This window comes from Mytilus galloprovincialis, chromosome 7 (genome assembly GCF_965363235.1).
Source record: "Mytilus galloprovincialis chromosome 7, xbMytGall1.hap1.1, whole genome shotgun sequence".
In the NCBI taxonomy this organism is placed as follows: Eukaryota; Metazoa; Mollusca; class Bivalvia; order Mytilida; family Mytilidae; genus Mytilus; species Mytilus galloprovincialis.
In genome coordinates, this window is record NC_134844.1 from 54427399 (window position 1) to 54499487 (window position 72089).

The 72089-nt window shown below is 30.7% G+C and overlaps 1 protein-coding gene across 2 annotated transcripts; it reads right to left on the reverse strand.

Annotated features, from left to right (window-relative positions):
* Positions 1 to 16895: 16895 nt before the first annotated feature.
* Positions 16896 to 46510, reverse strand: LOC143083299 (lactadherin-like). 2 transcript variants are annotated; one of them, XM_076259563.1, is made up of 11 exons: positions 45884 to 46510; positions 36703 to 36908; positions 32769 to 32891; positions 29607 to 29745; positions 28686 to 28826; positions 26591 to 26763; positions 24942 to 25022; positions 23765 to 23909; positions 22252 to 22299; positions 21412 to 21660; positions 16896 to 20253 (listed from the first exon to the last, which is right to left on the reverse strand). In XM_076259563.1, the coding sequence occupies exons 1-11, from the start codon at positions 45945 to 45947 to the stop codon at positions 19982 to 19984; spliced, it is 1641 nt and encodes a 546-aa protein (XP_076115678.1). In that variant the 5' UTR covers positions 45948 to 46510; the 3' UTR covers positions 16896 to 19981. The 2 variants fall into 2 exon arrangements, with proteins under 2 accessions (XP_076115678.1, XP_076115679.1); XM_076259564.1 differs by lacking the exon at positions 24942 to 25022 and having other exon boundaries at positions 45884 to 46509.
* Positions 46511 to 72089: the final 25579 nt, after the last annotated feature.

The window sequence follows — 72089 nt, forward strand, 5'->3', positions numbered from 1 at the left end:
GTTTTGTAATTTTTCGGTTGTTTTTGCCATTACATATTCAGCTTGTTTTCGACTGATGAGTTTGTTATTCTGTTGGTATGTTCCGCCTCTGTTTTGAAAGACATTCAACCAAACCATACTTGATGTATCTATATAAAACTTTTCCTGAAATCTAAAGTCATGGTTAAAACATTAAATTTCTTCCAAGGCAGCAACATCGGTTTCTATAATTTACTTTATAAATTTCAAAATTCAATTTTAACCAATAGTATAATACATTAGAATACTATAACGAAACAAATATAAGTCTTTTCTATATGAGAACATATACTTGGAGATAAAATTCTTGTGATGCAAACGTTGACAAAAAACTTATATAGTTACGGGTATGTGCTTTTCATTAAGTTACTTTGTTATGTTATATAAAGCTGTGGAATAATTCGCCTTTTCAGAATCTAATGCATCCTGGGTAATATTTTCAAAAGCGTACACCGAAGCGTTTTGATTGGTTTAAAACGTTATAAACAATGGAAATTCAACCAATGACGTAACGTTATTTTCACTTTGGGGTACGAACAGTGAAATTACCCATGATGCTTTAGATTCTGAAACGGCCAATTGCCAATGAGACAAGTATCCTTTGACATCAAAAGGACAAAGATTCATTGAAAAATTACAGGATAATGTAGCATTAGTTTTACACAATGAGCAAACCCATATCGTGTAGTGAGCAATGACTTTGGATGACGAAATGAGAATCAATTCAATGAACTAAACTGTTCAACAGACAACAGCAGACGACAACCACAAAATCAGAGGTTCCTCTTTGAATTACACATAGCATCAAAATTTCATCACGACTTTTCAATAGGTGACCGTAGAAACTATGACAACGATACATAACTACATTGTAACAGAGATAAATCGATACATTACAGCACAACAAATGTACCGCGGTAAGATCGATACATTACAGCACAACAAAGCATAGTGTACCGCGGTAAGATCGATACATTATACAATAACAAATGTACCGCGGTAAGATCAATACATTATACCATAACGAATGTACCGCGGTAAGATCGATACATTATAGCATAACAAATGTACCGCGGTAAGATGGATACATTACAGCACAACAAATGCACCGCGGTAAGATCGATACATTATAGCATAACAAATGTACCGCGGTAAGATCGATACATTACTGCAGAACCAATGTACCGCGGTAAGATCGATACTTTACAGCACAACAAATGTACCGCGGTAAGATCGATACATTACAGCACAACAAATGTACCGCGGCAAGATCGATACATTACAGCACAACAAATGTACCGCGGTAAGATCGATACGTGGTAAGATCGATACATTACAGCACAACAAATGTACCGTGATAAGATCGATACATAACAGCACAACAAATGTACCGCTGTAAGATCGATACATTACAGCACAACAAATGTACCGCGGTAAGATCGATACATTACAGCACAACAAATGTACCGCGGTAAGATCGATACGTGGTAAAATCGATACATAACAGCACAACAAATGTACCGTGGTAAGATCGATACATTACAGCACAACAAATGTACCGTGGTCAGATCGATACATAACAGCACAACAAATGTACCGTGGTAAGATCGATACATTACAGCACAACAAATGTACCGCTGTAAGATCGATACATTAAAGCATAACAAATGTAACACTGTAAGATCGATACATTACAGCACAACAAATGCACCGCGGTAAGATCAGTACACTACAGCCAACTCAAATTTTACTTATGTCGGGGTGTTGGACGTCAAGTTTATTTAAATTAAAATAAGTAAAACATTTTCTATAATTCACGTTTCAGTAATATTCTTTTACAATTTTATTTAGATTGCAGGTCACTGTAACTTTTTAAAATTCCTTTTTATTCTTGATTAAATAAGCCATCATATGTTTCTTAATTGTGTGAAAAAGTTTAAAGGAGCTAATATGTTGTTTTATTCGAACCAATTTATTGCTTTAACTCGTTATTATTTATATCTGATTGAGTCAATAATTTCAATATTATTTTTCAAATTTGTATCAGTTGATGTCCAGGACATGCATGGTCTTAGTGACATTAAACAATACTCAATGGTCGACGTCCTTTTTTAATTTCTAAAGTGCTAGTTTGATATGTTGTATTTTTTTTTATATTTTATTCAATGTTCGCGACAATGTTAGCACATATTAACATTGATAAACATCTATATGTTTAGCTAGAATCGTCAAGACAAGTATTAAAGTTATATATATGGGTATTTTAGAACCATTTTAGATTTTAAGAAAGTGATATACGTATTTATTTCTAATCTCTTACGATATGTGTCATTAATTATATTTTATCTTTCGCTAGTTCACGATGACAAATGTATATCTGTTTATGGTACAATTACCATGAAAAAAGGTTTAAATATGTAACGTTTATGGTCAGTATTGACCTCGAGAAAAATTTCATACCTATGTGTCAAAATTCTGTCTTAATTCATTCATCAAACTCATCACGGTAACGAGCAGGCTGATTTCATGTATGATAATAATACATTTCAACTAACGGCGCCTAACATAGCCCTAATCCATTTCCAATATTTGAATACATTAACTAGTATTTAAGGCATCCTTGTCGTTAAGATACTACGAATAATTAGTACTGCCATGTGTTAAAGGTGATTGAATTTGACTTATAATTATAAGTATAAATAATAAATACATATTTTTTTGCTGTCGGAAGTTAAATTCTTTTATATCAATCACAGGGAAATGTTTTTTTTTTTTAACGTAGGTTAAATTTTCCCTAATAAAAACCAAAAAGTGAAGTGAAAAAACATTTTTTTCTTTAAAATTTTCTTTGAAATCATTTCAAGTTTAATACAATAATTTTCAACTTCATGGCTTTAAACTGTGCATAATGCGAAGACATTTTTATGTTTACTTTTCGTACCGTCTATTAGTGCATATTGGTTCAGATTGTCTTTGGTGTATGCATGGTTTAAACTGAATTGCAACTGTACATGTTAACTGACTAATCTATTTGACAATGTATACCCAGTTGTTTTTCTTCTGTTTTACTAAAAACAAATGAAGCCATAGGTTATCAATCAATCAAGTATGGATAATAACTATTAGGTTATAATTGATATAAATAGTAGTGCATGTCAGAATTATTGCTATAAACATATCTAATAATTAACAAATACTTTCCCAAAAAGTAATCTTCACTCGAGGCATGTACAAATTTACAATTTCCATGAGAAAAATGACTTGTTGTCCTATATTTTATGCAAAATGTGACCAATTATAATTTATAGTTTAGCCTTTCGTGTCCAGAAAACGTATCACATTGGCGCCTTTAGTATTTCCTTACCTAAAATGCACCTTTTACCCCAATAAATTATAATTTTCACACCTACTGTCATTTTACAACGGGACGTTTTGTTTTACGACTTTGTTATGTTAATCATGTATGTCATTGATAAATGTCTTAAAACATATGTTCTGGTAATTTTTAAGTTTTTGTGGCGTGCGGTCTTGTCCAGAAAATGACTTTGAAGAGAATAAATTGACGTATATCCCATGTTTTATTGCCACAAATATTAGGAATGATACTAAATAAGCAGAATATCTCCAAATGGTTAGAGTTATTTTGTTCTGGGGTTGTTTTTTATGTACACAATTGTTATTACTTGTGTAGGTACGTAGAGTCAACCAAGTACTAGTAGTACTGTTGTTTGCTTTAGTGTGAATGCACGAAATAATGTTACGATTGATTAATGTGTGGTTGCCTCACGTCCAGTGGTAAATATTTCACGCATACTCAGAACAAGAACACAAGAACTGTTAATACAACAAGTTATCGTCTGCAAAAATTGTCAACGTTTTGGTAAACAAAATTAAGCTCATTTAATGGCGACCTTTTGCTCGGGAAATCTAGGTTATCATGCAAATTGAAATTACCACTTGCACCATCAATGAAACTCATTTTAGCATATCATTCCCGAAACGCCAAAAAAGGGAAACTTTCATATTTTATTTCACAAGTGTTGTCTTTTCTGAATCATTGAAAGCAAGTAATTTTTATCTTTTTGGTAATTATAAATGATGTCTCTCTTGCTAATGTATCTTTGGATGATGGTCAAAGAAGATAATCATAATAGTCTATAATGATATATATCATTAAAACGAACATAAGAACAACACCCCAAAAACAATCTAAGGCCTGTTTTAGCAAATGTATGTCTATGAATTTATCAAAATGATAAACCAATCGGTAATAATCGGTTTCTGGTGGCCGATACATTAATTCCACTGGTCATTACTTAGAATATACTAGAATTGTGAAGGTCTAGAATCATATGCATGTCTCTGTCTAAACTATAGGTATCTTTGATATTCACTAATTATGTTTTTTGTAATTTTAAGTTGAGTATCGCACAAAATGCATACTGGATTTTTAAACAGAACCACATTTTTAAATGTCCGAGTTGTCTAAATGTATTAGCATACCCGTTTGTTGTTTTCATTCACTAAACAATAATTGCAGACTGATATAAGCTTGTATTTCAAGTTATGCAAATAAGATGCTGAAAACTTTTAAGAAATATTTATAATGAAATATAAGATATATTTTTATGTTCGAAATCGTCCATCTTAAATTCCTGATGTGCATTAAGTATAAAAGATAACTTACTCAACCTTAAAATTGAAAATTTATTACGTATTTGATAAAAAGAGAAGATACTCACACGAGATAGTCTATAAAATTACACGTTTGAACAAATTCCATCGTTCATTATATGCAGATAAATTTTATAAGACCATTTGAATAGAGGAAGGAAGCGCCCTTATTAATTAGTTGGGAATCATCTCAAAGGTTCTTTCTTCAAAGATAATTCGTACCTAGGTTTGAGAGATCCGACAAGTTTGGATGATATGTAAAAACTTCAATTTCATTTTTTGAACTTGTAAAATAAGTTAGATTTATGGTGTAAAGAGAATCATAAAACTTATATTTTTAGAATTATGATGAAATTTGATCACCATAATGACATAAATTTAACAAAACACAAGCACGTTCATAAAACATTTTTTTCATATTCTCACTTCTACCGGGTATTCCCATTTGAAGACTGATATGATACATAATACTATCAAGTGACCACAAAAGTAGTAGAAAATAAATCTGTTTTTCTAGTCAGAAATGGAGAAATAGATACTTAAGGAAAAATAGCAACTACAAATCAAAAAAAAGACCGACCAAGATAGTCAAAAGAAAAAGAAAAAGAGAAACATAAAACAGTCCATAATACAGTATACATATTGAAATAAAATTATTTAAAAACAAGACCTCGTCAACACACAGAGTGAACCTGGAAGCTTCGAAGGGTCTGCTATGTCTGTTCCACTACTGACATAAGTCTTTTTGCTCATGGCAAGTAAATGTAATAAGGTAATAAGTCACATTCATTGCTATTATAAAATACCAAGATATGAACATGTTTATCTTATATTGTTTTGTCGTTTGGCTACCTGGCATTCATACACAATTTGCATCAAATGCAGATTTGAATACACAATTTGCATCAAATGCAGGTTTGAATACACAATTTTATTTAGGAGCCATCTGAGGACCATATCCGGGTTCGGAATTTTCTCGCTGCGTTGAAGGCCCATTGGTGGCCTTCGGCTGTTGTCTACACTTTGGTCAGTTTGTTGTCTCTTTGACATATTCCTCATTTCCATTCTCAATTTCATTTGAACCCTAGTTCTTAATTTTAGTATTCTTCGTGTATTTGAGTTAAGAAATTGCAGGGTTTGTTTTTGTCATTACTACGACTACTTTATTTAATTTGTAATCAGTTGTTCGAGTCTTATGCTGTCATACATGAAGAAGAAAAAAATGAACGCGACACATCCTCTGTAGAATGTTGACAACTCTCCTGCACGCTTGATTTTTATTCGTGGTGAACTCTGGGTAATATGTAATATTTTGACTTGAGAGTCTTGAAATCATCGATGGCCACAGAGTACTGACATACGAAGCAGATGACTTCATTACTGCAGTATTTTAATTGAATATAAAGCTATGCAATTTTAAGCATCTATCATATTATGTTTTAAAACATCTGATACTGTTTGAAGGCATTAATACGTCATTTCCTCTGTAGGACATTTTTATTTCGTACTCCTGGCTCCGTCTCCCGCCATCATGAAAACTGAACAGAGGCTTTGTGTCACATGATCCACGAGAACCATCAGAAAAGGTCATCACGCCCAGCCATTTATCACTCAAAGTGTACATTTAGGAGGTCACGTGAGAATGCCGATCACATTTTAACAGAAGATGAATACGCTTTAATTTGGAAGATGATAGGCTTAAAATTGATATTCATAAACTAAATTTGGAGTTTTTTCATGAAGTCGTTGTATCGTTGTATATTATTTAGATCATAATCTTGATTTGTTGGGCTATAATTAGGTGGTAGTTCATGTGTATGCTTGTTTTTTGCAATTTATGATTATCTATATTACCTTTTTGGAATATAAATGTGAAATTTGGTAACACTACATGACATGCTGCCATTTTTTCATAACAATTTTAGAAATGTCGTTAGAGAGGTTGTTGTTTTAAATCTCATAATGCTTTGTTCCTGGACGACATTTCAAATTTTTCAAAATATATTTCACAACAGCTGTAAAGACGAAAATGGGCTGATTGTCACTTCTTATATTACGCTATTACACTTAGTATCTAGTTTTAAATGTTAAAGAGAACAATTTACCCCATTTAACATAAGAACCTATATGTGTAGAGTAATATCCTATAAAGTATGATTATATTACATTTGTGAAATTTTATCATTTGTTTATTTTTGTTATCGTTTTTTTCACAAATGAGTTCATTACTCTATAGGTTTTTTTTTCGTTTCACTGCAAGTATCATTAAATAATATGTAAAATGTACGTTTCACTGCAAGTATTATTAAATAATATGTAAAATGTACGTTTCACTGCAAGTATTATTAAATAATATGTAAAATGTACGTTTCACTGCAAGTATTATTAAATAATATGTAAAATGTACGTTTCACTGCAAGTATCATTGAATAAAATGTAAAATGTACGGTTTACTTCAAGGGTCTTAAATTTGTATAGCTACAAATGTACGTTTTACTGCAAGAATCATGAAGAAATAGCTAAACCTGTATGTTTTACTCCAAGGAAAATTTAAAACGGAAAGTTCGTAATCAAATTGCAAAATCAAAAGCTCAAATTCATCAAACAAGACTGGTGCCTTTAATAAGTAATACATTTTTGTAGCCATAAATGTATGTTTCATTGAAAGTGCCATTTTAAATTCATAGCATAAAATGTACGTTCTACTGCAAGTGTCATTAAGTAATAGCTATAAATGAATGATTATAATATCTACAATGTACGTTCTACTGCAACTGTCTTTAAGTAATTTAGCTACAAATGTCAACATGCCTTACATTTTGATATTCAATTTCTGTTTAACATTTTGCAGATACGTCTTCCAGGAATTTAATTGGTTTCATCCGATGTGACATGTGGCGTGATGGTTGACGCGCTTGACTTTCAATCTCGATATAGCCAAAGGAAAACGGGTTTCTAGATTCTCTCTGACTATTTTTTTGGAACTGACGAGTCATTTAAATTTTCGGAATAAATACTTAAACATTTATGTTGAGATAGGAAATCAGACGAATTTCATAAGTCGGGAAATGGACAGATGAGGAGCAGTCTAATGAACTGGCAGATTTTGAATAACTTGAACAAACCAAAAATTCCCAATCCAGAAAAAAATAATCTTTGATTTTAGTGAATGATATAACATTTAAGATACACCTACTATACTTATTCACCGATTTTTTTCTGCATTTTAATTAGGTTAATATTTTTAACCTTGGGTAAAACATGTAAACCAAAACATTATGGCTACTTTTGTTCTTGTACTTCCTGTAGTCACGGAATGCCAGAAGTGCGAATCGAACATACTTGATTTGATAGGGAAATGTGTTTTGATTACCAACAGGGTAATACGACCTTCTTCAATGAGCAAAACATACAACATATAATAAGCAATGATTGGGCCGGGATGAGAAGAGAAATAATTCAAAATTCAAAACGATAATCCTGGTTTATACTAAATCAAAAACCGAAAAACATTTGTCAGAAAGAAACAAATAACAACTTGATTGAAAATTCCCGGATTTGGACATAAAGAATGTTAGGAATATGACAGTTCTTGTCAATTCGTTTTTGATGCGTTTTGTTAATTGATTTTGCCATGTGATTATATGGACTTTCCGAATTGATTTTCCTCTAAGTTCAGTATTTTTGTGATTTTACTTTTTAGGTGCGCTTTCAATCCTCCTTTTACATGGAACAGGTACACATGAACACATACAGTAAAGAATGAACTGTAACAAATAAAGAATTTGTTTTCCACAACGGTCACAAAAAGAACCTTTGAATGCCTGAATGCACACGAAGTAAGAGAATCTGGTTGTAAGAGTTGAGAGGCAATTTCCTGTTACAGATTCCTTTTAGTTCAGGTTTTTTTTTTTTTTTTTTTTGGATAGAACAACTTATTATTCTGTTTTTGACTGTCGAAAAACCCGGCATGACACTCCATACAGCCATTGTCGCACCGGTTAACCATGACATTTGTTAAAATTAACACTGGTTTGGTTTTTTTTACCTTTGATTCATATGTTTTTAATTATTAAATGAGATTTGAACATTCCTTAACAACTATAAAATGCTTTAAATTTATAGAACAAGTATTAAAAAAAAAGGATATATGTTGGTTTTTTTAATTTAAAAAAAGAATCACTAGTTCTATTGAACGGACTGTTTGAGCTTTAGAATTTGCCATTAATTTTGATGATCTTTGATGAGGGGGGATAGGACCTTTATCGGGACTCCGGGATCGGGTGTTTTTAAGCTGGGGATTTCGGGATTGACCCTTTCGGGATCCGGGAATCCTTTTTTTCGGATTTCGGGATGTCGGGATTTGCTTTATTTAAATTCGGGACCTCGGGATTTCGTTTTTTCAAGTCCGGGATTTCGGGATCAAGACCCCTCCTATCCCTCCTCTTTGATTAGGTACTTTCCATTTTGAATTTTTCTCGGAGCTCGGTATTATTGTGATTTTACTTTAAAATTACGATCATATAGCTTTCAAATATATATATAGATTATTCAATACTAAAATAAGCTATTAATAAAAAATATAAATATTTATAGCAAGAAATCATCATCCTTTTCCAAACGGTTGAAAATGATCTTCTTCTTATAAATTTACTTATTTTTGATAAAAAAGAAATCACTGGCGAGCAGTAGTTATAAGGTATTGAAACAGTTATGAAATAAATCATGATTTGAAAATAAATATAATATTTTTGCAGATAATAACACGATGGAAAACAAAAATTACGCAATACGACTAAGGCAATGAGTGGTTTACTTTTTTGTCTTTCAATGTAAGATTATATCATATATGACTGTTAATACTGTATGTCCTTGACAAAATATTTCATAACAATTTTTACTTACGATGGGTGTATACCCATTTACCTTGAAAGAGACAAAACCATAACAGTCAAACCTTTGTGCATCATGTCCTAAATCAGCATCTAGTATCGTTTTAAAATTTGTTTCATTTTAATAAGTTTCATTTTACGGATAACTGGTATTTTATTCATAGGTCCCTGGGTTTGTTAATTTAATTTTGAAGGAAAAAATATCCCGTTGTCAAATTTGATGTATGACGTTTTTGTTCGTGATTGTGAACTAGTGTATTTTTAAAATTTTCGTTGAAATGGTATAATTATAGATGATATTGCGTTATAATGGAGCACATTTTGTGATTTTTATGGCGACTTATGTCCCAAGGTTAAATCACTGTTATGGTAATTACTGAATGATCGTACATTAAAACCTAAATATTTTGAATTTTATGTCCTTTAATAAACAACACTTGGTACTTGTGAGTCCATTGACCGGGTTACTTTTCTATATACTTTCATTTAAAATAGATTCAGATGAGCTGTAAACACGTATACATGGTTCATTTTCTCATGTGGCCCGAAAACACAGTTATTTCGTTGTGCATTTCTTCAGGAGTCGGTTTCACAAAACAACTTACGACTAAGATTGGTCTTTAGTCATTCACAAAGTAGTATACTTACGATCAATCTTAGTAGTAAGTTTTTTTGTGAAATCAACTCCTGTGCCCCCAATTTAATTTAAAAATCAATTCCATCCGCCTTCTTATCAATTTGTTGCATAAAATATCAATTATGAATAAATTTGGAAGGTATACACTGTCCATCCTAGGAACTCTAAACGACGATAACTGCGACCCTGGGGACCATGTATATGAGTTTAAAAACCGCTCCAATTGATCTCTGCAGCATATACACAATAGGTATTGGTACTTTTATTTATTGATGACAAAAAGTAGCATTTCATTAAATTTTTAAATGTTTTCGTAATATCAACTTTTTGAAATAGTCATACAAAAAATCCAATTATGTACCCTAGTAAGAATAAGTTACATTTGCGTTTAAAAAAACTCTTAAAAGATACCAGGCTTTGTTATTTTATACGCCAATTAAATGACCCTAACGTAGCTTACAGCTATATGGTGTCATTAAGTGTATGTATATATACTTTTAATCCTACACGAACGCTTTAAACCCAACAAACGTCTACCTATGAAAAAGTGACCGATTTTGACATTTCATCATTCGGGATAGCTACCGGGAATAATTGTTTATCTTTAATAAATGAGCAGCATCTTTCTGAAGCATAAATAATAATTAAATTTGCATATCTTTAAAAATTTAGGATCGTCTTATTATAAAAGAAAATATGTGTATTGGTTTATGCTGTCACTTTTGACATATAAGGCATGTCACTATTATGTTTATTTATATCATTAACGATAAAAATGTTTTTCTTTGATCCAATGTTAAATATGTTGTATATTCCTCAAGCTCATAGACGTTAAAGGAGCTTGTACTTTTAAGGACCTTTGATTTGCTATTTGGTGTTCACATAATTCTATTATTAGATGATCACAAGCTAAACTAGAGGTACTGCGAGCAAAGTTAAAAAAAATAATAATAGCAATACCTTTGCAAAGTCCGTTATTTGATGGCTATATATGGTAAAGATTTTTAGAACATATTCAATAGTTATGATAAGTGATTTAGGAGGAGACGTCGCGGATACTTTGTACGATATGGGTCTTTCTCGCGGTTGAAGGTCAAAGATGACCCATATTTACTTAACTGCACGTCATTTGACCTCTGGTAAAGTTGTCTCATTTGTAATCATTCCATGTATTGTGTAGATATGACGGAATCCATGTCACCAAAATGTAAACCCGAAAAAATCCTTCAAATTGAGAAATGAAATAAAAAGTATAAAAATACACCATATTAGAAAGATTCTATGACATTTCACACAAGTCTGATAAGAGGACCAGGAGCGGTTACAGAAAAAGCAGCGATACAAAAGGATGGACTAACCAACAGACGGACTAACTACCACATCAATATATGACACTCAGTCGGAGGTACATTTAATAATAATTTAATGTTAAATGTAACACGTCTTCTGATTGGCTGATAGTGTTTTGCCTATCGGCTCATAGACATAAATTTTTCATATGACCGTGACGTCATCAATGTTTTTTTCATGATTTTCTCTGGCTTAAAATGGAATTAAGAATTAACTTATAAGGGATGACTGTAATATGTTTTCTGTCTATGCAAAATAACATAAAAATTTGGTGCACACTAAAAAATAACCCGCTATGCTGGTCATATACAGACAAAATATTATATTCGTTCCTCAAATGAACACACAATAAAAGAGGGACGAAATATACCAGAGGGACAGTCAAACTCATAAATCGAAAATGAACTTACAACGCCATGGCTAAAAATGAAAAAAGACAAACAGACAAACAATAGTACGGTCAACCAACTCGTGATGGCGTCCGTAAAATTTACGAAGGGATGATTTCAACTACACCATTTGGAACTCTTGGTTAAATAGCTTCCTTGTGAGCAGCAACCCTCTATCAAGAAAATCATGATAGGAAATACAAGCACGGGAATATCGTATCACTTGGAAGATATATACCCCGTACGCAGGTGCTACTGGAATGTTGCTACTTAGAAATGGAAAGTTCACAATTGAAAAGCTGAAATAATCTCTTTTGTCGTAAAGTTTTCTTTTCAACCGACCCTCATTGTCAATTTCTAGATGTAAGTCAAGATATGAGGCCGACTTAACTGAATCTTTTGTATTCTTTATCTCTATTTCAATTGAATAGATGCGTTCAACATAGTCACCAAATTTTGATTTATTTAGTGAGAGAACATCATCTATATAGCGGAAAGTAAAGTTAAAGGATAATGCTAACTTCTTATCTTTCTTCCTTCAATGGTAGATTATTCTGTAATTCTCTTTAAGAATTTTACGAATAGTGGAACGGTTAAAAAATCACGATACAGAAACACAACGAATGGAATAACTAAAGGACAAATATATGCTAATTTGTTTGATAAACGCCCGTGAGACAACAACCCAACAAAAATTTGAATGGTATTAAAAATTAATTCGATAATTGATATAGACGAATGTCTGCATGCTTTTTACCAGCTCGGTATGAGCCATGTATGGTCAGATCATATGCTTTTGTACGTCATACGAGTTAGTACTAACTTTTTCGAAGGAAATCATGACGTCACAATATATTTTCTTAATAGCACGAAAGCCCATGAGACGTGGATATGTTTTGTTATCTTACCTCATATACACTTCTAGGAATACCAATAGTTAAAAGAGAACACGTGGGAACAGTGCATACTTTAAGTAAGTCAGTATTTTGATATATGTTGCAAGAAAAGCCAGGTGTAGATGGAACCAAAGTAACACGGTGTATCTTAAATAAATGTGTGTTGGTCAACAACTTGAATATTTGCCTATCTAATATGCAAACGATACGCTGCTTGCGTGGTTATGTCATACCTTTATCATTTAAAGTGTCAACGATATAGATGTAAATGTAATCAATAACACAAACAATGTTTTGTTTTGAAAAAGGCACGTGTGAAGATCAGCTGTCTAACAAACAGATGTACAAGAACAAAATGCTAACAAACATCATTTTCACCATTTGTAGAAAATAAATCATTTACAAGTACTTATTTAACCTTCAAAAGGTTACAACAGTTTAATACTATTATATTATATAACTTAAATACCAACACACAAAACGCCCGACATTTAATCACAACCTATCAATTTCAAGATCTTGCTTAAGTAAGAATAAGGACTGAACATTTGCAAACTACTCAATACAAAATAAGGAGAAATGGTAGGATTGCAAATGAGAGCAATTCACCAGCCAGAGACCATATGACTAGATATCAAATCAATTGTTTTAAAACGTGATTGCGATACAAAGTGAAAACAGCTAAATCTTTCAAAATCATCAAAAACCAACATACCTTAAAAAGCAAAACTTATACCATATGACGTTAATTCGACACGAAAGAGATATAACCTTAGTTTTAGTGTAATCAAACCGTTTGGTTCTATACGAGGAGACAATTAACACACGAAAGAAGGTACAAGTGCATTATTACCAGTTTAGAAGACAGTCGCCCCCATTTGTCAGAATCTATAAGAGACATTCGACAAAATCAAGGAGTTACCAGTTGATCATTTTCTATTTGTCTATTCAAGACACCATCTATAGACAATGCTATTTTGTTAGAAACTAAAATCTATATATCTGAAGGAGATACATATTGGTTATATATTACCAGGATAGATGGTAAACCATCTCAAGGAGGGGAGAATACATCAGATATTATGAGAGAATAGAGTAAACATTCTAAAGGAGATAACAATTCGCCAGATTCTATAAGAAAAGACAGAAAATAAGCAAGTAAAAGAGAAACCAATACTTTATATCGTATAAGAAATAAACAGTAAATTATCGTCAGATACTTTAAGACAGTAAATCATATAAAGGAAATAACAGTTCGTCAGATACTTTAAAAAAAGACAGTAAACCATCTAAAGGAAATAACAGTTCGTCAGACAATTTAAGACAGTAAATCATATAAAGGAAATAACAGTTCGTCAGATACTTTAAGACAGTAAATCATATTAAGGAAATAACAGTTCGTCAGATACTTTAAGACAGTAAATCATATAAAGGAAATAACAGTTCGTCAGATACTTTAAAAAAAGACAGTAAACCATCTAAAGGAAATAACAGTTCGTCAGATACTTTAAGACAGTAAATCATATAAAGGAAATAACAGTTCGTCAGATACTTTCAAAAAAGACAGTAAACCATCTAAAGGAAATAACAGTTCGTCAGATACTTTACGAAAAAAACAGTAAACCATCTAAAGGAAATAACAGTTCGTCAGATATTGCACGAAAAGACAGTTAACCATCTAATGGAAATGACAGTTCGTCAGATATTGTAAAAAGGACAAGTAACCATCTGATCGAACTATATTTTTGTTAGAAGCTTTAGGAAAAAACTATAAACCATATAACGGATATATTAATGCTACGATACTTGAAAAGGAGTCAAAACAGTGAACCAGCTCAAGGAGACACTAATCGTCAAATTCTAATGAAGACAGCAAAAACAGTTAAAACAAATTCTTCAGATACATGAAAACCAAACCTCAATGGCGGACAATGATATTCACGAAAGAGAAGGCGTGAACTCATCGAATACAAATCATTTTAACCTTCAAACATTCCGCCGCCAATCAATCGATGAAAAAAAAACAAACGTTATTTCGTCATGGAAAAGTGCACAGTATCGTCAGAATGTTAACCACAATGGCGGACAACGGGAATTTGCCGGAGACAAATAAATTTAACCAGCCCCCATCCCAACCCAACATTCAGACGCAAATCAATCGATGAAATATAAAAACCTTATTCCGTCATGACAAAAAGTACTATATTTTGCAAAATACAGAAACAAAACTAATTCTAATGTCGACGAGGGTAGGGTTTCTATCTTCATGCATGTACACTTCAAACAAATATTATTTTTGTTTGATCAGGTTCTATCTAGGAGTAGATATAAGTATGCAAATGTAAATTCAAATTACATCTTTCCCCTTTTACTAGTACGTTTTCATTGCTTTACGCTGAGAATATCTCATAAGACATTTTATTGCATCAGCGTCGAACATATAGTTTAATATAACAAATGCTACGCGAAATATGGAGTGGAACATAACTGTTAACACAGAAAGAAAACAGTCTGTTAACACAGGAAGAACACAATCTGTTAACACAGGAACAAAATAATCTGTTAACACAGGAACAAAACAATCTGTTAACATAAGAAAATTATCTATTAACACAGGAAGAAAACAATCTTGTATCTTAAACTTGACAATTTTTTCTATCGTTTTGTTAGATAGCTCCATATAAGTATAAAATAAGGGAAATGCAAAATAATATGGTGTAAAGAACATTACAAAAGCCAAAACCAGAATGGAATAAAAAAATGTATAGAGGGCAAACAATATACAATCTTTTAGAGTAACAGTGTCTCATTGTTTTCGTTTATTTCTACTGAATTCCGATCGTGTAATGTTTTCATTTTAGGGGTATTTTTAACATTACCATATAAGCAGGAGGTGTGGTAAGCAATAAAACCAGGTTCAACAATATTTTTCTATACATGTCCTGTACCAAGTCAGGAATATGACAGTTGTTATCAAATACAATTGAAAATGGAAATGGGGAATGTCCGTTTCTATGTTTTCTTTGTTTTTGAAGCAGTTCAGTATTTCTGTTATTCCATTGATTTTCACTAATAGTTTTATGTGTTTTCCTCGGTTTTGGTTTGTGAGTCACCCGGATTTGTTTTCGTTTAATCGAATTATGACTATTGAAGAGCGACATACAACTATTGCCTTTATCAAATTCAATGTCAGATTCTACATGACAATCTCCATCTTCGTATTAGGTTTAACGTTCAAACAGTTTCAATTCGAAAACCAGTGATGACAGTCTTGCATCCAAACCCAAGAATTTTCATCAAAATGAAGTTGAATAGAATGTGGACTTATCTCCTGCACCATTTAGAAAATACCATATTTTCAAATTAAACTGTCACATCAATGATATTATGTTAGATCACAGATACCAAATGGTTTCTCTCTCTTTTTTTCATTATATATGATTTAGATTTTTTTCTTTACAAAATTTGATTTTTTTCGATAAATTATAGCAAGATTAGCATATATAAAAAAAACCTGTTTAAAAATAATCAGAATAAACAACATTAAAGAATATTTCCAAAATAAAAATTTAACAAAAAAAAAAAAAGAAGGAAAAGGGGGCGGGGGTCAACCTCACATGTGCCTGTGGATTTTTCTAAAACTTTTAAAGTTTAACAGTTTGTGTTTAAAACATCTGTTTATTAAGTAATGTTATCGGTCGCCTTATCAGTATGAAATGACAGACTTATAGACCTTCTTAACCATTTTATATTTGAGAGAAGATATGAAATTCTCACTTTCTTGTGCATGGATGTAGGACTGGATGAGTCTCGTGTGGCGTCTGGCGTACAAAATTGTATGTCTTGTATCTTTGACGAGTTTTCACACCAATTCTTGACCACTAAAGAATATATGTAATACAAGTAAGACGACTTTAGCCATTTATATAAAACTCCTAAGAACGAAAAGTAAACCTTTAAAACTCAAAATATTAGATATGATATAAAACAATGGACGGTGTTTCTGGCTTTGAACTGGCACATAGAGTAAACTAGTAAATCTGTTTTTTGTAATTTTATTTATACGTAACAACAAAAACGATTTGTAACATAACTTATACAGCATCTAGTAACCAGAAGAAAAAAACAATAATATTGACTGCTTTTATAGTAACAAACAGAATTCTGCAAGTTTTCAATGTCTTAATAAACAATTTAACGTCTCTTTGAAAACAATACCATTTTTGAGATATATCTGTTAAAACTAAAACTATCATAATATTGTTTTCACAAAAAAAAATTATTTAGTGTGAATCAAATAGAATTTGGTAAGAAGACAAATCGCTGGTATTAACTTGCAGAAACATTGAAAATGAGAATATTATGAAAATGGATTTCACGTTGAAATACTTTTTAGTCAACCTAAACAATAAAAAAAAACATGTATCACAAGTTCATAAATAGCCAACAAACTGAATTCATTTATCCAACAAATTGTTAAAATATTTCATTTTTTTTCTTCAAGTTAGTACTTATATAAATGTAAAGATTATTCGACAAAATGATATGAATTCCAACCACAAGTTCTTATTTTAATAAGAATATGTTGTTATATCCATATGAAATATTTTACTGGCACAGTATTACATATATCACATAAAAGATGTGAACTGCACACGTTTTTATTGTGTCTGTTGTTTGTAACACATGTTGATTTAACAACAAGGTTTACAGGTTGAATAGTCTGGATCTTTTAAACTCTTTATTCATCTTGATTTCCTATACGTCAACAACACTATGTATGTGCAGTACCGATATCAGATAGCCTCGGTTTGGATCTACTTTAACGTACATTTATACAGTTCTTGAATGATATATAACAGACATCAAATGATAAGTGAAATGTACACCAAGTTACAAGAATAAGTTGATGCAAACACACTCAATAAATATAGTAATATCATCACAAACGATATTTTTAAAGAAATATATACACCATATCTTGTTCCTATAGGCATCTCTGAGATTCTATTCAAAATATGAAATATACTTATGAACTTAACATAACTTATTATGTTTTGTTGATGAAGCATGGTTTTATAAGACCTTAGGAAGGTAATGTGTTTCTTACTTATATCAATACTTAGGACTACAGGACTTAAAGACAACAGAAGGATGTGTAAGAAATGGTTTAATGTATACGTATATAAGTACTAGCGCACAGTTTGCTAGGAAAGCAAGATATTGTGGAAGTTGAAAACCAACATTAAGTTAATAAACTAATATGTGTACAAAGATCAGATCAAAAATGTTATTTCTCCTTTCGATTATTTCACACAATCGTAGATCTACGTTTCCAAAGACAAAATTTACAACTACAAATACTGAAATACAGAACCTAAACTTTAAACAGACTTTAAATGACAGAAAAAGACTGAAAAAGACTGAAAAATACTGTTGAACTAAATACGTTTAAACAAAAAACAAAAAAATACCTTGTATAAATTACAAGCAAGTCAATTTATTCTTCACTTCAAACGCTTATATTGGTTCTTTAAAAAAGTTGAATCGTCAAAAAGTACATAAAATTTGAAACCACTTAAGGTTGTCTAAATTACATCTATACAAAGAGTCATGCAATTTGCATTTGTTTGTGTCACACCACAGATAAATTTTAACACTAAAAAGAAACCCTCAATAAAAGCTTGTTCAAGGTTGAACATAGTTTGAAATTATCACCTTTATATACGTGGTGCGTCAAAAAGGTCTAACACTTGAATCAAATGAATGTATGAACCTGAACATCACTAAGTGCATTCTTACTTTATCTGAAAACTATTACCCTTAAATTCTCGTAAACAGTTTTACAACTTAGGCAGTGTGGATACATATACCCTGTTATATAAAATAGTCCGTCCATGTAATTTGAAGAAACTTTAAATGTTATTGTCTTTAAATAAAAATGAATATCTATTCAATTGAAATATGTTTGTTTACTTTACTTTACATTTTCAAGTTTGAAGTAGATCAGTTAATCTTTTCAAATGAGATTCATGTCCCATACTACTACAAGGAATACATTTTTTTTTTAATTATTTGTTTTCATTTATTTACTTGCGTGCTTCACACAACAAATGTTTTCCTTACTTATATTAACTAAAATCATCATGATAAATATTAAAGTAATTTTATGCAATTTGCTTACATTTCATGATATTAATAAGTATCACTTTCAACGAAGGATATTTCACAAAGCTTTGTAGAAATGATTGAGATGGGCGAGAAACTAAAAATTCTTTTTTGTATAAATTATTGATAATTGTAGAAAATGAGATGTTTCCAATATAAAATATTATGGAACATAAAATAGATTTTCTTTCCATGAGGATGTCACATGCCTTTGTAACATGTCATGTGATTATCCACGTGTCCAGCACTTAGATTCTCAAAGACATATAAAAATATATATCTTTACCTGGATGATATTATTATCATATTTATAATAATGAAATTTATTATATAATAATATTTGTTTGTCATCATGATTATTTCATACTAACAAGTTTTATCAAACCGACTCTCACCAGATGAACTATAATTTTATAATGTATATACTTTAGTAATGTTTAATGAACACAATTCATCTCTTATACACTATAAAATGTGTCTATAACATTTGCAATGTATTTGTAAACTTCTACTGGTTCTCTAGTTGTATTTGGCGTACAACTCGTACCAGTTTTTTTTATGTACTTGAAGCTTTCTACGAAACTATCCATTCTTCTATCGTGTTGGCACAGTGAGGGATAACTTAAATGTCGTATATTTGATACAATATATTTATCTCATATGAGGTATTTACGAAGTACTAGGCGTTTTATATGTAAGATTGGTCCAGTCAACCTTGTATGTCACATGACTACACGAAAATCGAAATCTGTCTGACATCACATGTCACATGGTGCTTTATTTCATATGTTTTCAAACTCCCTCACGTTTTGTAGATATACTCCATATTAAAATGGATATATTTGCCACTAATGTATAAAAGTAACAAAATATCGTCATATCGATAAAAAATATCACATTCTCTGTCATGAAAAATATATGATTGTTACGTCATACATTTGGATTTATGAGTATTTATCATGCATATACCATCACCTCGCACAGGACCGCACTAAAAAGTCTACTATAACTATTAGACGCACCCCACGCCTCTATCAATACAAATCGTCCCTTTTGCGGTCGTACACATTGCATGTGTATTTTGTCTGAAGATAAAGCACCATTAATTTTTGTTATGTAACCACACATATTTCCAGTCACACTTGAATCATCGTCTCCTTTCGACTTATCGTCGACATATATTACTAGTCTATCTAAATTATTCAAATGTTCTGATGTTGCTGTATCTTCTGAAAACAAAAAGAATGATAAGATTAAAACAAGTGAATTAAGGTAGGAAAAGGGAATGATATAAACATTAAACAAAATACAAAATAAAATGGTCGTCAATATAATGGAATTTTATGCAACGGTTATACATGCGTGAGGTTTAGCTAGCTATAAAACTTGGTTAAAACACCATTTTCTAAATAAAAAAATTCCTGTACCAAGTCAGGAGTTTGACAGTTGTCATCCATTCGTTTGATGTATTTGAGCTTTTGATTTTGCCATTTGATTAGTGACTTTTCGTTTTGAATTTTTCTCGGAGTTCGGTATTTTTGTAATTTTACTTTCCCTATTGTAATGTTTTAATTTAGGGCGAGTTCGAATGACAATTAATATCTGCATAACAGGAGATTATCCTGTCGATGCACCCGTTATCAGACTTATAGAGATTATTCGATTCTCATGGTTTTTGTTTATACCAGAAACTAAGGTTGCAACTCTCTTTGGTGATCCTCAAAGTTTTGGTCGTTATTTTAGGCCCATTTTGATTAAGTAACTTCAATTTCACTTAAATCTTATACAATTACTTCGATATTCAGTTTCGAACCGTTTCAAATAGACATAAATCGAACAAAGTAAAACCAGTATAGCATTATTTCGTGTGAGGTAAGTATAAGGTCATCAACGATACGAGTTTTATCAGTTGGTATTGTAAGGCGATAGTAGTTAATTTATGTTCAACTGTTACGCTGAACGATCAGTGACTACTAATTGTTTTATGTTCCTTTTGTCCTTTCATTTTCTAGTCGCAAGTTATGTGTAAGTCGTAAAGTAGGGTTGTATTAGCCAAACTGGTTTGTGTTCCTTAAAAAAGTTTTTGCCTTATTTGCTTAGAACTCTTTGATATTGATGCTTCAATTTTAAGTTTTCTGAGATTTTGATTTGGTATCTTTCATATCAAAACTTGAGTTATCTATTCCAAAGAAATTATCTGGTTTTTTTTAACTACAGCGGATCAAAATAAATGCTGCTATGCTCTACATAGCTTCAATGTATGTTAATGAATTAACCGTTTAAAAAAAAAATAACGAACTCATGATGAAATCTAACATAACCTAAATGCTCGACAATATCAACCAACGTAATATTATTTAATTACATGTTCATAGTTTTCTACATACTTTTCTCATCAAATCCTTGCCAGGTATAAATAACAACACCCGAAACGTCAACATTATGTCCTAAATCAACCGTCCAAACTGGATTATCTCCATAAATATTATCTAAGATGGTGCACCGATGAACGTCCTGGTCGATGAATCCGTCTACTGCTCTTGATGCATGTCCTTGTGTGATTCTGTTACGGATGTGTCTTTTATAATGACGTTTGCTGTTTATCCAAGCCTCTTTTTTAAATGCTAGATTTTCAACTGAAAAAAAAAACATAAAGGATTTTGCTTTCATAATTCTTTAAAATCAAAGTCGTTTTATACTTATGTGCTTCAATCTCTATTGATCTGTTAAATATATCTATAAATCAAGATACGCATTGCCTAGATTGATTTTTCTCAAAAAAGTTTGATTCCTTGCGCAAGACATTAATCATATCTAATTTAAACCGTTATTGGGTAACCTTTTATAAGGTATAAATAGAATCAATCGTCTATTCATATGGAACAAGTAAATTTGAAATATGAGACATCGTTTTCTTAAGATATATCCATATTTTAATTTAAATACGGAAGACAAATTATAATTTTATGTAAAAATATCTGTAGGGAGTTGAATGAATTATAGTTGCCCTCCCCTAATGGTGTATCCTGGTGCGTGTAGCTATATACCAGAATGATGCTTGTATAAACAAAACCATTTAAGAAAGGTAATGGTCTTTACAGTTTTGTCTAATGCCATAAGGGTTTTTTATTGAACTAAAAAAACTATCATCATTACATATTGTTATGATTAAAACACTTAAGAATGGAAATTAATGATATGAAAACTGTATAGAAATATTTACTTACCACAAGGGGTGTCTTCGTTTACACGCATGAACTGATCACCACAAGAACCTAGTAAATAAAAACGTGCACAGTTTCATAATAATGACATCAGTTCCATATTAAACTTAACGGTATAGAAAGTTAATTAGTTTTGAATGCATTTAAGAAAGGGTAACATGGATGTGTATTTCATCTCATACAGAAATAGAGCTAGTTTTTACATTTAAAATCTGACCATTCTTCGATCCATAAAACGAACATTCCCTTCTCTGTGCAATCGATGGTAACTGATTGATAGACGTACGCTACAATCCTGATGAAGCACACAGAAAAGGTACGTCAATTGACAACATGAAAACACGTATGCATCACACTCTATATTAACGTTACGTATTTACTAAATTGAATTTTGTGGAGCGTGATTGTGACAGTTGCAGTGAAATTTTCTTTTTTTTTTTAAAATAACATTTTAGTCAAATACAAATTTGAAGTAGTTTGATTTAATTGCATGAAATTAATAAAGTGTTGTTTACATTTTTTTGCATGCTTCCTACTTAATATAATTACAAGGAACATAATAACTTGAAAGTTGTTTGTTTTATTCTTGTAGGTCTTCCAAATGGTACCAACATGTCTCACTGATGCATCGTTTCTCATTAATTAATTTAATTGTTAACAGCTGGAAGATGTTTGAGGCAAAGATAAAAGGAGAATATTTTTAAGATGTTAAAATTAATGTTTACAAGGGCGTAAAACATACAAAAGTAAAGTGAAAGATGTTCAAAATTTTTAATGTCTTGTTAAACCAGTAGTGACAATAAATATGCCTACATGCGTGACCAGATTTAAATGAAGAAGTAATTTGATGTATCGGAACTAGGGTACTACTTGTGGAGAAATTTTATGTCCTGAATTCCGAAAAAAATAGAATTATATCAACATTGTCTGCACTTATGAAATCGATATCCTGTAAATTTGCATTAATTTCAATATAAATTTGTTTAAATTTAAATTAATCTTAAATATATTTATATAATCGTTTTAACATGTAAGTAAAATAGTACAGCAGGTTACAAAGTTGAAAAGTAGAACTGTAAAAAAATCAAAAACAAGTTATCTTATTTGGTTCTTACTGTTTGTTTTGCAAAAAATGGCATATTAGAATGCGACATGAGTTTATTTTGAAATCCAGGAAAAGAAATTCGAACGAACATATTTTACGCGACATGGTATTAATATGAAAAATTGAGATACAGTGGTTTTCAATTTAACACTATGTTAGTTTTTCAACATGGTGTTCAAGTTCAAAGGACTTTCAAACATTTTATAATTCTTGTGAGTTACAGTCTTTGATCAATACCATACTTGTATTATAACTGTACACTTCCAACAGACGCAGACCCGTTACTTTGAGAAAGGCCTTATATTAATTTCAAATACGATTCAGATTACCCATTCATTTTTCACAAAGTTTAGATACAAGAATTCTTGTATCTTTCATTCAATATGCTGAAAGAGAGAAAATATATGTTACCTGTATGTGGACAGCCTAGAAGTCCAACTCTCATTGATATTTTCCCATGCCATTCTAAAGGATGGAAACGTACATATCTTGCTACGAAAGGTGAATTAATGTAATGTGTACGATCTGTATTTTTATCATTATTTCCTCCGAAAAGCTGAAATAAATATTAATTTCAAAAATCAATCTCTGAAAGAAATGCAAAAATGATGCCACCGTAACAAGTGCAAATTGTGTTGTGATGTCATGTAATCATGTGCTCGTGACTGGTGTGTAGGCTATTTCTTGTGTTTGCCATGCAATTCCAAGTGAACAATGCCCAAATGTGGACATAATATAACAACCATTCTATAAAAACAGCCCGTGTGTTGTGCAGCATTCCGTCCTATAGTTAGTTTTTCAGTTATCAACCATGCAACACACTCATGCAGTTTTAAAACATGACTTGTATTAAGCGTTAAATAATTCATGATCACATGCTGTGTTATCTTATTATTTGTTAGCTCCCCTTGTAATGTTAGTGGTGAGACATGTTAGTAGGGTGTAGGTGCTGGTGCAAAGGATATATATATATAATAGTCGCATGCACAATTTACTCGTCAATGACGTAGCAAAGTCTTAAACATTATATATTAGAAATAGACATCTTTACTTAAGTTAAAAAGAAAATTTTGTCCAATTATACATTTCAATTAGAAAAGTTTAAAAAGCGTTATCTTTGTTGCTAAAGATGATAAATTATTTAGAATATACTTCATCAAATAAATAGATAGTTATATAATATATACGTGCAATAATCATTTACGAATTTGATTCCTCAGTAATGTCTTACTATGTTAAGTTCGAAACAAAAAATATAAACTCATCATAGATACCAGGATTGAAATTTTGTATTTACGCCTGATGCGCGTTTCGTCTACAAAAGAAAATATTTTTAAACTTAAATTCCCATTTAAGCCTGTACTTGTATTTAGTTGTGCTACTATTGCTTAAAATGAAAACCAAAATCATTTTCATGGTATAAGTTTAAAATGATACACTGTGAAACAAGACATTAGTTAGAGGACTCAAATTTGTAAGCAGCAAATGGCAATCGGATTTTCGCTCTGAATTCAAAAACAGAAAATACTGGAAAATTTCTACTTTACAGTAAAAGAAAAGGTTCAACGCCACCGTAGTTAGTTCTTACCAGGCCGTCATCCGTGTAAATGTCAGGAATTAATTGCGCAGAGGACGAGTTATATCGGGTCCATAACCATGTATTCAGAGGCTAAAAAACGAAGATTTGTCAGAAAAATCAACTCCAAAAACCAATAGTCAATAAGAAGAGAGAAAAAGAAACTGAGACTTTATCGCTGGATTCGGACGAAGAATTGCTTTACATCAACTTAGAACTAGGTGAAGTGCTGTGATAACTACGTCAACTTCTGTCTACAACTAAAGTTTTTTTTCTTTAATAGAAGTGAAATTTTGTGAGCACGTATGCGACTATCTTCCATCCTCCATTGATAAAATCCCAGTATTAAGTATATACAACATTGAAAGAATTCATACAATTGTTAAGTTTAGTTATTTTGTTATTACGCAATACAGCTTTAGAAATGAGGCCTGCTGATGAATTTTGAATCCCTGCTAAGTCTTCTTCTACCGGAAGCGGAAATGACTAACTGCTGCCACTGGTGAAACGAAGCATAAGCACGCTGTATTTATCTGTGAGAGTATATACATATTGTCGTTGAGTACTTCTGTGAAATTCCTTCAATAAGCTGAATTATTTATTGTAAGTTATAACCATCAAAGCGCATGTAGTTTTGTTTGTATACAATTAATAAGCGATTAAAGGCTTATTAGTTTTTAAGTTGGTTATATGACAAATGGTGTAAGCATGTATTGTGTTACTCGGCATGTTATTTTTCAAAGCTGTGACACATTTAATATGATATCAATTAGGACTTTGAGGTGGAATTCTTGGTAATTTTCTATTCCTACTCCACATCTCATTGGTGTTCTATCTAAAGTAGTTCCTATGATAATCACTCGTATATAAGGGTTGGTTAGACGTATAGTGCTTTAAAATATACAACTATCATGTTTGCACCCCTTCCAAACAGCAAATTGGTTTCACTAAAACTATGGATAAGGGTTAACCTTTTCCCATTCCTCTTAGTTTAAGTTGGATAATACAAAGGGTTAATTAAATTACATAAGGGATACATTCCCGGGAAATAAACCTCAGCAAATACATAGGTTTAGTGGAGTAATCTTTTAAGCACACAACAAATATCTATTGTTTTAATAATGATAAATTGTAAAGTATTAACACAACTAAAGCATAAACATTTTGTTTTCATTGTGGTAAATATTAAAAACAATTATCTACACAAAGATGCATTAGATACTTATTATTGTATTATGATAACTGTGATGACGAGTTACTGTTACTGAAATGTTCTCTTTCTGTGAACATCGTCAATCGCAGCCGCCTACATAACTGTGAGTACTGCTACTGCTATTTGCAGATCCACTGTGACGCTACTGCTATTTGTTTCAACTGTGTACTACCGCGAGAGTTTACGACAAAACAAACACACAAAGATTGAACAAAATTTAGATTTACAATAATAACACAAAAACTTCACATATCTCAAATATTCAAATATTTTTGAAATATGTTCATGTTTTGATATGTCACTTTTTTTTATTGCATCTAAACGTGATGAATAAGAGATTGACTTATTGCAAAATTCAACCTTTATGTCTTGCTACTCATGTTTTGATTGTTGTATATTAGTATGCATTAGGCCTGATTACATGAGTTAGATAAACACACAGACTTACCCTGGGTTCCGCATTATGGGCATCTTTATACTGGTACCAGACTTGGGAGTCGTTGCTGTAAGTTATTTTAAATCTGGTAACCCAGTGTTGTTTTTTACTATCTGCTCTGCCTTTAGTTAAAATCCCTGTTATAAGGGTGGGAGGTCCGACATCTATTTCTATCCACTGGTGTTCTACATGTTGTAAATACATACTATGAATTTTTATACATTAGAATTTTTTTTATTTTGAAATCATGTTTGTCGAAGGCCGAATAATGATTCAGTAAGACAAGTGCTTAGTCTGTAAGAAGGATCATTATTACCTCTTTTATAGAAACCACTAGTTCATACGATGGAACTCCTTTTAATTTCGTCTTAATTTGTAAAAACTATTCTGATGAATATGACAAAGAAAATTAAAATCACATGAATTGTTTTCTTTTCTTTTATTGTCATACGGGTTATCTTGTTTTTCGGTGGTTTTTTTAATAAGGGTAACCCCAAAAACAGAAGAAAAACTGGAAGAAACCACCAACTTATTATTTTTTTTTTCAAATATGTATATACAGTTACCAACTATATTGAATTGAATATAATATTTAGTACAGCTATAAAAAGGTGTAATGTCATAACTATTTATTTATATTATTTTATAATAGTAATTTAAACCAAATATTATTTTAAAGACTTGTACTGTAAACTTGAAATTTAAACATCATTTTCCTGTGTGTGGATTTGAGAGCACTTGCAGTTTTACAACGTCTATTACCTTCATACTTTAGGCTTATGTTAAGTAAATACAAAGCAGATAATTATTTAAATTTGAGCACATTTGTATGTGATTTAAACATAGAATTATTGACAATGTCTGTAAAAACATTTAGATGCAAATTTACATACTAATGTTGATTTATAAAACTAGTTTTAAAATTGTTTAAAATGGGTCTTTCGGAAACCTTTCAAAGCATTCCTTTATTGTGACTTTTGTTACATTATTTGTTGCAGTCAGTGGTGATTTAATTTACTTGTTTGTAAAAGTTGTTTGAAAATTAGAAGGTAAACATTGTAAAATAGGTCTAGGTATGTAATTTGGTCATGGCTAAATCAAATCCTAATGATATACACGAAAAATTGACCAGTATGTCATACCATTGCAAGGAATGTAAGTATAATATGACCCTGATTTTGTAACAGGATTTAAATAGTTGTATTATACCACACGCACGTCCTGAAATATTTCATTTCATATCGGACGATATATCGAAATTGAGCTTGAATTGGTAGGTATGATATCTCCGAGGAAACAATACACAATCATAGATAAAATTACTAATGTATAACGCTAGATTCAACAAGTCGTGTCACAATAATGTCTATATACGATTAACGTATGAAGGACTGTATACCATCTTATGCAATAGTTTAGCAAGTACTTAAAATTTTAGTCATATAGATCAATAATTAATTTCCATATTTCTCCTTGGTACCAATTAAGACTTGATAAAAAATTCTTTTGTACATATGTTTAAACTTTTTCACAACCCTGTTAGAATTTCAAAGATTTTTTAAAGATGTCTTATCCATAAAGAACGTGTTTCACGCATCATAAACTATCAAACACATATTTGATCATATTACTTTACAATTCAAATATATGCAGAAATGCGGCATATTTTAAAATTAAATTGCAACCACAATCTGATAAAATGAACATGAATGCACAGGATTGTAAAAAGTAATAAATCACCCACTTATTTGGAAAACATCTAAAAATAGTTTTGAACTTAGAATTTTTGGGCACATGTGTGATAAAATCAGATTCTTTCAATATCAAAAGTGTCTTGTATAACAAAGCATTACATGAGGCATATGTATGTACAAAGAAGGGACGGCATGCATTCTAAAAGAACACATTACGTTCATTGGCCTGCATATATAAGTCTGTGAATCCCTATGGCCCTAAAACATTTAAAAGATTGAAACAACCTTAAGGTTTTTAATAGTGTTGCCGTTGGTTTTGAAGATTAGTTCTTGTGTCCTTAACAAACGAATTTTTATAATGATAAATAAATATAGTTTGAATCAACTGTTATCGAATAATATCCATAACCTACCGTTTTGTTTCTTTGCGCACCATGCTTTGTTGCTGAGGATATTCCCATCTTCAGGCTGGCAAGAACTCTTCTTTCTACTTTTAGCCCACGTTGAAGCTCGGATTTTGCCATAAGGAGGCAGTCCAATTTGTTCTTTACAAACTAAGAAAATATTTATATATTTATTTCATTTACATGGAAATGGTTACTCAAGGGGTCTTTTAATTAAGTTTACTTTCTGGCAAATTTGTACTTGATCGAAAACAAAAAACAGATGTGCAAATATATGCCATAAAAATAAAAAAAATGCTATATCATTTATACCGTATAAAACTTGTTTCATGTATACATCAAGTTTGCTTATTAAATACATATATTTTATGAAATAGAAAATGTGCACAAACCGCAACCACTTAATCACTCTCCTTATCATGCTTGAATCTCTTTTTTTTTGGAATTCGTTCAAATTTACCCGGAGTCAACATATATTCTTGCTGCGTTTAAGAATTAAGATATGTTTATACTTGAGTATTATTTATCCGTTATGCAGAAATTTCAAATTTCACTTACTCATTTCTTAAGTTGCACTTTTCTAAATCGAATTTAAACTTTTACACAATAAGTGTTCATGATTTTTAGTAAACAACAGTGATGTAACAAGTAAACCATCTGCATGTCTACCTTAATAGTTATTTTATTTGTGCATTTGATGTGTATTAAAAGTAAAATAACAAAAGTACTGAACTCCGAGGAGAATTCAAAACGGGGGTTCACATTCAAATGGCAAAATCAAAAGCTCAAACACATCAAACGAATGGATAACAACTTTCATATTCCAGAATTGGTACAAGCATTTTCTTATGTAGACAATGGTGGATTAAACCAGGTTTTATAGCTAGCTAAACATCTCACTTGTATGATTTGATGATAAATATTACTTACGCTGACACCCAAGGACTTCAACTCTCATACTCGGATGCCGGTGCCAGTGGACTGTATGGAACTTGATGTAACGTGCTATTACCGGTCTGTCTAAGTACGTATGTTTAATTGAGAATGCATCAGTATTACCCTCGAAAACCTGACAATGGAAGAAAATAAGGTTGAAATTTCATAATCGAATGACAAAATCAAAAGCTGAAAACACATCAAACAAATGGATAACAACTTTCATCCTGACTTGGCACATATCGATTATACATGTTCTATCATTCCTATTAGGTCTTATTTCGTCCCGTTGAGCTTATATCCGAGCAAATTACAAAACTAACTTCAAGAATGATTACTCAAGTATTTAAGTGCTTACAAACGTTTACAATTTTTACCATTTTGAAATTACAAAACTTTTAGCATGACATATCTTTGAGTTGTTGACATGTTTGTGATTTTATTCAAAATAAATGAAGCTTTGAAACTAATTCTACCAATACACAACAAAGATTAATCCTATTACATCATATTTAAATAAACATAAACAAAATGAAGACAAGTTGAATGTCTTACGCTGCGTGCAATAATTATGAATTACACAGGAACGTGATTCGGTATTTATTAAAACGATTTGTACCACCTGTGCACATGAAATTTACATTCATGCTTTCAGTTGTAATTTTTTAAGGTTTATTGTCAGTACAGTTTTTAGGGAAAAGAGATACATGATATGCCTTTAAATTAATGCCTATACATAGGTAACGTACAACTGTATGCATCAATATTGAGATATCACGTAGTGCTATGTTTTTATCTTATTTGCTTACATTTGAAAATGAGTTTAAAAAGTGGGACAACTATCTATAACATTAACGTTATAATAATAAACCAGTTTTATGAGCTTATGTATGTTTGATCGTCCAAATGATTGTTTCAAAGTCACAGTGACATTCTCAAGTTCAATAATACTGTTGATTTATCAGCAGAAGAGAACAAAAGAGCGGTCAATGCATATTCAAAAGATCAAAATCATCATCCTAGTTTTGCAATATCAATATATAAGTATTATAAAAATCAAATTCACAAAAAAGTCCCTAATTAAATGTCAAAATCAAAAGCTCAAACACATCTTAACACATAGATAACAACTGTAATATTTCTGACTTGGTATATCCTATGAAAACATTAATTGTCTTAAATATTCTAATTTCAAACTGGCATTTTGACTTGATATCTGCTGAAGATATTATGAATTACTAGTATCGTCTTTGACAAAAAAAATATCACTGAATTTATGTCTTATAATAGTATAATAATGAAAAAGCCACTAACTGCTTCATAGATCAATACATTATTCCGTGATTGACAGTTAACAATACCTATTGTCAAACTATGACAGTATATACATTTATAATTAATAGATAATTGATAAACCAATTAAGCACATCATTAATCACCATATTTCATTATAATCAATTTATTGATCTTTATTGCAGTAATTCAAAAAGCCACCAACCGCAGACATGTCAACCTGTGCAGGGGTAAAAACAATGCTATGGGAGATATATACGTTTATTGTAACAAAAAAGCGCGGGAAGATAATATTGATTAGAAAGAGGTTATAACCCATAATTTATACTTCCATAATATTTGCAAAGAGTTTAAACCTATACATGCTTATTAAGGGACGTCCATTATAATTCGGGTAAATGGCAGAGTGTTTTGCGACGAAATATTCCTTTTATATGATGGCTTATTCTTTCTGGTATTATAATTTATTTCAATTATAAGCATGCTACCAAGGATATTTATTTTCTAAAATGCTTTACCATCAAAACAATCCCGTCCCCATGAGAAAACCATTCTGTTTGCAATGCTATTCAAATTTCCCAAACACTGTTATTATCTGTATGTGAGCGCCATTTATGAGCGGTTTTTTTATTGACGAAACGCGCATTCGGTGTAATTAATTAATTTAGGAATCTAAAATATTTTAAGTGCATATTGATAATTGCGATTTGTGAGAAAAAAAGTTTCAGAGAAATGACTTTTAATCGTGCGGTAGCAGATAATAACAGCAGATAGCTAATTTATGGATATCATTACCATTGATTTCAGAAAGTACGGGTATTCTATATAAGGAAGAAAGAAGAAAAAGCAAACTAAATTAAATTAAAGAATAAAACGATGTCTAATGTTGTTGAAATTAAAGAATAAAATATTTAATATCGGTAGCCTTCCAATGCGAACCACTTCACTATCGCCTTCGTTTCAGACAATATGTAGGGTAGTATATATAGTGTTTTAAAGTAAACATTTTCCACTAAATGGCATTAAAAGAAATAAAAATAATCTAGCTTTCAATTTAAATTTTACGTAGAACCCTCTCTGGTAGATACTTTAATTTGTACATTTAAATTCAGTTTCTTGTTAAATTATCCACGTTGTATTTACAGTTTAGACAATGTATATAACCATATAATTTACCTGTACTTTAAGAAAAAGTGGGGCGCCATTTGTTGCGACATTTTAGTTTATTCCCTTATTTTAATTGTATTTCATAGATATCTTCCCATTTCAATCATATATATCTTTGACACTCTTATTTGAATGTTTATGCAAATGTGAACTTATTTGACTAATTCTTTAATGAGTTTTTTCTATAGTTTACGGATGTCAGCTCTCATTGTTGTGGTGAAATGTTATCCTTGTGTTACTTTTAGTCACATCTTGAATAACCTTTCACCTCTACTTCACATATCTAAAATATAATAGATCTGATGAGTACAAAAGGAGTAAATGACTTTGTCGATTATTTTTGCAAGACGTTTCACTTTCGTTAATAAACCTCCGCTGAAAGTAACACTATTTCAAATTTTTTAACACTACTTGTTTTGAAACGTAATCTCGGGAGTTCACGTTTGCTATATCGGTTCTATAACAGTCTATTTGATTCTGATAACACTAAAATTTTCAATAAAATAAAACGTCATACATCATTACATGGACGATCCGAAAAAACATTCTGTACAATAGATGATAATGACGTCATAACATATTAGTTATAGGAAGTTGTTAACCTGACGTCTTAATTTTGTATTTTTTATTGACCTTTATTAAATCATTATTTTCATTTATGAACTCTTAATCCGTTGTCCAATAGATACTACTCACCTTGTGATTTTCATACTGGTCTGTGACGTACGCCTCGTTGTAATCGTCCATACTATACGAAACTTTAAATGACGTCACCCATTCCTTGCCGTCACCTCTACCCTGTGTCATCACACCAGTCACCTGACGAATACGAATAAAAGCAATTAGCCAATGCAACGGTGTGACAAACTCAATATTTCCCGTCATAATTCAGAAATGGACATTATCCCAAAATGCATTATCCTAATATTCAATGCACGTGTTTATGTGCTTTTATTTTCTATTGTCGGGATTAGTTGAGCCCTGATCCCAATCAATGCCAATCAATGCCAATAAAAAAATATGAGTTTGACTGTCCCTTTGGTATCTTTCGTCCCTCTTCTATGTATAGTTAATTTTAACCTTGGCATTGGAAAAACATTCGGAAGTCCTTTTCTTTTTATCCGCTAATGAAGACTAAATAATGAAAAATGAACATAAATAACAATCTACATCGGGCATGTGGGGCCATCTGACTGCCTACGGTCCGCCTGAGTCATGCTTCAAATACTTCCTAAATAAACAATCATATTTTCCTTGGTACCTGGCTACCCCCTAATTCCGCCTCTGAAATGCGTTATTCATGACTGTTGGAAAATATCAGACATCTTTTATATAAATCAGTTAAAAGCATTTTTAAACGGTTGACAGTTGCAAAGTATATATATTTTGATGTTGTGATAATGTGAACATCTATTACTAAATGTACAACATTACTAATTACTATTTTGGTAAATTGAATATTGGTTTTTAGGAAAAAATTTATAATGATAAAAAAGCAAATATTAAGAACAATTTTATTATATCTTTATACTTTGACAAATAGGTACTTGAAGGTCAAACAAAACTAATTGGCGAGATATCTTTTTTTTTTGTAGCCATTCGCAAGTAAAACATTGGCGTTGTCTAATCTTTAAATGATAGGTGTGTCTCCAAAACAATTGAAAGTTTTTTTTTCGGTCACATGAAAATATTGATGTCATATCGGTGCACACACTGTAGACCAACTGTACTACTGATCTACTTACGAAACGTTATACAAAAATATCACATGACCAATGTTCTTCAAGTAATTTGATAAACTCACAAAAATGTTCGATAAAATTTTTGTTTGACTTTTCATTTACCTTTTCTGTCAACTTTTTTTCAAATACAGATACGTTCCTGTCACGTTTTAGTTTTTTTAAGATGTAAACTTTATGATTACTTTTGATAAAATCATGTCAAAATTTTAAATGCCAGAAGTACAATGCTAAATACAAAATGCATAGCACCAAAAAGTAAACTTCATTGAACAAGACAACAATACTTCTATGCTGTCACACGTTTACTTGATCTAGATTAGTGACGTAGGTGCTTGATCGGATTTTCGAATCTACAAATTTTCCACTGTGTTAATCAAGATGTATGAAATGTAATTCAGACTAAATACAACCGTGAAATATGCAATTTTCTCAACAAGCATGTAATTTGAATTTCGCCTTGAGGAATTTAAAAATTAAAAAAAAAGCTCTGAAAATTAAATTAAGCTATAGCCTTATCAAATGAGGCATAAAGCTTTCGAAGGGTTATTTGTTGAAACACGTAAAAAAGGACATTAGAGGTAGTATATGATTTGTACTCCGTATATGGTGTATTAAAAATATTTCTTATTAACGGGCGCGTATGAAAGACAACTCTTTTAAATGTAAACTATTCAGTTGCATTTGTTGAATATGCAATAGAAAGAAAGACATTTCATAAAAGTGTTATCTATGACAACTGTAAAACAAAATGGAACAATGACTATTACTTTCAATGTATTATTTAGTTGAAGTATGTAGTTATGGTTTTCCTTGAAGACCTCTTAGGAGCAGTGCATGTGTATTTCAACATATTACATACCTCCTTTGGCAAAATTCCTTTGTTACAAATAAAATGCACTTTTTATTGAAGATTTCTTTAAATTAATTGGAGATTTCAACAATAATAAGATAGTTTAAGTCCTATTTATTTAACTTCTCAATAAGATTGTCAATATACATAAAGAATATTTGTATTTTATTTCTGATAACTTGTTAAAAAAAGTTTCGCCGAAGTGTCTACTGATAAAAATCTCTGCCTTCGGATTTACTTTATTATCATAGGAATTAAAGGTAAAAATCGCATATTAAACAATTTTTAAAAGTTATTTCGTTCAGGTAGTTATTGAATATTACATAAGTATATTCAATCAAAAGTGTTAATAAAATACTTTGTTGGTATGACAAGGTTTTTAACTATAAGGCAAACACTTATCTTGTCTGTTGTTGGAATAAAGAGATATTTATCTAAACAACTTAAGATTAGTCTCCCTTGGGATACAAATAAAGCACTCTCCTGCTTGGAAGATATACACAGTACTCAGAAGCTTAGGAAGGCGGTCACCCGTTAAAGTTAACTGTCTGAGATTCGGATTAATAAATATGAGTGCATTAATTATATTGTTGTTTACCTCCAAATTAATAGCAAGATACTTCGAAGCAAATAAATATGAAGTTAACTATGAAATTCAACCCAATAGTTCTGGCCTGTTAGATACATCTCAAGACATAACTTATCGCAAAAAAGAACGTATTTCATGTTGATTTAAGATTTAAATTACAAAGAAAACTTTTTTTCTGATTCGTACGTGTCACATGATTAGTATACAGTAAATTCTGACGTGTATGCGATAACTTGAATTTTTGTTTATTGCCGGGAGCTGTGTCGTATTATATTCCAATGATGAAGCAATTTTGAAAAAAAACGTATAAAATGTAAATACCGTCCTTTCACGAGATTAACGATCTTTTGTTAGATGAAGAGGTGAAATGTATTAACGAGTACTTTAAAGAATAGTAAAATATTCGCTAGTTAGAGATTATATTTTGGTAACCACACTTCACGCTTTTAAATTTAAATATATATTTTTTTTGCCATGTCACCCTTAAAAATATAAATTTGTTCCATTTCAAAAAATATGACGAAATACAACACGACCTCAAAACACAGACATTAAATTCAACAATTCATTTTCATTGAAAAGAATGTTTATTATATAATTGCTTATCTATGATGTTCATCAAAAGAAAATCACGAAATATGCTCTCTTAAGAGATATATAGTTTGTCGTGCATGACTAGGGTAGTACGTTATAAATCAACTTACTGAAGGGGTCTCAATGAAAGAAGATGTTGACTCTCATTTCTTTTGTGAACGGGATGAATCAAAATAAACTTTGGTCAATAATTTTCAAAACCTGGTTTCGTATTCGAAGAGATAAAATATTTTAAAAACCATCTGTCATCTATTAGAATAGACCACATGCTAATGACTACAAGTTGAATTGAATGGAGAATCAGAAACCACATACCATAGAATAATATTATATGATATAGGAGAATGTCTTCATGGAAATCATTAATTCAAGTTGGGGGAAATCATTAAATTTGTGAGTAAGTTTTGTTCTAATTAATCTAATCTTCAATTCATTCGTTGTCCTCTTTTAATATAAACTGGTTTCTCCCTTCACCAAGCACGTGTATAGTGTTGTAATTTTGTTAGTTAATGTCTGACAGGCGATGTTTAAAAATTTCATTAACTGATATAATATGTCTCATTTGTTGTTGTACAACTTATACTAAGTCAGACAGACATCATGCCATTCTGCAACCAAGGCAAAAGACACTAGCTCCCCGCTGGTACATGTATCTTATTGTTCTCTCTAATTTTGACCGTACAGTAAGGTGGAAGTTTTATATCCTAGAAGCCAGGAATATGTGAATAAAAATATGAACATGAATATGCATATTATGATTGATAATTATATAAATATGAATATGATGATTGTACAAATATGAATTTATGATTGTTCTGAAGATAAAAAATGAACGTTATACGTATGAGTCCTTACCCTTGCCGCAACTCCAAGGTCAATCTTCAACCATTCAGACGACGATTTATATTTAGAACACCAGCCATATTTGTTTGGAAGATAGACACGTGCATATTTTTCACTACATTTCTTATCCCATTCTTTAGGATACGTGGACGATGCTGTTATCTGCCAGTTCTGAATTGCACCCGTTATCATGCCCAAGGGGCCATTCGTCACGCACACTGGAAGTACAAAAAATATTTTTAAAATGGTGGTTCTTTCTTGAATGTATTTAGGCATACAATACAAGCGTCTGAATTCGGTCACTTTCTTATCTGGACTTTCAGATATTTGCATCGTACAAGGCGCATTTTTGTCTCACGGATAAATAATGTGTTTGTCATCCCGTTATTGACAGCACTATACTAAATTGTCATTTAATTTCCAACAGTATTTTTTTTAATCTCCAAGAGCCATAATCGTATTTACTTATTGGTCAATGATGCTGAAGACACGGAAATTAAACAAAGTGTACGCTTGCGAGATTAATAGTCGTACGAATATATATTTACAAAACAAACAGTAAATTTGCACGACATGAACGGTTTCTGATGTTTATCAGAGCGCAACTTGAGAGAGAAGACAGTACTTTGAAATATTTGTGGATTGCCCTAAGACGATTTGTAATGAAATAAAAGCATGCTTACTGATTAAATCAATTGTGAAGATTTTTCATGCTTTTGCAATAAATTACATTTTTTTTGGTTTCTTTTCCAGTAAACCACACTCCAGTTATGCTTTCAAGTATTCACCTAATTCAATCATTATCCAAACTACTGTAATTGAAGCTAAATGTGTATTTCAATTATGTTTTGACATTTAATGGGGCCAGTTTAATTGTCGTTTATAAACGTTTGACAAGTTTCTTAATTTTATTTGAAATTAAAATCAGGTGCATGTCAAATATGTAATTTGACCTAACATGTAAAACCTGAATATAAATTGCATTTGGTGCCCTTTAAGTTCACCGCAGAACGAAGTTGACATGTCATGTTTTCTGTGGCATGGGAGTATTGCAGTTTTACATTCATTAACAGGCAACGTAAAATGTATTTTTATATTAAAATTACGTGATGTTTTTGTTAGTATTGTTAATGAAATTTATTTCGTCTTTTTGTCAACGAGCTACAACTTTGAAATGAATATGATAATCCGTTTTCAGAAGACAACAGGTAGCAGAGTAGGGTATATTTTTTTAGTATCTGCTTTAGTTTTGAATTCTCTAAGCTTAGGTATAAAAATAAATTTATTTTTAAGAAAAATTAAAAATCGAAATTAAGGAAAAAAATAAGTTAGCTGACGTTGTATAACAATGAAAATTAAGCTCATGTTTACATTTAATATGGTCTGTGCAAGTTATCTCCCGTTTGTAACTTTGTGTAACACAATGTAGATATAATTTCCAATTTTTACACTAATGGAATGTAAGACTTGGGGTTGTTTATCACAAGAGGAACATTTGTATATCATGTTCGTTCCAATGGAATGTTAAGATTAGAACGGCAACTTCGTTGTAACTTACTAACTTTCAAATGTTCCAAATCAGTTAGATATGATTGACTACGTGTATTGAATAAAACATTAAAAAAAATCAAACAAACTTTTTCAATTTATGGCTTAAAATGTCTGATTTATAGCTTGAATGTTAGGCCAACAAGTAATGTTTTAAACTTGTAAAGAAATGTTTTAAATTCCAAGTTTGGTAATATTGAAATCTCGTGATAGCCTAGTGCAAAGGTGATCAAACTGCAACATTTATGGCATTTTAAACTAACGATCGCTAACTGTGCAAACATTACAGGAAAACAATCACAGTTATTAACTCGAATTGATTGAAAAGAAATTCCTACAACAACGGAACAATTTCACGTCGTATCATATCTTGGTTTGGATTTTAAACTCTCCAAGAAAGCGTACAGGTGAACTTGATACACACGTTATAGCACTACGAGCTCTTTAATGTCACAAGCCATACTATCATATGCATTGACACGGACACATGGTTAATGTTTTGTAGGGTTTTATAACAATTTAAGCTGACTTTCGACCACACCCAAAGGAAAAGATTAGGTGTATCGGTACAAAATGTGCACATAATTGTCAACTAAATTTCATATGCTAATTTTAACTCTACGATATGAGATTACTAAAAGACAAGAAAAGTCTTGTACATGATAAATTATGTAAAATGAAATTTATGTTGTTCATTAAAAATAAAATACCAACGTCCTGTAGATTTAAATTTATCGTATATTGCAGTCCATATACTTTAAAACAACCGCAATTCTTGTTTGTTTTATAAATACGTTTTTTTTTTACGTCGTAAATTCTTAGCCTACATTTTTGAAATCTGCAAGTTTTAAAATATCGATAAGTTTTAAAACGCGGGTTATTTTTTTTCTCAAATTTTCATTTGGATTTAGCGTTAACCATTTGCCTTTACTCTATCGTAATTTTTACTTAGAATCAATATTTCAATAAGGGCGGGATTTTGAGCCCTTTTCAGTCGTTTTTTGTTGTTTGATTTGAAGTGCATTATTGCACTTGTTTCTCCGTTTCTTTTCAATGAAAATAACATTCTAAACGTGTTTAACACTTGTACGTATATGTCTTGCGGAAAGAAAGTAAAAATGGTGACAAATGTTCGTCGTAGTCGGGCAACGATCTCAAGATGAAACGGAAGTTGATAAACCTCGCACAAAAATTAATGACTAAGGATCTAATCCGGTGATTGAAAAACAACTGATGTATTTTTACTTTTTGGCTCAGTTTTGACATAATTATTCTTTAAATATACGAAAAGAGATTTTTAGTGTATCAAAATAGTAAAACTGTTACTTAAACACGGCGCTTCGTTAATTCATATTGTCGACGATATATATTTTAGTCGAGAAAACTGTGCTAAAGTAATTTCTTATCTTCCAAATTTAATTACATACTAAGTACAGCAATGTTTTTAACACATGGTTATAATTTGGCAGGAAAACTGTTTTGACTATTAATTTTCTTCAATTAATGAGCGAAAACACATTCATGATTTCTTACAAATTAACTTGTTTGATTTAAGTGTTTGTTGGGTATACCATGCAATAATACCTGTTTTAGTACATCGACTCTTCAAATCATTAAGTTTGTTTTTTACGTCAAAAGTTCATTTTTGAACGATTTTTTTATCCCCGTGATCATACTTTCTTTTTATGATCCAGGATTTGTCTTACTGTATAACCTTCATAATAAATGATTTGAGATATTTTTATTTCCCCTTACAATTGTTATATTTTGGGCTTTCTGATGTTTTGTTTTAAACTTTTCAAAAGTTCCATTTTAGCCTTTCTGACGTCAACATGAAGGCCTTTTAGGTGTTTTATTTTAATCTTTTGGAAGTTTTATTTTAGCTATTCTGTGGTTTAATTTTAAGCCTTATTTCAGAAATTTCATATTAACCTTTCTGAAGTTTCGTTTAAAACTTCCAAAAGTTTTATTTAAGTCTTTCAGACGTTTTATTTTTAATATCTTTTCTTAAAAAAATTTCTAGCCCTTCTGAAGCTTCAATTTTAGCCTGTCTGAACTTTCACTTTAAGTACTTTAAAAGGTTCATTTAGCCTTTCTGAAATTAATTTCCTTATAGCCTTTCCAAAGTTTCATTTTTAGCCTTTGAGAAGCTACCGAAGTTGATCATAAAGAAGAACAAAATATCATTGAAGTTTTAACTTGATTTGGCCTAAGTACCACACGTAAAGAAGAACATCTTAAAACAAGTTGGTATTTACTTAGTCAGTTCATGATCACATGTTTCTTCGCCTTGCTATCAAACGCACTTATGATCTGTATGCAGGGGTTATCATTCCCACCAAAAATAGTCGAATTATTATCGCTTTTTAATGAAACAATAAAGTTTTAACTTTACAACAGCGTTAAAGATAACGATTATGTCCCATAAACCATTATTATGTAAGAAGTTATTTTTGCAAGAAAAACTAACATGTCAAATAATTCTTCATAACTCTCATCAGCGTCTGTGTGTGTTCTCAATTAGTAAAAAAATCCATAATAAATCGAGAACGTTTGTAGCAACGTTCACTATCCCGCCAAAACCCTCTAATTATCAAATTAATTTCATATCAAATGCTTACATAACTTAGATCTTTGAAAAGTGAAATTCAGTGTGTGTTTCTTTTTTTGTGAAAAGTCTGCTGTTTTATTACTGTACAGGTGGTTATTTCAGAAAATGCTGATTTAAAACTACTAGAAACATTACAAGCTCGGTATCTGTTTCGTTGCGGTATATTCCAATGTCTCCTTTTTCTTCTCTCGAAAAAAAACTTTTCGTTTTGTGGTGATATACGTTGGTTTTTCGTTTAAATTGTTTCGTATATATAGTCTGTCAGGTATGGCTATAAGGTATGGGTTTTGCTCATTGATGAAGGCTGTACGATAACCTCTAAAGTGCTCAAATCCGCTCCATTTTTGTTTCTCTTTGAAAGTTGTCTCATTAGCAATCAAAGGGCATCTCCTTATCTAATAATAGTCATAACAGTAATGAAAGCGAATTGAACAGGATCTTCTTGTTTGAACACTTCACTGAATAAGTAAACTACTACACACAATTTTTTATTTTTATTCTATTCAAATATGCAATACGAGTTTTATAAGAATTTATTTCATGGTTTAAATATAAATCACAAGTTCTATCAAACTCAAATATTCATATATTTTTCAAGTTTGAATTTAAAAGAAACTTGTATTTCACGCATTTCCATGGAGCAAAAAAATATATATATACTGATATATCTGAATTTTACATCCGAATGAATTTGGCAAAGAAACGACGGATTCGTGCTCCGACTACTAATATTAAGATCGGTGTAAGTTTCAGAGTGTCGTATGGTTAATTATAAATCTGTTCAACTTTTATGAAAGCGTTGAATGACAGGGACAATACAGAGAAAATCGAACTTTGGTATACTATGAGTTTATTAAAGATGAGAGTTTGATATATTTTGTCACTGTGAGAAAAAAACGTCTTCAAACCATGGCCATTGTTATACTATGAAAAGATTTGATCAAGTTTTATTTGATATAAATTTAGTTGAGGAATTTTATTTTATCTATTAAGTAACGTACTATACGGATATGTTTGATGTACTTTTTAAGGTACATGTAAGTGTAAGGGTCAGATATCTTAGTTGCACATGATAATGATAAAATTATAACCTTAGTGCGTAGAAGTTGTATACGGAAAAGTTACTGTTTACAATTTTGTCTCTTTATTTTCTGACAAAAATGTTCGTGAACCACAATTAAAATTAACTTAAACGTCCAAAATTTAAATAGGAGATACATTTTTTGATATGCTGTTAAAATGAGTAAAAAAAGGTATGTATACAGTGTACTTCAAAAGTTTGTCATCAAGGTAAACATGGTTTACTTTTACAAACTGTGACTTGGGTGGCGAGTTGTCTTATGGCACACAGTGTATACATGAAAAGTCGAACTTGTGGTAAATTTGAACTCGTATTTTTTTGTTTTATTTTATCAACTTTTTAATTTTGTTTATATCTTTGATTGTTTTCCCTATTATTTCATAACAGTATCGTTATTCGTCTGTTCAATCTGCAATATTTCCTAACGTACGTAAAACAATTTGAAGAAGCAGACGACAGTTGCTATAGATGATTCAAAAAACTTATTTTCAAACGCTTTTCACTTTCAACATTCTCATTTGCGAGAAAGTTGTTGAACTTTTTGTTCGTTGTTATTAGAACCTACTCTTAGCTTTGAAATACAAATAGAATTTCAAAGTATTCATTGAAAACACAAACAAATTCCGACACTATCTCGATTTTACTTTTGTTACCACTTCTGATTAATATTATGTTCGAAAACAAACAAATGATTATCAAAGGCTACTTTTTATTTTTGTAGTTAAGTTTTAATGAGAAAATGTTTTGGAATAGTTTCAATTATGTTTTATGTTGACTGATTTTTGTTTGGCACATTTGCTAGTTGCCAAATCGTTGCAATTACATATTGAAGCAACCTTTACTTTTGACGACAATAATTTAGGTAGATGATTCTTTAAAACTGTCATGTGGCATGCTTCTTATGACAAGCTAAACTTAAAAAGAGAATTCATAAAAAGTAACTAAATTTTCTTTTTAAAATAGAAAAGTTGCTTGCTTTTGTATGTCTGTATACTATTCCACTGAATGTATGTTCGCTTCATTCCAGTAAACCTTACCGATCGAACGTTTTATTTATAACTTTTTCCATTGACCTTGAAATGTTCTTGTACAACGAGAAAGTTTCAAAGTCCTCTCACTCAGCAGTTGTATAGACCTTCTCGCCTTTCAGATTATAACCACAAAATACTTTAAGTGAGTCAATGCTAAATGAATCGAGTTATATATTTAAGTTTTATCCTTCTACTTTTTTAATTGGGCTTTCGTTGATTGATTTTTCATTATTTGTGTCCAGTGGCATATATTTGATACATATATTAAAGTCAACCAATTTAAAAGGAAAACATTTCGGTTCCATTTTTCATTAGAATATTGTTCAAGTTTTATTCGGGTTATTACAATAGTTACATACATGGAAGAGGACTAGAACCTTTCTTATACCCTCGGTCAAAGAGCTTTAATATCATTGATGTTGAAATTCTAAATCAGTAGCAGAAGAGAAGACATTTCCCATCCTGAATGTCGCAATCGCACACCATAACAAAAACAAGTTGCACTTTTAAAATTAAGGACCCTCCCGATAGACCCTCCTTTCTTACCTCTTGCAATCAACCCTCTTAATAGCAACTGTGTCTATAACAATAAGTGTACTCATAAGTACCCATCAATCTTAATGAATATTAACAAAATATAAGAAAGAGAATTACTGTCTTTATGCAATACTTATAGTTACCTATCTCAGACAGCTGATTAAAAGAGAATGTGCTTAACTGCAATTCAGATAGAAAATGACAGTGAAATTTGTAAGAGAGGAATTACCGTAGAATTTTATGTTCGTATTTTGTTGCCAAAAATCTAACGTTTTTGCCTCATTTCTTTGTTGCAAAAAAATTAATAAGTTAACCAACGAAAAAGATGATCTGTTATTTTTAACCTCACAAATTAACACAGTAATTGCCCCATTGATGCTGTTTTTGTTGCTTGATCAATCATTTTTATGTTTTTCTAAACAATGTTGTTTAATTATGTAGGGCGATAGATTGATAAATTACTTTCCCCCTAATCTATAGTAAATGAATGCCTATTATTGCTAGTCTAAGTCATTTTGCTAAGTTACATATTTGCTTCGTCAAAAATTTGTTATTTTTCTTCTTTCTCGTGTCCCTATCCCTTAAAATTATTCTTCTGCATAACGTCTTTAATCTATAATCTCCTATTTATCAATTAAACAAATATTTATATCTTATTTTTTTCAAGTCTTCACCTTTCATGAGTTCAGCTAAAAGGGAAAATTAAGTTTTCTCCGATTTGGACAAACATATTTCTCTTTCACCACTAGACCGCGATTTGACCGCACTGAAATGAGGCTAAATTAAAATGACATTTCATATTGATGTTGAAATCAATTTGAATCTAAATTGAACTTTGATGGACTATCTGTAATATTTAAGGAATGACTGTAATATTTGTTCTGTCTATGAAGAAATAACATAAAAAAATGTGGTGCACACTGAATAACGCGCGTAGCTGGTTATTTAACAGTGTGCACCACATTTTTTATGTTATTTCGAATAGACAGAAAAAATATTACAGTCATTTCATATAATTTAATTCTAAATTCCATTTTAAACCGTAGAAAACCTTGAAAAAACGTTAATGACGTCACGGTCACATGACTAAATTATGTCTATGGGCTCATAACAAAATAACGTCAGCCAATCAAAAGACGCGTTACATCCAAAATTAAATTATTGGGCAATACTTTTAACCCTATACTTATTCTATTTAATGATGACCCAAAATATACAAGTATACGGGTCAAAGGAAACTTACCATATAATTACATTTCCAATAGCCAATATTGAATCAATTAAAAAATACTCCGTCCATATAAAAATCTCAGTATTAATCAGCAAAATTCCGATGTTCGTTCAAACTGTACAACAAGCATTAATATTTTATTTAGTAATCTTGTCGCCTAATAGACATGTTTTAAATTGTGGGCCTTGTGTCACGTAAAATCTACTTTATTTCCAATTTCATTTGATAAATGTTTCTTTTTCGTACCTGGCTGCAATATATTGCAATGATAACTATCTATGAGTTCAGACTAAATATCAAAAGTTGCTAATACCCTTTAATCACGTTATTCTCTATCTCATATTTTACCTGAGTATAGTTATTTTGACAGGAAAGAACTGCATTTGTGATAACATAATTTGAAGTCAACTAGCCGTTTCTATTTTATAAAAAAGAAGCGAAGTCACGATGTAAACCAGTCTACTTTCAAGGTTAAAGATTTTATAGGATAAAAAGATCATCGCTTTCTTATTTTTTTTATTTTGAGACTTAAGACAAGGAAAGACTATTGTTAGTTAGGGACTTTTAAAAGATCACGTATCAAAGTATATCTTGTGACTTTTAAAACAAACCACATGGGTAGTATTTTGTCTATCATTGCTGAATTTTCAAGTTTATAAAATATTTGCACATTTCAAAATTGCGGGAAAAAAGTAAAGAACAAAAACTACTTTTCAATAACATGAAATTATTTTAAGTAGAGAAAGAGGATGTGCTTACACGACAAAAATAAACCACTTCAAACAAATCTTTTGATAAACTCTTGACTGAGTGACGACATGTTTTTAATACATGTTGTAAAATAAAATTTGATATCATTTTGTCCGTTTGTGTCTTGTGTACTATTAATTGTCTGTTTGTCTTTTTCGTTTTTAGCCATGGCGTTGTCAGTTTGTTTTCGATCTATGAACATGAATGTCCCTCTGGTATCTTTCGCCCCTCTTTCAATAATAAGAATTTTTGACTTAAATAACAGAAAAGTTCAAAAATATTTATATAAAAAAAAAGAAATCAAGCTGGATTATAATTTTTCTTACTAACTAGAGATAAACGAAAAATTAGAATTTATAATTTTATAATAAAAACAAATGTACAAAATATAAATATATACTTACCACTCGCAAAAGTATATCCAATACTCAAAAAAGCTAAAAGATATATGTATAACCTGGCTAACATGATGAATAGTTTCTGAAATAAACAAAAATCACAAATTCGTCAGCACATTTAATAATTCACAAAATTAATAACACGAAAATCACTGATATTAATTTCCTTTTTAATATAAATCCAATTCAGTATGTTCACATTTTATTTTTTGCGAATGTATTTGTTTCTTATCACATGTAATATGTAAGCTTATGTGTTCACAAAAATCCTAAATTGTTTATAATATTTCGTTATTAATTGTTGATAGTAATTCCCAATTGTTACACGATATATTCTTTATATTCCTATTAATATATATGTTTGTTGTTTTATCAAGTTTTCACGTAATCGTAATAATATCCTCTATAAAAATTATGTTCCTTTATTAGCGTAAACCGTCAACGCAATTTTAAAGTAAATCACAACTGTAAATTCTATTCAGAACGAAGCGCTCTGTGGTTGGGTAAAAAAAAAATCGCTATCGGAGAATATTTTCGTCCACGCGGTTTGGCAAGCACAGGTAAACTAACTTCAAATAGTTTAGTATCACTAGCATTTAATTATGCAAGTGAACGGACGAAACCTCATGTCATTTTAGATTTACCTGTACAGAGTGACGTACCTATATAAATGGTGGAAATATTTTAAATTATTTATCTTCGCATCTTTAAGCTTGAATACAATGTAAAATAGGCGGGGACTATATGAATCGTGTGATGTGTATACCTTTATTCTCAGGTCTCTATCCAGCGTGGCGATACATCCCTTACAACTGTCAATATTTAAACATTCTAATACAATAATATCAAATGTTTATTTATGTAAAAAAACTATGGATCTAAATAGAAGAAATGGAATTTTAAAACGTAAAGAAATTTCAAGGATTTTTGAAATTGTTAAATCACTGATTACATAAAAAATTTAAATCATATTCAATTAGCACAAGTCATTCTTCGTTTATAAACAGCTTATTTATATAGAAAACGTTCACGCCTTTAATCTAACACAAAAATTTATAGAATAAAATGTAAAACTTTGGTTTGATTTTTTCAATAAAGTATACAATCTTGATAAATGTTGCATAACATAGAAAGTTTATTTGTTTGTATCCAAGTAATAATGCCAAGTATGCTATTTTAATCAAAGTAATCGTAGAATAATGTTGAACGATGGCGTCTTTTATTCAACTAGAAATGAAAAATAAGTTAATTTGATGGTTTGATTTGTCTCGAATTCTATGCAAGATCTGAGTAAAGATTCCTGCCTACCTGTCTGTTAACATTCAGCTTTTGAATTTGATGCCGAAATAATCGAAGATGTTGACATTAACTTCCTATCTTTTGATGTGTTTTAGCTTTTGATTTTTCGATGTGTTCAGGGACTTTCTGTTTTGAATTTTCGTTAGAGCTCGGTATTTTTTTGTTATTTTACTTTTCCATATAATTGTGATTGTCACTGACTTCTATATATTGCTTACAAATTCCAAACCTTGCAAAAACACAATAAAAATGAGTAGAACATTGAACAGGATTAACTCATAGGAACCTGATGAATCACACATAATAATTTTAAATATCCTCTCCCCTGTCTCCGTCCTGAAGAAAAAGTATCTGAGTTTAATTTCTAGAATGTCAGAAAGTAAGACCATGTTTAATTAAATTCCAGTTAAAAGTTTCTTTATTGAAACTCAAACAATGATTAGAAAACAAACCACGACTGATCAGTGTATCCTTGTGTAGATTTTAGATCTTTCAATACGTGATAAAAGTGTAAACCATATTGTCATCTCCCATTGAACTGCGGTCAACAATTGGTTATATACACATATAGTTTTTTTTAAATGAATTGAGCTTTCTGAGACTTGAAATAATTGTTATAGATTGAGTAAGTTAAATACATAGCTGACATATTACATAAGGTTGAACATAACATTTCAAAATTACACAAATCCGTGTTTTGTTTTTGATAGACAATATTTCAAAAGGGCGCTAGATTTAAGTGTTTTGGTGAAAATAAACTTGTCTTTCGTACGTTATCTATGTGACGTTCAAGGATTGAAACACTATATCTTTCGTTTAATAGTAATATTTCAATAAACATGTTTTGAATTATTTTTGTTTTGCTTCAAATAACATAAAGGTAGACTATAATACATATATTGAATTGAGTCCTTTTAAATTGTATCAAACTAAATTATGACTTCTCGTTACTTTAATTTTTGCCAACCTTATTTTGGTTTGCAATGACGCTTTCGCTAACATTTTCAAAATGAGAAGACTTCATATACTTCTTTTCAATTGTTCTAAAAATAGAATGAAACAAACAGACAGAGTTTTAAAGACATAATTTGAGTTTGACGTACAGATTACAAATCATAAAGAAAAAAATGTAATTTGTTTGATTTCCATATGTGTCCAGATTCTGTCCTTTTCTTATAAAACATAAACATATCAGTGACACTGACATAAATCAAAGTCTCGTAAACGTTTACATATGTTCAATTTGAAAAGCGTGAAGTGTCGTTTGTTCACAGTTTTATGTTTTCTCCTACAAGATACTACTTAAACCAATCTACCTCAGTAATACAAATGAAACAAAGGTGAAGAATATTTTTGTTACACTACTTGTCTTGTACTTCATTAAGTATTTTTATATGTAATGCATCATATAGGTATTGTAATAGTGGTGAAGACATCGTTGACGATTTTTAGTATTTCATCTTAAGATTACCTTATTTTACCAGAACAAAAGGATAGAATATTCCTAAGAGTATGCCAACATATTCATGTGAAATGTTACCAAATTTTCATATATTCAAATAGATTTACTATATTTGCGCTTAACAGACGTGTTTCCGAAAGCCACAACACAAAGCTTCTCGATTTCAACACATGTGTCAGATATTGTGCAGATTAGGATTCCTTTTCCCGATGTATCATGGTTTATGAATTGGAAGAGTTCATGGAACTATAAAAATAATGTATTCGATTTTTCGCTTTTTATGTCAAATAAGGAGATATGATATGATTGCAAATGACACAACAATCCATGCACCAGATACCAACTAACGTAGATGTGAATGTTTTCCGTGTCCAAATTTCAGACTAGAATTTTGAAAATCTTCTGTTAATACTCTTTCATAGCATATGAAAACGACATCAACCGATAATACCAGCTACTACTACTTACCCTAATCTTGCAATGTTATATCTATTTGATATGTAGATTATATAATATATAATGCAGTTGGTCACGTGAAGTAGACCAATTGCACATAATGCAAACTTGAGACTGGAATTTAATCCAATCAATTAATCAAAAACCAAATTTGTTTGCACTCCATCAAAGGTGTATTACTGTAAGGATAATACGATGTCGCCAAAATAAATACAAGAATGACATGAAAAGCAGAAAAAACCTAAACTTTAGTCATACATTAGATGTTTTGATTACATATTTAAGGACTCCTACACTTTTACTACTACAATACTATTGGAGATATCACAACACGTTACTTAATAACAACTGGTTCAGTTGTATATACAGATAGTTTGTTGGGTCCTACAAGATAAGTTGTTGCTTAAGCAACGCATGATTTGTCAAAATGTTGATACTGGATTGTTATTTTGTATTGAAAATTTAAACAAGTAATATGATTTAGATTCAAAAAGTTTAGACTTTTATAATTAAATGCAAATTCAAGTGCAAATTCCTACAGCAGAAATGGAATAGTTACATGTATTACATATAAGTATATTTATGTGGGCGTTAGCCCGATAGGGTATATTTAATTTACACCGTGAGTATAAGGTTAATACAAAATGATAGCTTCCAATAATTTAAATGGGGAATATTTTAGGAATTTATCTTTCTTTCAGGATAAAGTAGAACGCATGTTTGAAAATTTAACTACGTTCAAGGACATCGTTGTATAAGTATATATGTTTAGCTCCTCTTACCATGCGTGTTTCACAGTGTGAATGACAACTCAATTTCATGAACACCAAAATTTAGCAAGGTATCCTATGAAGGAAATGAACTAAATTGATAGCTAAATGTAAAGAACTACATGTACGAATTGAACATTTAAGCTATCCGTTTTAACCGTTAGATAAATGGTTTAATATAGCAAATATGAGACGGAAACTCCAATTAAAAGAAAGCGTTTTAGTCTACTATACAAATTCAAACGTGTAACTGGTGGTAACAGAAAAGTTTACACGATCGCCTAGTAATTTATTAAATTACGTCGCCTATGTAAGAGGCATTTGCGAGTGATACATACATAGTCAAAATGTCACCATTTTCACAAATATATTTAAAACTCTAGATATAAGTAGTCTAAAAAAGATTACTAGTTCTTATACTTAAATTGTAATATTCAATGTTCAGTGCGAAAATTTATAAGGTCAATGAATGTTTGTCTTTCATTTTTATAAACCGCAACAACAGAATTGACTAAAATCGAAAATACATAAGTTATACGATCACCATCACGAACGGGTTTGACCAATACGATGTGGCTGTGTCTAAAATCAATAGCACAATGTTTTGATGTCTATAGATCTTCAGACAACCGTTAATATGTTTGAAGCGTTATTACTATGTCATATCCGTATTGCGACATTTTGAGCGACTGTGGATGTGTCTGACTGACTGGTTTTGAATAAACAGGAGACACTTGACTTGTAAACTCCTGGTTTCGCTCCTTTAAGAGGTCATGCGATTAACACGGTTTTTTGTTGTTTACCTGTTATTATAATTTTTTAATATATGAGAGATTCACATCGGTATATACTGTTGCCTCAAATTTATATATATTTGCATTCTTATTTGATTCAGGGTTGGTTACTTTCCTTTCTTATTAGCTAAGATTATCCTTTGACCTTAGACGTATTTCAATATCATTTAGGCTTTTTTTTCTATCCCTCCTGTATATGTACATCTTTAGCTTTCAGCCTTTTGACTCTGGGTGTGCCTATCTAAGGCTGAAAAACGGGAGAGCCTGATTCAGTACGTGTCTATGTAATCATAAACATATAACCAGTTTGTTTCAATATTGCCATAAACAAATGTGAAGTAATAATATCTGCAATTACCCTAATTTACTGTATTTTCTAGTCAGAGAGTTTAACGCCATCTTTGAAGTTGTTTTAAGTACTTAACCTTGGCATTTTCGAGAGGTTTAATCATTGACAAGAGGCCATGGAGATGTTTCAAGAAGAAAGTGTTTATGTATTATTGAAGGGTTATATTTATTGGCCATCATTCAGTTTTACAATACGCTTCATTTGCAGTTATAGCACACAGAAAATACATGTATCTGTGTATTGATTCGAAGATTAAAACGCGTAAATGTTGTGCAAAATGTCATGTACGACTTTCACTCGGAAAATTTCAATAAATTGCTTTGATTCAACATAATATTATAATGGTTCACAGCCCTAAGTACAACTTTGATGTGTTTGAAAACATATACTGTATAAGTGTCAACAGTTGTATCAGAAGATACAGGTCAATGGAAAATATTAAACTTCAGATATAGCGCGAACTCCAACAGGAACGAGTCCACGTGAATCGACAGACGAAGTTAGAAAAATACCATTACTGGACTTCCTGCATATTATATATCGGATCAGTTACTGGTTAATCATTTTCAAATTAGAAAAAAAATAATATTCGATTACGTTTCGATCACTTCAAAAGTTATACAACGCCCTTAGTACTTCAATTTGTAAAAGTTTGGGATGTGGATAGATACCTACAGATATGTTGTTACAGGATACTATTTTATTGCCCGAGATCGACATTTAATGTACGTGTTTTAAAAGAGATATACATTTTGACTTCTCTTATTATATGACTTGAACACGTGCAACAATGTTACTAGTGTTACTTTTTATCGAATATCTAAATAATGTTGAAAATTTTTTGAAACTTTAATTAAGAAATGTATAAATATGGTGTTCCTTGTCATTCAAAACTCTATGTTATGACTTTTGAATTCTGGTATACTACTGTTGCCTTTATTTATAAAATCACTGGCATATATATTATTTGCCCTTGTGCATCACTGAACAGATCTTCTTTGTCTAAATGCGCTTCGGGCGCGGTATACTGTAAACTAACTTATTTTCGCGTGCGATTTATTTTCGCAACTTTCGCGAGTAGAAAAATAACGCGAATATGTTAAACTTGGATCTTTCCTTATTAAACTTAAAGTAATTCAAAAAATCGCTATATTAATTAGCTGCGAAATGGTCCGGAAAGGGTAAAAACGCGAAATAAAGTATCCGCGAAAATAAGTTGGTTTACAGTAATTTGTATCGTTCATGTTATAACTACCACTGTATCGATACATCTCTGACCGAAGTGTATCACCAGTTCTTCGGTACAAGCAATGTATCGACAGTTTTAATACAGTTTGCTGTTGTGGAAATTTTGGAAATCATTTTAGACTAAGGAATATAGCTCTTTAGTGTTAAACTCTGGTTCGTGTCTAGATTTGGCTATTCTTTGGGTCATTCTTTGGCTTGATCAGATCGTCTATGTTTGTACAAGTTTTGTTTTTTCAACTTATTTGGCTTAGTGCATTACTGTTGAGAAATTTACTGTCGAAATAAAATTGGTACCGCACAATGGTACATTACTATCTAAAACACATAGTTATACTACTCGAATTTGTGAGAGAAAAAAAAGCGAGAAAACAAGACGTTTGGTGTCTGTATTGATTAATGTCTGCTTAATGTCCAACGTCATAAATGTCGAATAGTTTCAGAATTTTTCACGGCGAGGAGCAGTAATTTTGTATACAATTTAATTCTTGCTATTTCCTACCTCGTGTACATCTACCTAATATTGTTACTAACATAGAAATACAACACATATGACGCTGTAGTAGAGAAAAAAATTAAAAGCACGAAAATACTGAACTCCGAAGAAAATTCCAAAAGAAAAGTCCCTAATCAAATGGCAAAAATCAAAAGTGCGAAGGAATAACCCGTAGAATAAACTATATTCTGATCAATTTGGATTTCTAAACTTTGAATTATAATATCAAAAGTAATAAATCTAGCCTAAAATTTTACTTCAATGTATAAAAATTCACAAAATTTAAACAAGTAACAACAACAGTGATTCTCCTTATCTAACGCCTGGTAGTTAGCAACAATCTGCACATTCCTTCGACTTCAAAGCAAGTCAAGGCATTTAAGTATGGCATATAACCTGGTTAGTTATTCAAATAACACTCGGTTACAAGTAGGTATTAAGATGACAAAGGTATTACTGTCAGAAGTGGAAAGAAACCTTGTTGCTTACATATTTCATTTGATTTTGATACCTTTCCAAATCTTCTGAAATCCTTAATAGTTTTAATCTAGACATGACAATATGGAGACCATATTTTTCTGCTGCAAAGCCGGTTTGTTATGTTAAATATAAACACACATTGTTAAAATCGATTGGATGTGTTTTATGCTGAAAAGTTGTCTTTTGGGTTTGATTCAAATGACTTTTATTCTTCCGGTCAACGCCGAGTGTTGTGAAAAAGTGTAATTTACATAAGAAAATTATTAACAAAACGGTTCGAATAATCAGTACTTCACAGATATGATAGAAATAAATCCTCATTTTTCGGGCTTCAATATTTTCATAGAGTACACGAATCAGTATAACAATAACAAGTGAATGACTTCCAAAACGAGCATACTATTTTTTTTTTATATCAAGATGTGATATGATTGCAAATGAAACAACTAAATGTTAACTACGACCCAAATGAAGTGAATGAACCAACATATTTTGGTCTTTTGTTGGTTCATTGGTTCTTTTGTTTTGGCAAGTTTTACTCTAAGGCTTCTATCGAATACAGGGATGCCGTAAATGTCTAACTGATAAATGATTTCAGGAGGGAGTGTTGGAATTGTTGTCGGTAGCAGACTTTCCTATACAGTAGTTATAATAATCTATGTGTCTTGTTAATATATTAAGTTCAAAATAAGACAAGATTTGAAAATTAAGTTGTTGACAGAAATCTGTAAAAATACAGGACAAGGTTATCAAAATCTATTAAGAGGATATTTGTAGGCGGACTACTTGATGCAACTTGTTTTCTTACACGTATGAAATAAAGGAGGGGTGCACTTTTGAAGATGAAATTACAAACCATGCAGTATAATATGCAACAAAATAACAACAAGAAAACAGCATTTCCTGTATTTATAATGAGTATCTAGTCAGAATTATGTAAACAAACGTAAAGATCCGGACGTAGGGTTCATTTGCACTTACATGCTTTCCAAGTATCATTAACCTTTATAAGCGGTACTCATATCTGATTTTTGTAGAACAATGGAAATACTTATAACTGATTTGTTGATATCGCTCCGTTTTACGATAACGACGTGGAAATGTAATATTATAGTTTGCTGTTGGCATGTCTATCGTGCTTTTTCCACTTTCTATTTTAAACTATCTAAAAAAACATTGTTCAACACTATACAATAATCATACGCTATTAAAAATAGTTAATTTTTGAAATCTTTCTGCTCATTCTGTGTATGACGTGTGCTGTGGTAGTTATATAACTTAGTCTTTAAGTATTTTTAATGGTAAATTGAAATGTTGACAAACAAATGTATATATTCATGAATACCATGCAGATGCTTGGGGTCAAAGGTCAAAGATATAAACGAAACTTTGGTCCTGTTATATTTCTACCACCTATATATTTCTAATAATACATACTTTTAGTGTATTTATTTCACTTTAAAAAATCCCATAGAGTCCCTATGTAAAGTACCATTCCCTCAATATTAAATAATCTACATTTTATGAAAAAAATATACTTTTTTAAAACTAATTCTATCAATAATAAACTAGTCTGTCTTTTAGAACTGCATTTGTGAAAATCATTTGTTTGTTAATGAATGACATACAAAATGTTTTTAGAATGTAGTGCTGAAGTAAAAGTATCCGTCCAAATTGATGCAAACGAGTACATATAGGTTAAATCGTAATCATTAGTAAATACGATTGATTAGTTCATAATTGACACGACATTTAGAGTTAATTGACGTTGGTGCACCAAAGACCAGGTCTTTTATTGAGCCCTTAGTCTATGATTGAATGGGTGCTATACGTCAACATAGTTACGAAGTAATTCAGACAATCTTCAAATTAGAAGAAAATGAAAAATATCTATCTACTTACTTCTTCATATTGAAAAATGTCTCCGTTCATATGGTGTATCAGTTATAGAATACGTAGGGTTTATAATGACCGGAAATGCACCCACTGCTAAATGTAAGAAAATGCTGCACTAAAACAGCATGTAAAAAAATACCGATGCATTTAATGTGCAAATACTACACCAGATTTAGACATAAACAGTTAATTCTCGTGATATGTACTTGGTCTACTTTTGAAAAATGATACAAACAATGCTCATTAAAGGCTTAAATGTTTTCTTCGGTTCTTTATTACTTGAATATGACCTGCATATTAAAAGCAGATACGATGAATGAAGTCTTTTGTCTGGTCATTGATACTTCTTAATGAGTTTTTTTATTGGTGGAGTGAGGGAAGACCTGCTAATATTTCCAATATATGCTTTTTAAAAGCAATATTTTATCGAAATATGAGATAATTTCGACTTACGCCTCTAAATTAATTCAAGAACAAAAGCAAGACGAATGTCAAAGGCAATATTTCCTTCCATATTAATATGGTTTCTACTAAAACCTGGTTTTTAATGACACCAACAAGAGGTGTGGTAACGATTTGTTATCAGAATGCAGTCCGAAATATTTTCAAACGTATACATAGTTGAACAATTTCCAAATAATTTTAAAACAACGGTGAGACAAAATGCAACAAACAGATTCAAATACGCCGTCAAACGATATTGTGATATTTTGTTAAAAGAGAAACTGTTTTGAAAAAAATCAATAACCAAAGAAAAAATTATTTAGAACACAGATTTTAGTAGATTTAAAAGACTGTTACAATTGATTGTCATGAACTTTTTTTTCACATATCATTGTCAAAATAATGGAGTTTTACAAAATGTATGAGACTGTCATACAGATGAAAGGTTAAGCTAGCTATAAAACCAGGTTTAATCCAACATTTTATACATCACCTGTACTAAGTACGGGAATATAACAGTTATTATCCATTCGTTTTATGTGTTTGGTCTTTTGATTTTGCTATTTGATTTGGAATTTTCCTCGGAGTTCGGTATATTTGTTATTTTACTTTTTTTTTACCTTTTAGCATGCATTCGTTACCTTCTTCAGGAACGCTCAAATCTAGATATTTGAAACTCAGGAATGTGTAAAAACATCAAAACATTTAGAAAGTCAAACAAGTACAAAATTAACCAATAGTTTCCTAATCTTTCGTTTCTTAATTCATAAACGATGACTTCTAATACAGTTAGTTGTATACCATGTCAGTACCCGAAGAACTGACTACTGAGCTGACGATAATAACAATCCAACACCAGAAGTATTGACCAAGTTCTAGTAATACAAATTCATATGGTCTTCAAAATCATTTCACACCTAAACACCATTTCCTGTTTACCATAAGTTACAGGTGTGAATGGTTACAATTACAGCATAAACAATGACCTTGAAAGTCTATCCACAATAATGCAGGATATCACATGATTTGCATTTATTAAATGGTAATATAAGATACTTTATAGAGTACTTATATAGGTATTATGTACCCTACCATCCAGGCAGAAAGTGTGATAAGTTACAGATGACAAAAACAAGTATAGTAGGAAAAAATTGTTAGCAAAGGTACCAGGCTTATAATTTTATACACCAGACGCGCGTTTCGTCTTCAGATCACAATAGTTAGAAAGCATAACAAAGTTCAAGTTGAATTGCATTGAGGACCAAAAATTCCAAAACATTCTGTTAAAAAAACAGAGATTACTATAAAAGATAAACAAAATATTATAATTTTAAAACATCACGTAATAAAATTCATGCCTCAGAAGAACGATTTTACTCTTAATACGAATGCTGAATATTGGAAAGCCAAGGATGTATAAGACCACCATCAGTTTAATGTTCTAAATTAAAGCTTAAGATTGAATTAACTAATGAGAATGATAGCAGTGATAGCAGTATATGGTTTACAATTGGCGTCAGAGGTAATGTGACTGTGATACCCAAACTAAGCAATTAACTTTCTGCATTTATATATCTAGCGTAAGATTTCTTGATAGACTCCATAAATTATCTCGCGCGTTAAAAGTCTCGACATTCTCATCGTCAAACATAAAGAAAAAAAAACCAGTCATTACAAACAGGATTGTCTAAGTAGCCTACTCATTGATTGGTTGGTTATTGTTTTAACGCCAGTTTCAGGATTTGTTTAGGCGATTCGTTTTTATTGACAGCAGAATGTGAAGCGTGAGAAGAAACCCACAGACAATCAGCAGGAAAACCGACAGTCATAATCAATTACGATTTAAAGAGGCAAAAGATAGGATTTTATTTTGTGTGGGTTTTTTTTTTTTCATTTCCATTTCAACGAATTTCTTATTGTTATCCATCATCAGCTGGATATCTTCCTGTCAATATCAACAACAATATTTTCGCAGAATACTGCGGAAATTTCACGAGACTTTGCTTTTACTGACGTTATTAGTAGTAAATTTAGATGCTAACATATTTTTCGATCAGAATTTTCATGTTATTCTTCTTAATTGTCAGCTGGTTAACTTCGTATCCGGAGTTGTCATGAAATAAATGTAATTAAACTCAAGAAGTTAACCACGATAGCAAAAAGAGACATTGTCCAAAATACATATAATCCCTTTTATATATATAAAAAGGGGAAATATCTTGCACAATTTATGCTGAAAACGTCAACCGAAACGTTTTCGATAATGGTCGTGCTTGTAAGTCACGTGGGAACGCTTTAATACATATACAATGTAACATCATGTTTTATTATGATATTAATGCGTTATTTGATTAACCAGTTTTTTCAAGCTAGATGGAATTTATTTTGAAATGCATTAGAAAAGTAATGATATATAAGATATTGTTTATCTTTCATGTTTAAATGTTCAATTCTTTTATTTGTGATCACTTTTATAAAGTTTGTTTTGTGATTCTGTCGCAGTTTTATGTAGATTTAAATGACTTTCAACTTTTCTAATTGCATTATATAAAAAAGGACATACATTGTTTTGTAAGCTTACAGAAGTTTAATGGTGGGAAATTCTTGTGCAAACTTTTGTATTCGCAGTTAAATGTGTATCTCAATATACAATGAAACAAAAAATTGCGCGAACACAATCTATTCGTTTCTATTCTGTTATTACAGTTTTCACACCACATATACAACCAATGAAGGCCTTGATCACCATAATTATGTTGTTGTTAAAGCACCAATTTTAAAAAACTGTGCAACATGTTTTTTTTTTTTCTTAAAAATACTGACAAAATACATTTAAATCTAAAGTATATTTTGATAATTCAAGATATGGGATATCTTTTCTATGACACCTTACATTTGTACATGGACGGATCCAGCGTTTTTAACATGAGGAATTCCCAACCCAGGATAGAGGGGCGGGGAGGGGTGTTCCAACTATATGTCCCCATTCAAATGAGATGATCGTCCAAAAAAGGGGGTTCCAACTCCCGGAACCCCCTCCTCCCTCTGGATCTACCACTGCGGCTTTGTGACATTTGAATACATTTCATTTTCTTTGGCAGAACTTATCAGCGACGTATAAATACGAGAGGAATAGTTATCAACGTGTCACAATGGACGAGCAGAACTTTATCAATTTTACTTTTTGAGAGACAAACCGTCTCTGGGAGGAAAACAATTATCAGAAAAAGTACGATTTACAGATGAATAGGTTTTCTGTATATAACAGTAGCCATAAATTATCATTGATATGGTCATATTTATAAATAAGCTGTTTACAAAACTTATGAATTTTTGAAAAACTTAGGCTTTTTTACCTCAGGAATAGATTACCTTAGCTGTATTGGGCAAAACCTTTTTGAATGTTGGTCCTCAATGCTCTTCAACTTCGTACTTTATTTGGCCTTTTTATGAACTTTTTTGGATTCGACTGTCATTGATGAGTTTTTTTGTAGACGAAACGCGCGTCTGGCGTAAATACAAAATTTAATCTTAGTATCTATGATGAGTTTTTCGGTTTAGTCAGATATAGAATTGGATAGTGGCTGTTTTCTTCTATTTACAGCTTTTAAATGGGTTATTACAGGCAACAGTGATTTACCGATGTTAAAATCTCCCAATGCCATATAATTAATAGACAAACAAAATAAAGAAACAAAATGAAACAAAAAACCTGAGGGGTGAACTCTAAAAATAAAAAAAAACCAGGTGATGCCCACATGGTTATCATAACACTTTATACTTTGAAAGAGTTAACTTTTGTTTTAAAGCACAAACAAGTTAATATTAAAAACAAGCTGCGTTATGTCAATTGGGAATAACAGTGTGATTTCTTTTTGTAAAATTTCAATTAACATACGCAAAATAGTTTACAAACATTATAAATATTTGTCGTAAATTAAAATGCATATTGGAACATTTATGTTGTTTTCTTATATATTTAAATGTGCATATTTTATTTTAAAGTGATTACTTTGAAATAACATGTTTTGTCATTTTTTAGCTGATCTTTCGTGTAAATATAAATAATCATTTTTTAATATTGAAATTCAATAACTTACAAAAATATAAAGGATATTAACTATCAATGCCATTTTTTTTTTGGTAAGTTATGTGCAACTTTTCATATTTACTATTTTTAGTCTTATTCAATATATAATATAATGGTAGAGTTATAAAGCAAATATACATTTTTTTAATCGTATTACTTGATGATTTAATAAGTAAATTGTCAAAAATGCACGATAAACACAAGAACAACTAGTAATCCTGTGTTAGGATGCTAACACAAAAGTCGCCAAAATTGACCCCAAATCATTGTTCTACGGTATCTATGATGCCATATAACGTGTGTGTAAAGTTTTATTAAATTGAAAGGATTTTGATATTTTTCACATTTTTACCGTTTCCATGGTTCCGGTGGCCATTTTGGAAATTTTAAAGTCAAAAGTAATGTCTACATATGGTAGGCAACATTTTATTACTATCCGCATGCTCGAAGCAAGTTGGGAACAAAAAATTCAAACAAAATTTCTATCATGCATGACATTTTTTGTTTGCCCGATTAACAATGCTGACAGTTTTATTATATTTGAGTTCGCATTAATTCGGGGATGAAAAATTAAAATAAGTCACATTTAAGAATTTAAAAGTTAACGACTTCAAAAGACAAATATTTCATTCTCCAAACACGATATATTAAGCGAAAATGTCAAACAGATTACGATCGTTATTAATAAAGCCCTCATGTTTCCGGAGAGAAACACTGGTCATTCCAGGGACATTTTCCGGTAGTCGTTAGCAGGTCTAATTTGTCAAATGTTATCTAAATCAGTGATATATATTGTCAACAATGTAAATCTTCTGGTCATCCTATACATATGTTTACACAAGATATTAACTTCATTATATCAGTGTAACACAAAGTATTAAAATCTATTTGATCTGTGAAATCTGGTAAGGTGTAACTCTACTTCCCGCTTTCAGGCATATGTCGTTATCTAACTGTTACGACATTGTTTATGTGAGCAAGTGTTAAAATTATTTGGATAAATATTATAAATATAAGTGTATTAAAGGTGTATGATATTTATTCAACTATACAAACGTTTTTTTAAACTACTTAAATTTAGGATATATGTCATGATTTCTATTGACATCTATGAAGAAGCGGCTGTAATTAGTTAAGATTTTAAATTACAACTGCTATGAATATAATATATAACCTAATAGGTAAAGCAAACCTGGTTGAACATATGTCAAATCTAACTCTGTTCTCTTACAACTAAATTGTTCGTTCGAAAAAATAAACAAAAAACAATATCCTTTTCTCCTTTAAAACTTTTTCCACATCTTTGTGATTCTTTCTGAAAGACATTTACATCGTACGTATAACCGCTGACTTTGAGCTTATCACTTTCTATAGAAACATATCTTTTGTTCACGAAAACTCTTTGAAGATGCAGTTAGGTCTGTATAACAAGTGATGCTGAAAACAAACCAGTTCAAAACCAAATCATTGACAAGGTTGAAAAAGTATTTCAAATCACATTTGCCAGAAGTTTCAGTTCATATGGATATGATTATTTAAGCCTTAAGATAAGAAAACCCTGACAGTTGCGATATGTCATTGCTTTTTATGAATATAAATTTTACAAAAGATACTTCCTGAACGATATTTAGTGCTAGGATAGAATTGGTAACTACTGAGCTGGTGATAGAATCGCGCTGTTCTGTTGTTGAACAAAATATTATTCGGACATCAAGATATATTTTATAGTTAATTTACCAGTTTATTGTTGAATATTTTCAATTTTAAAGAGTGCATTGTTTAAATACTCATATAATACATAAATGGTTTTATTCAGTTATTTTAACTCAAGAACAGAAAATACTGAGTCTACCGTCGCTTTAGATATAAAACGATCAAATTTTGATAACGAGTGTAAAATTTATGAAGACAACGCGACGGTGAGTCTTGTAGCGTGATATCACTATCTTTTATAAGTTTTCTCTTCACGCCTATAAATATAACTACTAAGATAATAATCTGATAAACATGCATAAGTACTAAATATTTATTCATTTTTATGATTTATTATATAAATAATATCGCTTTTGATATGATTTATACCATGAAGTATCAGTACGAGCTCCACGAAGGCTATATCATTGTAGGACGAGCTTGGAAGATCTATTTTATCATATTTTATCGGTTTATTGTTTAATTATTTCATCTTTTAAGAGTGAAAAATTTGAATACTGAATTATTACATAAATTAACCGTTTTATTCATGTATGGTTTAGGCATTTAATCAGGTGGTCATGAATTGATCGGTAAATTGGTGTTTTTTTCAGAAACTGTTAATTACTTCATGCTGAAGATAGTCTCGTGATGTCGATGTTTGCAATGCTATCTATCTGCAAGGACACCGTTCAGCTTCAAATATTTGTTGTTCAAGCGAAAAGGGATCATAACGATATGGGTTTCAAATTAAAAACCATTTCAGTTATCGTTCGGCTACTGAGTATAACTTCGGTATTAACTTAAAAGTCATACAGTTGTACTAACACTTACTCAACCATACTAAAAATGATTTTTGTATCAGTATGAAAATTACATAACATGATAAAATAATAAATAAAGACAAACATTCTGTACTGAAATAAGTGCATATTACATATGTAATAATCATAATTGTCCTTAACAGATTTTCATAGTTCGGAAGATTTTTAGTAATTTATGCATTAAAAAAGTTAGGTACAAAACAGTTATTATTTTATTGCACTCTTTATAATACTACATGTATTCTTATCAAGACAAATTATAATGTACATGTATTTCGTACTAAAAAGTTAAATCACAAAAATACTGAACTCCGAGGAAAATTAAAAACGCAAAGTCCATAATCAAATGGCAAAATCAAATGATAAATCACATCAAACGAACAGACAACAAATGCCATATTTCTGACTTGGTACAGGCATGTTTATCATTCTCAAGTATACATTCATAGACGTACACGATAAGAGAGAGCTATTAAGACCCATATATGTTATTCATTTGTTAACTATATATATCTTAATTTTAAATTATCATTTACTGTTTAGCGCCTTTCGTGAATGTCTATCTAGGTAGGATATATACATACAACATATTTTTTTTACAGCAGATTTCATTGAGTGTGTATCCAAAGGTAATATCGTTGGTTAGCTTGCTTGTTAGCTGAACCGTGAAGTCATTGTTAGGTCAGGTAAACTACCCTCCTTTAAGAGTAGACTAGTCCCGCAGATAACCAATCTATCTGTATGTTGGACTAGGCTACTTTGAAAGAAGGATAGTATAGCTGACCTGATAATGAATTCACGGTTCAGCTAACAAGCAAGCAAACCAAAGATACTACCTTTGGCTACATACTCAATGAAATCTGCCGTAAGTGTGCAGTGTCATTCATCTGTTTACATCTGGTGAAATTCGAAAAATCTGAAGAAAATCGAAAGGCTCTATGTTTATGAGAAATCTGCCCCAAAAAAGGTATTGACCAACATCAACAGACAATCTGGTAAATACTATACCAAACCATAACATAACCTGATTTAATGCATGGTCATGCACTTTTATTTTCATTGCATACATATTTATATTGGTATATGTTTATAGTATCGTCAGATAGATCTAGAAATATAGTAAAAAGGGCTGGCGCTACTTAGCACAGATATATGTACTTTCAGTTCGATCAATATAATAGTATGAAGATAAGATATGATTTAAAATAAGACACCTATCCGTCAGATATTAAATGAAGCAATTGTTAGCTACTATAAATGTGAATACGTCAAAACAACCAGTCGTTCGTATTAAAAAAAATGATACACAACAAAGAAATATGATAAGCAGCAATCAACGATATAAATATATGATAATGAGATGATATCGACTACACTAGTAAATATAGATTAGTCAAATTTAGGAAATGTATATGAACCAAATATGACATAAACAAGCAGGGAATATATGTTCTTCTTATCAGGATTTGCTCTTCATTGTATCATTTCAGGAAAACTGACACGGAAAGGGTCATATAGTTTGAATTTTCAAGTTAAATGCTATAGTAAATGACTCACTTGAAAACGCTATTTCTCTGCAAGTTAAATGACTATAACTCAATGATAGAAATGTTGCAGTAAATATAAAAATATTAGCCTTCGTATAATTTTGAACACTATCATAGTTATAATCGAAATTGTGTGTTAATCCATATCAAAAAGTCTACTATTTCACAAAACCTGTCTCTCCCCTAAAGGTATGCAAAAAGTATTTAATATTAAATATAATAACTTTATTGCTTTGACTTGAGTTTTTTAATGAAAGAGGCAATTAAATATTTATCTTTTTGTGTTTAAAAACTTACATGCGCTTTTATCTTTATATTGACAATGTGTTCCATCTGTGGACACGTTTATCGATGTATGATGAATCTACTATTATATGTTGACAAGGATACCCCTTTGGTACCCTTATGTTTAATATTTGTTGAATGCACTATTGCTTAGTAAAGATCTTATATTGTAGGACAACCCTTTGATTAAATAATTAACACAACAGCACTAGCAACTTACCTTCAAAGGAATATTTGACTTGATAAGTAGAATGGCACTATCAAACTGTTTGGGTATCTGTGATACTCAACCACCTCAAGGTTTGTAATATGATTGTGCAGTATAAAACATTAGGTAATTTTCTTTTGAACAACCAGATAAAGGATTGTTAAACTAGTTTATGACTTGTATTTGATTTATTATTATTATTATGCGTTAGGGGTTCAGCATTTTAATGAAGAATTTTGGATTCAAGTACATAACATTTATGAAATTTTGCGTTTTGAACTTTTCTTGGAGTTCGGTAGTTTTGTTATTTTACTTTTAAAGATATATGTATAAAAAAATATCGGGCAAGAACATCATGACTATGACAAAAAGAAAAAATAGAGGTTAGGGTAGCTTTCAGTTGACAGCTTAAAAGCAAACTCTTACTTGTGGTACATACTTATTGAACCATTCAAAAAAAGACAAATATTAAAATGTTATAATGTGTTCTATACTTTTTGAAGTTCAAGCACAGGTCTTAGTGTTTCAAAATATATACTTATTTTTTATACCTTCATGCACATGAACTACACCACATATGTGAATATATAACAAAAAGAAAGTTGTGACAAATTAAAAAATGATTGTTAACGAAATGTCACTTTTATGAAATGGAAAGTGAAGTATAGGAAAGGATAAGTCATTCTGTTTGAAAAAAATTGTATACGATGTTATCGGGAGAAAATGTCAAAGTTGATATTTTCTAATCCTTAACCTTTAATAAGAATCTACGTTAACAAACCAGATAATACATTTATGGATTGATATGGTTCGCTTTTTTTTATTTTTAAGAAAATCACGAGATTAAAATGTTGATATTAATACTTTGACTTATCATGCCCTTTGTTCGATTTTGATATTTTTAGACTTTCGTGTAATCAGCATCAAAAACCTTTTTGTGAAGCTCCATTATACAAAACGTACAATTAATAAGCATAGCAACAATTTCATTACAGAGATATTGTATGTAAATGTTGTAAACTTTTTGTACCGACCTTGATTTGTAAACACAATAATCAAAACCATTTTCCCACAAATACTTCATAAGGGTTCAACTGTCACATAGTTTTCATCAAGTTAGCTTTTTTTAAATTCCTTTGTGGATAGAAGGTCACATGGTTATACCAAGATTGGTTTTTTGATTATCATTATACATTTACCACATCTGGATCAATCGTGAGTTTTACAAATGCAAATTCTTCTTCTTTGATATATTTTGAATTTAATCTTTGGTTGTTGATAAAATTAATAAAATCAATTAATTTCACATTTGAGAGGAATTGAGAGGGTTCTTATTTTAAAATTCTATATCACTCGATTGAACATAAATTGTCAGCGAAACGTTAAAAGGATGACAGATTAATCTATATTCGGGTATAACGTTCCAAATGTATTGTGATATTGTCAACATAAGAGGTTTCTATGGCCAGAATAAAATACTAACTGAATTCAAACACTCCAAATACGTCAAAACAAAAAATGAACAAACAATCCGTATTCAAACATAGTATTGGTTTTCTAAACTTTGAATTCTAAAAATATTCATTCAATTAACGACCGATCGTATGATGTTTCACAATTAGGGTATTTGCGTTTGGTATCGGCTATTTTTAAATCTTTTAAAACACCCATTTTGACATGAAATATCGTGGTGTAACCAATTCGTAATTAGCTAACTATGTATGGTAAAACACCCGAATCACATTGACATACCACCCGAAAGGGCGTCTGAGTCATTTTAATGTTTTGTTTTAGATGTTCTTACGCTACAGTCGCCTTTAAATGGTATTGGTGATGACTTGTGACGTCATGAAGCAGGTGATAAAACCTGAGAAATGTTTGCATACATAAGATGCGCCCATACCAATAAAATGTTTCATCCTTTCATTACCAAAATGCCAAGTCATTGTCGTTGAAGAAGCAACTCCTAAAGAATCCGAATTTGGTAGTGTAACTTAAAAAAGAAGACAATTTCAACAAAACCCTTATCATCATTCAATATTCAAATAGGAAACAATCATTTCATGATAATAAAATTGTTTAGGATTTGGATTTCCAACAGTAGTACACATCTGCCTTTTTGATTAATGCCAGTAACCTATAATAAATGAACAAATACAAAGAATTTGTAGAAAGCATACAATTGTGTAATCTATAAGAGAAAATAATTGATGGTCAATTGTATAGGCATAAAAAAATATATAAAATTTGAAAAAGAGGCGGAACAATTGAAGAAAAAAATCGAAAGTCGAAGCAAGATAGAGAAAATTGTGGCATAAAAACGTTATACGACAATGTAAGCAAAAGTCTTTAAAAACCCTACACAGAAACTGATGACTTGGGGAGCATGACCCAATTAAAAACCGTGGAAATAAGATTAGAATTGTGTAAATGGGAACCCGGGTTCAGTATCCAAACAGCACGAGAAAATGATGAGGACTTTTTATTTTAGGTTCCTTAGCTTAACTGAGTTCTAAATGGGAAGTTGCGATACTACTTTTAATTAATGATCATTCAAATTTATATATTAAATGACAACAACTACAAATCATATAAAAAACGATTAGAAAGACACTATACAATGGAAAACAAAAACCAACACCAAATTTAGATCCCATAATAATTTTTGCGTTGAATTCTAAATTTAATGATTATATTCACTCAGCAAAGTTTCGTAATATCTGAGCTTTAATTTTATATTTCAAAAAAAAATTAGAGAATTGACAATTTCTCCGGAAAATATGAATTAACATGCAGTTATTTGTCATATCCGGAGTCATACAGGAGAACGGACGTCACAATGGGTAAACACTGAATTGTGATGTGGAATGCATGGTGACGCACTTTTTAAAGTTCTAGATAAATTTTCAAGTTCAAATAAAAAAACAATCAATAAAGTAGGAATCCAAATGACAACTTTTGATAAAAATATAAAGAATGCAGGCTTTAAATCTTTGTACCTGCCTGTGTGTGTATATATATAGAAACATTTGTTATAATTTGAATCAAGATATTCTTGAAGTTTGAATTAACCAATTATAAAATTAAAAGTAATAGTTTTGTAACATGTAATTTATCAGATTTCTCAACTATTTGATAGTATATTTTATTTGTTAGTGTGAGAGTGGGAATATCTCAATTATAGTTCCAGCTAGGTAAATAGGTACTAATACATCTAGTCAAACAAAAGTATTATAATTGGATATATGGGACAATTACGTGTGAATTGGACTATCTTTAATTATAACATAGGTTTAATTGACATTGCATTATCGAAAATTATAAAATCAGTGAGATAATAGATACGACGAGTGTCGGTGGTCTGGCACATATAAAATACAATCAATCCAATCAAGCACTGAGTAATTACATTCTAAAAGGTCCTTCTTTTCGCTCAGACGTAAAAAATGTCATTCAAGAATAGAAGAGTCTTTTTTAACATATATATTTACACATTTTATACTAGGAATATTGAATTTGCTCATTATTGAAAGCTGAACGGTGACCTATAGTTTCTTACATCTTCGTCAGTTGGTCTGGTGATCATGAAAAGCAATCATAAAACCTCACCTTATTAGTATATGACTATAGGTATGTTGCTATGTATGCATTTTGAGACATAGTCATTGTTTGTTGATGTTATTACGATTGATCGTTATTAGCAAAGGGCGATTTTACCAAAACAATTTATTCATAACCGCCCCTTGTCATTCAGTTTTGAAATGTAACGGCATATGGATGTGAATATATCTTTAAAACATGTTCGTCATGTTCAGTCTAGTCAATAGTTTTGAGACATATCCACTGTGAACGTGGTATTTTACATCCTATATGGTATATTCAAGCATATAGACTGTGGTGTTTTCAGACATATTCATTGTGGTCTTTTTCAGAAGTTTGTCTAAGAGTAAGAAACTTTGGTTGCAATCAATTTAGCAGATCTTTGTTAGTTATTTTCACACTGTTATGTAGCTTTTGTAGTTGTACGTGCATGATTTAAATGCTTAATTGTCTGCAAAATATCTTAACGGTACTTAATCGACTGCAAGCAAAAAGTCTGAACAAAATTGAATTTACCGCAAAAAACAATATCTGAAAATATGTATTTTTAAAATCTCTACAAGAATAATTTTTGGCATGATATTGAGACCAACATGGCCGTTAAATCTAAAACTGGTTTACTGGTGAATATTTCATTATTTTTAGTTTTGTCAATTGTTTGGTTGTAAGTGTTGTCTACAGTTAGAATAAAGAAAAATATGTTGCCCTTGTGCTAGATAGACCAATGACTTATAGAACTAACCTCACATCGATTACATTTGTAATATGTAAGTTTATTTCGATTCGGCTACAATGTACATACACATTAAATGTCCTGTCGTTTAAAACTACATGAATTTATTTTGTGGGCTGTTTGTATATAACCGAAAATATATAAAATATATATTACAGCTATCTACATCCAATTGACGTTTTAATGTCTGAAATCTACCGTATGATATCACATGACTGATAAGATGACTCATATGACGGGACAAGTATCTACAAAATCAGAACATTAAAAGAAATACTAGAAACAACAAAAGTTTTACATGCTGAACAAATTTAGGATGGGGACTAAATTACTTCAACAGGTTCCTATAATTAAGAAGTACTTCAAGTGCATGCACGAAATTTAGTTTGTCTAGCTTTGATTCATTGTAGCTTTTTCTTGTAACCATTAAATATACAAGGTGCTATATAAGTTTATATTTAACAGAACACGAGCAACTCGTTTTCAAAATGCATGTTTTTCCTTTGCTCTTGACTGCTCAAGAATCTATTTTTGCTCTTCTAAAGCAGTTCACTCTTTGATGAAGTTTAATATTTCTCGAAAACGGAAATTGTACACTAGACCTTCCAATTATGATTATTGTTCAAAAATGACTAAGACAGATATATTTAAACTTTCCCATATTGTGAATCAAAAACTGATAATATTCAAATCGATGTCATTTCAGTTCTGAAAGATAAAACTTGCACTTATTTTGTGAAAACACTCAAAAATGGTATGTTTATTTACAATTGTCTGTAAATTGACAATTATGAAGACAAGCGCTTAAATACTTCACCACAATTGCGTACTTTACTAAATGGGACTAAACACTTTTAAACTTTTTATTAGGTGGTCTTAAAGATGGGATGTCGCCATTATTGCATAGACTATAAACGATAATTTTCTTAGGCATTATATAATATTTTATGTAATTGTTGGGTAATAAAATGTAAATGAAAAAATAAAAAGTATAGATCTTGTAATATAATACATTTACTGTAATAAATTCCACGATGATTTACGCACTTCGAGTAAAGAAAACAAGTCCTCGTGTGAATAAAAGTAACTTAAATGAGATTAAAGTAGTACTATTTTCAAAGATGTTTATGTGTATCTATAAAATGCAGAATAACAGTGCAAACTCATTGTAAATAGTTTTATGGTTCCCAATTATTAACATATTTAACGTACAAAGGTCAAAATTGGGCATCACATGTAAGAAGAATTTCAAAACATGAATACATAATTCAAGAGAAAAAACAATTTTTGGAAGAATTTGATATGACATTGAATGTTGAAGTTTGACTAGAAGCACGATGATCATCTTCCGTTCAACGTACGCATGCCCATAAAAAATACCATGTTTTATTATTCAGATGTTTACTGTTTTTCAAAATGAACAAACAACTTTCGTACAATTTTCCCATCCTACTAATGATATCTCCATCTGCAGTTGTTATTTCGAAAATTTGTGTTCGTTCCTAAAACAATTCGAATAGCTCTTTGGAAAATAGAAACGGAGGCAAAATTATATATATATAGACATATAAATGAACGATTTTTTTCTCAGGTGATTTTACAATTTCTAGAATAATCTGACCTAAGGACAATTAGATAAAGAATATGAGCGCAATTGTTGGAATTTTGTTTTCTTTCAAATTGACTGTCCTTGTTGTTTTAGACGCTGATTATATAAGGGTTCTGGACAGTTCATTATATATTTGAATAAGAATTGATAGAGATGTGATAAAAACCACAAAGAGACAAAATAAAATCGTCAAGAATTTATAAAAGTTGTGAAGCAACCAACCACAGGCTTCTCGAGCTTTAGAGCTGGAGTATATTTCTATTGAATTCTTATTCCTTAGAATGAAGTAATTTTTTTCAAATATATGAAGCTTACCTACAGGATTCATCTGACGATCAAATCAAATTGCTGAAGTTGTTCAAACAGATTTATTTTCTCAACATAATTCCAAAATCTCGCGGGAGTAATCTACATGCAGTATTTATCAGTGTTTTCAACAATGATATAAAAGTATAAAAATGCAATCAAAATGAAAGTTTCTTTTATCAGTATATCTAACAATGCTGCACAAAAAAATGCAGAATCTTAAGTACAATCTTATGAATGATTTTATTGCACTAAGAACACAATGTGCAACAACTTAAAATAATTCAATTTGTCAGTAATTATTTTCATTCTTTAAAGCAATAGATATTCTCAGAGTGAATCATAAGAGGGTCATGTAATTTCCACATTTAACATGCTTGGGACTCTTTTTCAAATTCGTACACACCTAGTTTTTGGAAGTTTTGCGCATGCAACAATGCTTTGACTGCAATAATGTGACGTTACCATGATCGCATGTCAAATTGACCAAATTCGTTTCTTTGTTTTTATCTTAAGGTTGAGTTTCATTACCTAAGTGCAGCACTTTGTACGTAACGAGTATGTTCAAGCGTCTTTAACATAACTTTACAATTGACATTGTTTTCTTAATTTTTCAAAAGTGAAACACATGTAGTTGTACACAACCACGCTCAAATACACAACAAAATGTGTTTCTTAATGTTTCCGGTTATATCGCGGATTTAAAAAATTACACACTGAAGATGCGTGTTCAAATCCTCCACGTGGCAGGTGTGCTAGACTCCAATCTTTAATGACCAGGATTGTCCGATTCCTATACCGCAGTTTCCTGGTTCCTCCACAAATAAAAACTGTTCGCCACGAAATAGCATAATAGTGTCGAAAGTGGCATTAAACAACCAACCAATCAACCAATTAAAAAAAACTATTGAAATTTTACTATCTTATATAGTAATGATTAATTTTCTTAGACGGTATTATTGCGATAAATGTCATAAAGTTGAATCGTTTTCTTTTTGCATGATCAAATAGCAAGATAAGATAGAAGAAATACGAAATTGAGAATGATAGAAAATCTGTAAATCAATTATGGACGACAGTAACTGCTTGGTTAGGACCAACAGGCGATGTACAATAAACGCATGTCAGAGGACTCATATGTTGGTTGTTGATACATTACATTTTACTGAGCAGTGTTTTAGCGATTCCTGTTATCATTTATATATATACAGAATGAAATTTCAAATGGTATTTTTCAACTTGTTGTGCTACTTCAAGTCACACCCTGTGGCTAAATTTTGATTGCATAATTTCAGTATAAGAACGCAAATAAATAATTAGAATTTACAAAGAAAAAATAAGTAACATATAAATAGAAAATAAAATGTGCAAAAATATACTTTATTGTAGAAACTTCAAACGCCGGGCAAATTATGAATAATAAAATGTATTGATACAACACAAACCGTAGCTGTTAAATAATCTTGTTATTAATTTATACAGCTGTGCTATTATTTCTAGTTACTTTAATTGCTAACTTTACATGGTAACCATAGAAACGTGCATGTCGATAGACTTCAAAAACCAAGAGGCAATATAGATAACGAAAGACCGGATGGGACATTTATAATTTTTAAAAATTTCTTTT

What these genes read in the sequence shown, in the direction of transcription:
- LOC143083299 (XM_076259563.1), bottom strand. Translation starts at nt 45,947, where the DNA reads ATGTTAGCCAGGTTATACATATATCTTTTAGCTTTTTTGAGTATTGGA. An exon ending in TGGATATACTTTTGCGAGTG is followed by an intron (nt 36,909 to 45,883) that starts GTAAGTATATAT and finishes TTGTACTTCCAG; the next exon opens with TGTGCGTGACGAATGGCCCC. An exon ending in ACCAGTATGAAAATCACAAG is followed by an intron (nt 29,746 to 32,768) that starts GTGAGTAGTATC and finishes TTCCATTGTCAG; the next exon opens with GTTTTCGAGGGTAATACTGA.